Source organism: Limanda limanda, chromosome 8 (genome assembly GCF_963576545.1).
Source record: "Limanda limanda chromosome 8, fLimLim1.1, whole genome shotgun sequence".
In the NCBI taxonomy this organism is placed as follows: domain Eukaryota; kingdom Metazoa; phylum Chordata; class Actinopteri; order Pleuronectiformes; family Pleuronectidae; genus Limanda; species Limanda limanda.
In genome coordinates this window covers 23,572,897-23,644,985 of record NC_083643.1, presented here as the reverse complement: position 1 = coordinate 23,644,985, position 72,089 = coordinate 23,572,897, and the positions used below count along the sequence as shown (strand labels likewise).

General features: G+C 40.8%; 1 protein-coding gene across 1 annotated transcript; it reads left to right on the top strand.

The window, feature by feature from the left end:
* The first annotated feature begins 49,382 nt into the window (after positions 1 to 49,382).
* LOC133009729 (uncharacterized) lies at positions 49,383 to 56,187 on the top strand. Its single transcript, XM_061077264.1, has 4 exons — positions 49,383 to 49,431; positions 54,802 to 54,960; positions 55,270 to 55,365; positions 55,879 to 56,187. Exons 1-4 carry the CDS (start codon positions 49,390 to 49,392, stop codon positions 56,185 to 56,187), a joined length of 606 nt encoding a protein of 201 aa, XP_060933247.1. The 5' UTR covers positions 49,383 to 49,389.
* Positions 56,188 to 72,089: the final 15,902 nt, after the last annotated feature.

Genomic DNA, 72,089 nt, shown 5'->3' with positions numbered 1-72,089 from the left:
GATGGTCGTAGAGCTTTAAAGCTGAATTTCTTCAACAGACTTGAGAACAAATATTACATAAAAACATAAATGTTTAGCAGAGACGCGCAACTGAGTCACTGTCTGGCTTTGCTCCATGCTGCGGGGTTTGAATTGTGAGAACTGTCTGTCAAACTTCCAGAAAACCCATTTAATTACTCCAAAGTTAGACCTGAGTTAGAAATGCTTGAAAGGAAAGTCTCTGCCCTCAAGCTGAGTGAGAATGAAATTGAGGAAGAAGAGTAAGAGAAGAGCCATTCACATTCCCCCCTGAGTGACAAGTGACACGAATTGCAGATTGAGGAAGTTAATTAGTACATCTCCATCATCTCTTGTTTGCCTGCCATGTAATGTCATATCTAGGACTCATTTCCCATGGATGTATCATCCCTCCGCTTCTTTTCCTTCACACTTTATTTCATACTGAATGAATTAAAATCTAAACAATTTGAAGGACTGCGGGGGATATTTAGTCTAAACAAGTTATCTTGTATAAGTAAATACTCATGTGCAAGAGATCTGTGATAATTTTTCTACATTCCCTTAATCATGATGATCTGATTTCCTTTACCACACACTCCATCTCAATACCCTCAGGTTAAGTGGTGTTTTGTCCAAAGTATTTTGGGACTCATTCTGTTCATATTTCTTTCTTTCTTCTTTCTAAAGGCTTTCAGAAGCACTAATAGATTCCTTAATATCTGACCAGTGGGTATATAAATAAAATCCCGCCCCAAGTACACCCATAAAGGATATGTACAAAGAACCATCTTTATGAATTTTTCCCAAGCCTATTTTTCTTATGGCAGTTACACTGAAACACCTGTAAATTGCTTATTTATTTAGACATTAATACACACAACCTTCAGGCAAGAAACCTTAACCAGTTTAATACTTTAAATTATTTTCTACTCAGAATGGCTTTCATTGATTCGAAATTAAAACAACACTATGCAACAGTCTGAACTCATTTTGATGGTTTACTGACTTGTAACAGGAAGAATGGAGCCTCCACTGTTAGAAAATGTAACATAAGCTACGTTAAGACATTTCTGAAGGGACTGTATCTGAGAATGCAAATGTCCAAGTCAGTTATTCTGGTCATTTTTACTGAACTTGTCCTGTCAATGCATCTAGTAAAAAGTATGCAAATATTTTGAGTGAGCCTATGTGGAAGACAGCAGGAAAGAAAGTGGGCTTGTGGATGAAACTCCTAACATGCGACAGACACAAAAAGAATAGAAATATCTCGTGATGAAAAAGACAAGGTGATAAGGGCCGACGCTGGTGTGGATGTGCTGTTAACAAAGACATGATTTCCTTAGCTGAAACATGTCCTGCCTCCTGTACACAGGGGCTAGCCTTTGCCTGACATGTTCCTGCTGTTGAGAAAAAAATGGCTATTGTTGCTTTAAAAACTAAAAAAAAATCAACAAACAAAGCAAAACAAAAATTACAAATACACGTGTGCTGTTTAAAACAGAGCATGTTGATTGGTGTAGCTACAGGATTCAACCAAATGATGTAGATTAGGTACCTGAAGTAATCTACCAACATGAGAGGGGTTGCAAAGTAATATTAAGCTCCTTAAAAATAATGGTAGGAATTTGAAGATACGTGCTTTTATTAATCTCACTTCATTATCGTTAAATTTAATCTTAGGTGCAACAAATATATCAAATTCAAACAGTAAAGTTAATTGCTAATTCCTTTCATCTTGTAATCCACCTGTTTCCCTTTCAGTACCTTCATCTGTATCAGGATGGTCTCTGTGACCAAGGGAATACAGATGGGTTTGGATCACGTGTGGGAAGCCCATTTGTTGAAAGTTCGTGATGCTCAGTGTGACTCTAGTCTTACCCAACCACAGGATAAACCCCTCAGGTGACTCTGCCCTTAATCACCTCATGCAAATAACGTCATTAATGTTCTTTGTTTCAGATTACATCAAAGGCCCATTCATGTTTAGGTGAAGTGTAATTGGTGCAGAGTTAAGAAGAATTGTAACTGCAGCAGCGTTGCTATGTCCTATCGTCATTTATCAAATGATCCTAAAGTCATACATATTCATACTTTCAGATGACGTTCATTGTTAATAGTCACAGATGCTCTGAGGAAGTGGGAAATGCACAAAACCAGTAAAGCTGTAAAGGCATCTGCACATATGTATCATACACTAAGTACCTTACTCATTAAATACTTACAGACCAATGTTACCATAGGGCTTCATGTTGAAGAATACATGGCTTTTCTGTTGAGGCTATTTTGGGTGATGTTAGCCTTTTCAGGATAAAAAGTTATTTCATCTTGACTGCATGTCTTTCCTTTGATATCTCTTTGATATCTACTACCAGGAGAAGAAGAACTAAAAGTGGAGCAGCATGCTTCTTGTTCCGTGTTGAACTTGGTTTGAGGCTTCCTCAGGAAAATCAATGAGATACTTGAGCTCTGGCATTTATTTTACATAGTGTCTATTTATGGATCAAAACGAGGGTTTTTCGTGCGGCTTGTTTAATACTTGCCAGACGTGTGTTTCAAACCAGCCGTCCAGACTGAAAAACTCAAACAATTAGAGTACAAGTACAAAGACCACACAGTGGTTTTGCATTTCAGTTTGGAGTGATTGTTATTCCTCTGGCCCGCTGCCATACATCACTTTCCAGAGTGATTATGTTTGAGTGGTAACTCTGGTTCAACTTTTCACCAAGCAGGCACATTTTCAAGTTCAGCCATTTAGATCTTTTCCCCCTTTTTCAAAGTTTTCCAAACAATTTCAAAGCCCCTCCCACTGTCCCTGTCTGAACCATCACTGCTTTACTGGAGCACAAAATGCTTCCTGACTGCACAGACTTTTCAATAATGCTGACATCCTGTGGTAGCCATGTAAACACACGGGTCTTTAATATCTCTCTCCTCCCAGTCTTTTGTTTTTCATGCTCCACATCCTGCGAGCACAGAATTGACATATTGATCAGCTAACTCATGTTTCATTTTGCTGGTAGTAAGTATTAATAAGAAGAATGAAGACACTGCAAAGAAAACCCTATGCTGCTTGACGTGACGTGACGTGACTAACATACACCCACCTTACTATATACTAAGATTTCCACCTAGTTTTCGATTTTTTCTGTCAGTAATTAGGAAAGACTGCATTTCTTTAAATTGATAAACATGATAACCATAATAACACAAATTAACTGCCGGGCGCAGTAGACTATACAACTTTAATTCATCTGCACTGCACATATTGCTTTCCCTCAGCTGTCTTTTCAGATTTTAGTTTCACAATGCACTTGAAGCTGTACTTCAGACAGTGACAGAAGAGCTGATGCAGAGGTTGTGCACTATGGCACAGGGGAGATGAGGGGAGGAGTGTCTGTGCTATTTTGGGGGTGGGGGGGGAGCGCGTGACAAACCAAGTCAGTTCACGCTCACAATGCTCATGTGCTTCAGTCCCCCAGGGAGGCGAGGGAGAGAAGCCGACTCCCTTGCTCCCCTGGCCTGCAATAACCCTCAGGCCAATGTGTGACACTAGCCGTCTCAGATGGGACTGCATGTCAAGTGTGCAACGGAATCCCCCAGGTGCCACCAAGGATGTAAGTGCCCTCAAGCGTAACTAGTAAGTCTGCGAGGTGCATGTGAGGAAGCCGGATCTATTGATGAAGCGTCCTGGCCCGTGTAGTTTTTTAAAGCAACATGCTCAATAAACTTTAACCCATTCAGACATATGATCATATATTATTAGAAGCCTTAAACTAAAACCTTGATTCAACGTGACATGATCTCTGTGAGAGTGGAGCAGGGAGCAGAAACATTTGAGTTTCCTTCGGGACTACTGGCAGCTGTGTTTTGCGTCAAAAAAAACTTAAAAGGATAAATAAAATAGGTCTTCACAACTGGAGTCAAACCTATATGTGATTTATTGTGCACTTGGGCCAACAGAGAAAGTTTAGCTTCACAGCATGAATTGCCTCCAGTGGATGCACACCTATAAATTTAAGTCTAAATTATAATTTGTGGTGGCTTAAAATGGTCTAAACACTTAAGACTAAGCAAAATTCAAGTGTGAGTCAAAAAAAAGGGGAATGGATTTGGTAAATGGATTTGTATTTATATAGCGCTTTTCTAGTCTGATGAAGACCACTCAAAGCGCTTTACAGTACAGTTTCACATTCACCCATTCACACACACATTCATACAGTGCATCTACTTGCAGCACTTTGGGGGCCATTCAGGGTTCAGCATCTTGCCCAAGGACACTTCGGCATGCAGATGGTTCAGACTGGGGATCGAACCACCGACCTTCAGGTTGGAGGACGACCACTCTACCCCTCAGCCACAGCAGAAGAAGTAACATTAAATAAAAGAATATACCTTTGTCAAGGCCAAACAGTTCCCTAATGAAACCACATTTAAATTCACTAGATCCAGATCTTTATTTGGATCTGCACCAAACCCCAACCCACACACTCTTATATCAGTCCCTCAACCTTTTAGATTATTTTTTTAATAAAGACCCATTAATTATCTTTCTAAGAAATCAGGCAGTAAAACATATTTTTGTTTGTATTGGTACGTCATTGGGTCGTGGCCCATCCCTCCACATAGTCTCACAGAAATTAGTAATTTTTTGGAAACCTGCTCACCAACAAACAAATGCAGATTAAAACACCATCTCCTTGGCAGATGTAACATAAGCAATTGTCTTTAATCCATATAAACAATGTCATATATTGGTGGAATATGGATTTTCAACTTCAGTTTTCACAGCCTCAGCACGCTGGAAGTTATTAGTAGTTAGCAACTTTTTACCCTCTTATTTTACCATAAATGGATGCAGCAGAAATAATATGTGCTTGATTTCAGAGTTCAAACAAAAGCTGCTGTGGCATCCAAAGAGGCTAACTGTTGACTGCTTGTTGTGGCAAATTCAGAGAGAACTCCACCAATTGTCTGACAGGAAGACACATGTGCTTTCTGAAATCTGAGAGACAGCGATGTTGAGCGGTGCTTCACTGAATAATGAATTTACACACTGCTGCCACTCAGCTGCATCCGACTCGTCAAGGCATATGTGAATTCTTGTACTAACCAGCTTCTGGAAATCGTAAGTCATCCCTGAAACGAGACTGAAGAAACTCCAGAACGCTGGTTGTATTCACAATGAGTCTCACGCGATTTCTAAGTTGGGACATGAGGAATACATTTTACATCTGACACCACTGCATTAGGGTTTTCGACTTTGCAGCTGTACACTCTTTCCCTTTCCCTCTCTGTGCACTCACAATGTCATATTTCACAACTGCCTTGCATGATAACAATCAGGGTCACATTTTGTCCAGACAAGAGCTGCAGGAGTGACAGACAGATTTATGTTGCAGATCAAACTTGTAGATTGTTCTTTTCAGATTGCTTTAAGAGAAAGAACATATTTCATCATGTTTTGTGTTACCTAAATAAGCTAGAGGACGTATTCAAAGTGTGGAATCTAATTTCGGGCTCGGACTCCTTCTTACATTACTTGTAAAATGATTTATTACAGTTTTCCATACAGCTTGTAGATGCACTCACTTCTAAAATCTCCCCAAGTATTCTGTAACAAGTTGGAAAGAATGCTGCCTCAAATTACATATAGCATTTTATTACTGAGGCTCCAGACAAATATTCCCATCATTACACCTGTAGTACTTATAGGATTAGCAAAATCAAAAATACATTTAATCAATGAAAGCATCAACTAATCTAATGTCTATTTTTCAAATATGATTTAACATATAGGCATATCAGGAAAAGGCCATGTCTAATTTAGTTTTCATGAAGCTTTTTTCCAACGATGCACGCAGACAACTGCATGTGCAGGGTTCACCACAGGGTCTCCTCCCACTCAGCTGGGACTGGTACAGCACAGCTATAAAGAGAAACACATGGGAGGCTTTTTTCTGCTATTTATGAATACAATTCTGCTTAGGACTAAAATTGTGTGCACGCTGTATGTCAGATTTAGAAGACACATACACATGAAAATATGGCATTATATCTTTTTTATGGTCATGATGCATCTTTTGCCATAAGTGTTTCAATTAATTTGGATTAAAAAAAACATTTTTAAACTTCTTATTATTTGCTGCAGTCTAATTCTTTCAGTTACCACGAGCATGTATTATATATATTTGAAAGTTATGACAACCATTCACCAGTAAATAAATGTTATCAGCACATTTGTGTTATGTGCGAATACATCATCTGCATTATACCAGCCCACCCTGCAAGTAAATACAAGTATTCAAGTATTGAAACGGCTAAACTGATCTTTATACATTTATTTTTGCAGGCGTCCCTCAGGATAGACTGCACAGTTTGAAAATGTGCTCGCTACTTACTTGCTTTGATTCAAAATCCGCCGAACTTGCTCAAAGGCATTAAACTGTGGACTGATCTCCGAGCCCAGTCTAGAGGCAATAGGGTTTTGAGAATGTCCAGTTTGTTGGTACAGGTTAGCCAGTTTGTCTTCAGTTTGACGTGATCAGATCTTGGGGCTAAATGTGCACTGAAATATTGTGCGCTGCTACAGTGCACAACTGCTACACAAATAATAATTGTGGCTGAGTATTAACTGAGGCTGTGGTTGTCTAAAGGAGAAAGTTGGCCAGTCCCATGCTGCTACTTCGTAAGTCAATGAGTTTGAGTTTCATTTCCCGAGATGTAATAAGGTGGCACGGAATCTGTGAGTGTGCTGATTAAAACCCAATTTAAATCCACTAAAAAACTGGGCCAAAGCCTCAGTGAGCGATTGTTAATGGGAAAATATATTATTTAAGCAAAGGTGATGTTATTTCCCATTTGATGTGATGAACAGGGCTGGAGGAAATCAAGGTACAGTCCAGGATTGATAGAAAAACACCTGAAACCCCAACTCAATTAATCATTAAGGATTTACACAAATTTTTTCAGGTTTAAACATTTTACATTCGAAAAATCATCACTTTCTTTAACATTGCAAGGTAGTGAGTTTTGACAGCTTCACTGATTTTCCAGGGAATAATTCATGGATCTTGTTGGAAGAAAACAGGCATTTTGAGCATCTTTATTGAATTCAAAGGGACTGTTTGGCCTCGACGGAGGGAAAAGCTTGAGTGTCACTCTAGTTGATGTATGATATATGTTGCACTTTGATACGGTGGGTGGCACTGTTCCTTTTCTGCATATAGCCATCATTAAATAAGCCTGGGGAAAAAAGAGAAAAAAGCTGGTGTCTATGGTCCTTTGACCAAGGATTTTATTTGGACTGAATGAAATGATTGTCTGCTGTATATGTCCGTCACTCATCAACCTGCCTGCCCGAGTGAACCCTGCCCTTAGTCTCACTGCGCATGACCAGAGTCTTCGGAGAGACATACTGTGCAATGCTGACGCAAAGGCGATATCTAGAAGTCCTGGAAAAGTCGGGATCTAGCAGTTGTCAGTGCCCTTTCATGTGTTTTGGGGGCGTAGCTTTGATGAGTGGGATGGAGGGAGGAGGTGTGATATATCAGTTGAATTTTTTCAAAGTGTATTCTGCTCCTCCTGGCTTTTCCAAGATTACCAACCCTAGCTTTAAAGGAATACTGATATGGAAGAAGGGTGATATATCCCATACATCTAAGAATCGATGGTTGAATCTCTGAATAAAGAAACATAAACATCTTCAATGAATCACTGCTGCCTTCAGAGAACATTTAACCTGACGTGACATTTAAAGAAAAAACACAAGCTCTGTGCTTTATGCCTCCAGAGGACGGCACAAAGACATATTATTAGTTGGACCTCAACTTTATCTTGGTGAAGTTTTTTTTTAGTTTTTTAAAGAAAATGTTACCTTTATGGACAGAGACTGAACTTTCCTGAACCGTTGTCGAGTGATTAATAGTCTATTCAGGCACTTTCAAATGCATGCCCACGGCACCCGTCATGGGGGAAATGGCTTTGTGTCCCATCAGACACCGGAACACTGTGTTCTGACAGCAGACAAATCTCATTTGACTTCAAATTCTTTTCTTCAAGGCCAGTCATCTGAATTGTAATTTACATTGACAAAATTAGAATTGTGAGTTGTGAAGGTATAATCGTGTACTGTCAAGATAGTGACTGGGAATTCAACAGTGCAGACATGCAGACCACTAGAAGAGATGCCTTTTTGGACCAGCAGCTAAGTTTGACCATCATTTATTCTTCACATACATTTAAGTAGAGGATTTTTATTACAGTATTCAAGATGTTAACAAATGAATATATATATAGTGGGTACAGTTTCAAAATAAATCTAAATAATTTTTTAACTTCTCAATTCCCATACCTTTATTTGTCTGTGTACACCATACACCACAATATTACTGACCAACACATAATGATTTGCATTTTTATCAACTATGTAATATCTTTCTTCATAGGAGATTCATTCATTCATTCCGCCCCTCCTGACTCTTCGCACACTCTTACTTAATTCCGATCATGCAAATACACAGACACACACACCGACACACCCACACACACAAACACATTAACAACAGAAATATCTGTAAACTCAGACGGGGTAAAACAAAAAAGTTTAGTTTTCATGAGCGGGGGAGGTGAGATCCAATCACAAGTGGTCACAGGAGACACATTCAGTACCTATTGTAATGCCAGGTGTAAATACATGTACTTAGCATTGACCACTTGTGATCAGATATCTTAAAACCAGGTCTGAACAGGGCCCTTGTCTCACCTTATCTTACAAATCATAGAAATCAGACATTTACAACAGAGTTCATAAAGTATTGGTATTTCAGTCTGTGCTACTTCATGTGTCTGCTGTTCAATTGAGGGATAGATAATTGATTAATGTGAACATGTCAATTTGTTCCTTATTTTTAGAGCAGCACCGCTATTCTCCCTCAGCGCAGGAAATTAAACAAACGTGTTTTCTCTCTGGAACTCTTATGTTATATCAACGGATTTTGCCATATAGTAAATCTACATTAAAGTCATAAGCAATCAGTCAAGACAAGTGATTTACATCATGACAAGACAGTCCTACAACGTTTATTATGAAAAACAAATAAAACAATGCTGTTTCCTCCATATGTGAAAAGGGCTAAAGGCTTGTCAGCAGCCAGCTACACGACTTGACGATCTCCAGTGAGACTGCTTGTATCATTTAGCAGCCTTTGGCTGCTATTGCTGTGTAGCTGTGCCTTCACAAATGAATTGTCAAATACATTGTGGCAGTCTCCCTCACTTATTATTTTATTTTGTCACTGCTAATGAAGTTTGTTTACTAATCTCTGTGTTAGGGCCAGAACTTTGACTCTTTTTGGGAAGAGGTCATGAAGCCTAATCTTCAAAACTGAAGCTATCAGGTTTGGTTATGAAGCTCAGGCCTTCAAATGAAGTTGGAGCTTTAAAAAAGGAACTGCCACATACGGTCTTACTCAGATGTATGGAGTTGTTAAGAAACACTGAAGTTTAAAATGCACAAATCTATTGAGCTTACTTCATTGAAATATACAAACTGAACTGAGAGGAGACATACTGTGTTGAAAAGTTGTACCCTCTGATGAAGATTGTTAATATACTGAACTTCAGAAAATTGTGAAAGAGAAATAAATTGAATGCAAACAAAAATGTTTAATCATGCAGATGAACACACACAGTTCAATAGGAGTGTTGAACTGTAATTTCTGGATTGTTTTGATGCAATGAATTATTTTATATTCTTCTCCGGCAGTCCATGTTACAAACTGCTGCTCGATAAGGAAGCTAAAGCATGGCTACCTGTCAGGTAGATTTCAGGTACGGATTCTATATTTATGTATGCACCGCATTATCTATTTTTCAGAAGCTGATCTGTCTTTGAAAAGATTTCGAGTCATGCTTTGAATCTATTTAACGATCTGGTTGCATCTGCTTAAGTGAAAACTGAATAATATTTCAAGTTTCAAGTTCAGGTTTCATATTGGTCTGTCCGTATTATTTTACGTTTCAGACTTCAGAAAAGAATAATTATCTGGAATTAGATATGCTGAAATCTGATGAATTTCTTTCTGAACATTGCATAAGACAGTCCGGTCCGTTTTTTATGTGATACAGATTGAATCAGGTCAGACCAGGGTCTCTGTGATTGGTAGCCGTCCTGAGTTTCTGCTCGATTCTGAGGCACCAGCAGTGACGCAGGCAGACAGGCGATACTCTGTGAAATAATTTGACCTGATCCTGGTTTAATCAATTCCTGGATAATCCCGGGCTGTGTTAAGAAAACTGAAATACAGTTTATTGTACTCTACATAATCAAATGAAAGGTTGCGTTTGAGCTCGGCTAATTTAAAATTCTTTTCATCTGCAATTCCCTTTAGACTGTTGTTTGCTGACTTCAAATATGTACATGTCCCAGAGGCTTATCAGCGCCGGGTTTCCAGCCTGACTTCTATGAATGGTGCAGACATTTAAATGTGCCCTGAGCCTCTTCCCTTGAGGATCAGCGGCATGGGTCACTTTGATCTCTCTGCCCCCGGCTTTCAACTTCCCTACCTTGGGTACCTTATCAGAAAGACAGAGGGAGCCGGGATGGAAGACGGAAAACCATGTACGTTTCTGCTTGCACTGCAAATTTCTGGCTAATCCCCTGAACCCTGCTGATAGCGAGGCTACAAGTGCATCATTACTCTTTCATGTGTCGGGCAAGCGGCTGGGTTGTCATCACTGACAGAGAAAGTGTCAAAGTGGATGTTTACATCAATAATTAAAAGCGAGGGCTCAGAGAGTCATAAAAAACTGAGGTTCGGGCTGGTGTTGCCCTTTAATATTTCCTCCAGTTTGTCCCTGAGATGTCCATTACCAGCACATTTCAAAAGCTTGGGTTTGTTGATGTGCTGCAGCTTATGAAACCAAAACTGAAACGACGGTGGAAAGAGATTTCTGCTAGTTTTTTGTTTCTTTTCAGCTTAACAAAATAGTAGAGCGGGTGTAAATTATGTGCTGTGTGATGCTATGTTAATCTTGGTAGTCAGATCCCAGATTTTCAGGAATACACGAAGCTGGGAGTGTTCCTGTCCTGGTCAAGCCTCTTATTGTGATTTGTTTCGCCCATAATTGAAATTTCAGGATCGTTGCAGGATCCCTGGTGTAGCTTTGGAACTGTAAATAAGCCATTAGATAGTAGGTCAGATGTTACATGGGAAGTAAAACAAACAAACAGAATCTCATTTCATTCAGGCCCACCTCACAGGGACGTTCATAATCTGTTTATTTTATCTAAAGTGCTTTATAAAATGGGATTTCATCCGTATGCCATTATAGAAACATGTCTGTGAGCAGAGCAACTCGAGACTGAATCATCAGACCGGATGGAAATGGGTTGATTTGAAAGGTCACGATCACACTGACCCCGTAAATGCTCAGTGGTCTTTCAGGAGAAGATTGTGGTTACACTGGGAGACACCATGATGTGAATATGTTAAACTTTTCAAAATGTTTAGCCGGGCCTGAATGTGACCGGCATGTAACATCGGTTGACTTTTCCTGGTTGATTCAATGGGCCCATCAGGACATAAAGGTCTTGCTTTGAATCCACAGTGTGATGGTCCTCCCTTCAGGCAGACAGCTGTCCTCAGGCATCTTCAATAGGAAACCTCATGAGTGTGTGGACGATGAAATCTAGAAGACCTCTTTAAAGTAAATCTCCAGTGATCATGTTACAAATGTCAGAAAAATTTGCTGTATCCACTAACCCCAAATGAATGGGAGTCATGGGGGCATTGCTTTGCTTCTTTGGTATTTTTTTTTTTTTCACTTGCCAGAGAAGAATAGCTCATGTTAAGTAAAGGCCACAGGACAAAGAGATTTACAGACATATATTTAACCTGATTGTTAGAGATGAGGCCCTAACAAACTTCGTTAAAATGCCATATCAGGCAAACCACCGTTAAAAACCAAGCTCTGCACGGACTAAGTAAATGAATAATAAATGTCAAATAAAATTTTGCATTACAAAAATTTAAACACAAAACAACAAAAGTTCCCCCTACTTTACTTTTATGAGTAACAGTAAGAACTGGAAAAAAAAATCAGTCATCAAACTGAATAATGTTTCTGTCCTCTCTAAAGCTACCTAATTTTTTTAAAATGATTAAATCTACCTAAAATATGAAGATTCAATTATTGTATCATGTTCAAATAAAAAAGGCAGAGAGGAAAAAAATATAAAAATTCAAGTTTAAATTGCTGAAGAAAATTAAAGCTTAAAATATTTATACTTTTATGAAATATTACCTATTTTGAGATTGGTTAAGCTACAGCTGAAAGATTCCGAACAATAATTGGGCCTGTCAGAGAAGGTGAGACAATAAACAGTGAAATAAGATCAATTTGAAATATAATTTACAGTAATAATACTTCATGCTCCTCCTGGTTGTGGCCAAATACAAATAAATGGATGTGTGCAGGTGTCAGTGTTGCCAGATGGGAAATGTACTATCGTAGCAGAAGCCTTTGAGGAAAATGATGGTACGCGTTATGGGACGATCAATACAATCTAAACGATTCTGTGTCGAGATTCTGAAGTGCAGTTGTTTTGAAAGACTTGTCAGAAATGGGATTCAAGGCGGAAATGTCACGTGACCATGGCTAAGTGACGCTTCCATGTATCGTGCTTGCGAGTCACTTCACATTCATCATCACTGCATGCATGATTTGCTGGAAAGACGTCACGAGAGATGAGATGTGTAGACATGATCCATATTGTATTATGCGGGCTACAACTGATAGTACTGAGTGTGAGCAAATTATCAAATTACCATACATCATGGTACATCTGGCAAATTTTTGGACCTCTGTGATACTGAACCAGAAATCTTAACTGAGATACTTGCTGAACCCCAAACCACGATTTTAAATACACAAGTATCCACTGTTGCTGCCGAGCGTTTAGGGTCAGCAAGCGAGGCGCTGCTCTTCTCACTGCTGGCCGGAGAAAAACACTGTAGTGTGATTTATGATGTTAATCATTAGCAGGAGAGGAGTGGACGCATGGGGGGGGTGGGGGGTGGGGGGGGGGTGGAGTGTTTCCCCTCCACTTGAGCCAAGCTGACAGTGGGCTCCACGCAGCGAGGCTGAGCCCACTGCTGTCTGATAGAGCGAGATGGACAGCAACTAGTGTGACGCATACATACATCCTACGCCTGTAGTTAAGAAAAGCACCAGAGCTGAGGTCAATTAGGTTCTGAGATCACGACTCCAACGCTGCACCCCGTGGGGTCGGAAACAAAATAAAACCCAATCATACAGTGTTGCAGCCAAATCCAATACAATTGAGGTAAATGGTGACCGATTCTTAAGAAATAAAAACCTGGGGAAAAAAGCCCATACTGCTCCTGTGATGAAGTGTCCATAAGCCCTGTCATTCAAATTCGACTCAAAAAAAGGTCATTTACACCATGTTCTTAGCCTCAATGATGCCACCGGGGTCTCACCACAGCAACCAGAGACAAACCATTCGCTTCTCAGCATTTCATTGCAGAACTGCAAGCATACACCGAGCAGCAGTTTCTGCTGACGTCTCAGCTCTGCAGCTCAGCTTGGCTCAGTGTCCCTTCAGGTCCCTGTGTTCCTCTTTGTGTCCCTCATGTCTCTTCCTCTGGCAGCTCAGCTGCTGCCTTTTGAATCAAGGGAGAGTTGACTGGCCAACTAGTCTCAGCTGTTCCAATCCCCTCTCCCTGGTTCACCTGGAGGTGCTCACTGAACCGCCTCCATGCCCACAATAACACTCAGGCTAGAAACATGGCTTTTTTTCTGTGTTTTTTTTTACATCTGAAGAAGTGGTCACCAGTAATTCAATTGTATAGGATTTGGCTGCAACAATGTTTACCCCTGAAACTCCTAAAGTGTATTGTGGACTAAAAATTGTCAGCCACCCCTCCATCGGCATAGTGGTAAGAAGATATGAGTGAATTTTTATTTTTCGGTGAACTATCCCTTTAAGAATTATATATATGACAATATTTATAGACATACATGATGGTCGGAAACCTGCAAAACCCTCTCAACAGGAATCAAATCTGTTCCCAGTGTGACTCCTATACGTTATACATGTAACAATCCCACCATCCATCTGTCATACATAGAGGAGAGGAAAAAAGTCTTCATCAGAAGCCCTCGGCTTTGTGAAGCATGAAACAAAAGGTCTGGACGTGGGGGAGGGGAGGATTGCACATCACACAAGCTGTCAGGGAAGTTCAAAGAGGGTGAGGAGAGGAGTCAGACTGGACCTCGACGTGAGCTGTTGGTGCAAACAAAACCCAGACACTACCTGACGTCTCACACACAGAAGATATTTGACTGTCTTCTGGAGTGGCAGGTCAGATCGCCAGTCTCCCCTCTGATGACAAGTTCTTGTTTTTCTTCTGGCTGTCTTTTGACTGCTTCAATAAAATACAGGGCCACCGGTGCCGAGGCAGACAAACTCCAGAAGTTTGGAAGATTTGTTTAGGAGAAATGACAATTGAAGTGCATACTGTGCACAGCATGATGAATAATGAATATTTATTTAAAAGAAATATGTGACGAGTACAAGTAATTCACGGGTCAACGTTTGTTAGACAACTTGAGAATCTCATTTCCTAGTCGACTCGTTGTCCTTGAATAAATAACGCAGAGACTTGAAATGGCTGAACTATACGTGGATGAATGTTCAGAATTAAGTCTATTCAAATGTAATGATATTGCTGACAGCTCTCACTTCGGTTCTGCTCATCCTAAGAAGTGTCTGCAGGGTTCTATGCCTGAACCTACCTCATGCCTGAATTATGTGGATGACAAATTGTTCACAAATGATCCATGGGAGTGTGGGTGCATTTATGTTGCTTTCGCATTTTGCACGATGGATGATGGATGTGGGATTAGGCAGTATCATGAATCATATCAGTGTTTTTCCAGTCACTGTCGAGACTTGTTCAACTAAGCCCGGCTGTGGAAGGAGTCTCATGTAAAAAGGGAATGGATAATGATACAGCTTGTTACGGATTAACATACATCATTTTAACCCACCAACATTTACAAGTCTAAAACCACCCCCACAATGGTTAGAACATTAGAAGTATTTAAGATCCAGTCAGCATTTGTTTTAAATGATTGCATGTTTTTGCTAAATTAATCGACATATGTGGTGTTTAGAGTTGCACTGAATAAATCAACAAATTATTGTGTGTTTTTGCATGTGCAATAATACCTGTTTATTATAAGCACAGTCTGATCTCTCCCAGCAGCAGGTAGTCGCATGCAAACTTGAGTGAATCACTTGCTCACTGAACTCGTCTTAATAATAGATTTTGATAGACAGAAACAGCGCATATAAATGACTGTAAATGTCAACTTTGTTGTTGGCAGTGACCGCTTCTGTCCCCCGCTGTCAGCAGAAAGCATCAGGCGCACACACACACACAGACACAAACAAACACACACACACACACACACACACACACACACACACCTTCCACAGTCTCTTTCTATAGTTGACTTTGTCAACAACAGCCGACACCATTAGGGGCTCAGAGACATCATCACAGCACTGACCAACATCAAACAACAATAAATGGTTCACTTTTACACACAGATGCTTTAACCCAGGATGTACCCTGCCTCTGACCTAATGTCAGTTAGGATTGGCTCCAGGTCATCCTCGACCCTCTTAGAATAAATCCTATAGATCAGTGGTTCCCAAACTGTGTGCCGCGGCACACTGGTGTGCCGTGAGGCAAGTCCAAGTGTGCCGTGGGATTTTGTGACAACCATAGCCTACTGCAATATAGTATACAACTATACAAAAATAATTATTTTAATTTACTATATACTACTTTGAATGCACTCATTCCATAATACAGAGGCAAACTCTTTATCTAAAAACTATTTAAAAAATCCTCAAAGAGGATCCCACATTTCGCTGTTCGCGCAGTGGCGCAGGTGAACACAACATTAAAACATAAACAAGAGGGAAAATGGAGCGCTTTCTCGTGCGGAGCAAACCACCAACCACCAGTGCAGAGACTGCCGAGTCCGACAACCCCTTTTGGAATTTTCACGTGAACACGCTGTCCCTCATAAGGACAGGCTCGCGGATGAGAGCTGGTGCGCCAGGCTGGCTTACCTTGCAGACATATTTGGGCATCTCAACGAGTTAAACGCCAAGCTTCAGGGCAGGAATGAAAACATTTTATCATCCACAGACAAGATTCGGGGCTTTATGGGCAAACTGACCCTGTGGCGCGAGGCTTTGGAACAGGGCTCCATGAACATGTTCCCGCTGGCATCAGCTGCGCCACAGGCAGCCAGTGAGCGCGCTATATATGCCGAACACCTTCAGACCTTAAAAGAGAGGTTTGAGCGCTATTTTCCACGTGTGGCGGACATCGAGGACAATGACTGGATCCGAGACCCATTCAACCAGGAGTCCGAGTCCTCAACCGAGAAGCTCACTATGAAGGAGAGAGAGGAGAGCGCAGAGCTCCGTGCGGACCGCACGCTGAAACTGAAATTTAGTGAGCTCACACTCGATCAGTTTTGGTTGGTTTGTGCATCAGAATATCCAACCATCTCCCACCACGCTATCGACCAACTTCTTCATTTCCCCACCACCTACCTGTGTGAGTTGGCGTTCTCCACTCTTGTTCACATGAAGAACAAGACCAGGTCACGGCTCTCTGTTGAGCAGGACTTGCGAGTGGCCCTCTCCTCCGTGCCACCAAGGATTAAAAAAATCTGTGCGCCCCGACAGGCACATGTGTCCCACTGATTTGTTAGTAGGCAGAATATTTACAAAAAAAGCCTGATTCTAAATGTTACAGTTATAATTTGTGGGTCAGATTCAGGACCATGCAGCTTTCTCATGGACAGTTCTCTGCTGAATTTCTGTTTCCTTTGCCTCACCTGTCTGGTTGAAATGGGTGTGTTTGATTAAGCCCAATTTGATAAAGTTTAAATATTTTTGTGAAGTATTTTGTTAATAAATATTTCATGAGTAGAATAGTTGTCTTGGTCACATCTTATTTGGCATTAGTAAATAATTATAAACTTAACAGATAAACAGATGATATTAGTGATAACACGTGTTATAAGGCTATTTTGCACAATAGGTGTGCCTTGAAATTTTTATTTGTCCTTTGGTGTGCCTTGGGCACAAAAAGTTTGGGAACCACTGCTATAGATAATAGTCATATGGAAGTATGGGCCATTTGTTTATCCTTATCTTTAATTCAAAATAACCTAAGACAAGAAATCTTTACTCTATGCGAGATAATCCTATGTTTAATATAAAATATACTGTATTCTCCAACATCAAAATCTGTTTGGTTTGGGTCAAGTAGGGAATGCCACTTCTATTGATTGCTTTCCCATGGTAACGAATGTTGCCAGAGACAGCCTGACATTAGAGAAGCTATCAATGAAAATCGAGACATGATGCACGATCTCCAAATAATATTATTAAATTTGAATCATTCCAAAGAGCCATTTGATATAAAATCCATTATTTTCTTGTTTGGTGTTCACTGTTTTTTTTTTTTTAAAGGATTTATAAAATAATTTTAGAAAGTTGGCCATCTCATGGCATAACTTACTTATTAAAAGCTGGCTTCATGTTCAACATGAATGCATTACAGAAGACAGGGGACATTTTCACAGTCTTGATTACTGATTATTCCTTGATTAACAGGGAGAGTGGAGGAGTTGTGCTTGTGTGTGTGTGGGTGTGTGTGAGTGTGTGTCTCTACAATAATGTCAGGTTACGTTTGTACCCATTTTAGTAGATGCCATTACTGTAATTAGCAGATGTGACACCATTGGGTGCCTCTTCTAGTTAGATTGCTTAGCTTCCTGCATCAGAGGAGCCCCGTGGTTGGCACAGTGGCTGGCAGCTTCCCATTGGATGCACAGGCTGGCAGTGCTTATAGCTTAGTCTTCTCGGTGAAGAGAGGATGTTACCAGAGTTGCCAGATGTACAGTACTTATCGTATCTGTACGATCATTTTGCCCTCTGCGAGATGTACAATCAATGATGCATGATGAACGATAATTTTAGCATTTTATGACTCATTTTTAATTGTTATCTGGCTAGTTAAATATGGATCACATCTTAATTCACACATCTCTTCTCATGTGACGTCTGTTTAGCAAATCATGCTTGTGATGATGAACATGACCGTCACGTCCTTCCTGTCTCATGTTTTAAATAAAAGCCTTGTGCCTTGAAGATCTATTCTGTACACTAAATCGCTTCGGAATCTTGACACAGCTTCGAAACGTTGGTATTGAGCATCCCATAATCTGGTCGAATATGATAATTTCCACTTAAAATAAAATACGTTTAGGCTTCTGCTACGATACTTCCATAATTCCCATCTGCCAACACTCGATGTCACACACTGACATTTTGTATGCAAACCAGAGGCCTGTTTTGTCAGTGGCCTCACTGTGATTTCTGACCTGCCATGAGTCATGTTGTAATTTTTTGAACATGCAAGTGTTCAGCCCTCTTTTTGCAGTGCTGTGATGTAGTTGAAGGGTCTCTATGACATGACCTTATCCCTGAGGGGGCTTGTGTTTCTGCCCCATTCTGACCTACAGGAACACCTCTGTGCTTGGTAGGAGGAAGGGGTAAATGTTTAGCCATGTCCGGCTGTTGTAAAGCATGAGCACAGACAGGAGCCCCCTAAGAATAGCCCTTCATTAAAATTTAAGGAGGTTTGCTCCGCCAACAACTGGCCGATCCATAATTTTGTTTAAGCTGGAAGAGAAGACCATGATGTTCCGTGTCCCCCCCGAGTCTTATCCTGATCATGTTGCCTCTCCGGTGAGATAAGAGAACAAACACTGTCAAGCAGCTCATCTGCAAGTCAAGTGTCACTCAGGTTTTCTGTGTGATGCGGCAGCTGTTAATCATCATGAATGAGAATACAGGCCACCAGGTGCGGGGCATCCAATCTATCATATCAGCCTGCTTTACAGCATGAATATGGAGATTCATATTTAATTATCACACACAGTGCTGCAATGTAATATTCCCCTGGCACATGGATCTATTGAATTTTGACAAAGACAGCTGTATAGCACAGATAAAAAAAAAACTAAATACATGCCACACAACAAGTCCTTGACTGTGTGGAGGAGCTGCTTTTAGTTTGAGGAAAACATCAAAGTCGACTGAATGGCTCCACCAGCTCAATGGCCCAGTCACTCTGTACATCATGTTGGAGATCGAAGATAATGGAAATCCTAAACAGTCATGACAGAGTCCCTCTTATTCATTGTCATGTGATGGATACTGTGCTGTGTTTAGTCTGTCCGCTGTGGACGAGCAGCACGGTGCAGCAAGCTTCAGTTTGATAATGAATACTGACTGCCAGACATGTTCAAGAAACTTTGACTGCTCATTACTTTAATCCTGATTAAAGGGGAGAGCTGTGGTCAGAGATAGTTGAAACCAATGTGGCAGACACGGGGTGTATGCCTGTTGAAATAGGGGGGTGATATCGGGCCATTGTTATCACCACAATGCACATGTGTGGACATTGGCAACCCGGCAAAATATCCAGTGCAGATTGCTGTTGGCGGGGAATAAGGGAAGGAAATAAATGTCACCCATCTACCCAAAAGCACTTTCCAAGCATAATGATATCATAAATCTTGGCACATTCGAATGCGAGTACTCTAGCAGGAGCTTTGTATCCTCCATTACGATACAGATGAAACTAAATTATGAGTGAATTGAGAAAAACCTGATGAAGCTTGAAACAAAATGTTAACTTTGTGGTAACCACAATTTACGTTTAAATAGATAAAAAACACAACAAAATCCCTAAAACACTATTAGAAACTGATGAAATTGTGCTTGTTTTTTCAGCCCTAATTTTGTAACCACTCTTAGTAGACTTAGCTATTGGGTTTTGAAATTAAGTTTTATACAACACAAATCCAAACGAAATCAACAACTTTTCAAGAATATTGTGCTTTATTTGCAGTGTCAAGGAAAAGTACGAAACTACCCACAACCCCATGCTGTAATAGCTGTTACCGTGGAAATGTCTACCACAACAAGAAAAAAGTATTCATCTTCACATTTTATTACGTATACCACAGAGCAACCATGATTTCCCCTTTCTAACAGGCTGTTGATTTTTAGCGACGAGGAAAAAAGTCTAAACGATTAAAAAATCACAGGATTAAATTAAAGAAGCACGCTGGAAGTCGTAGGACAGGGATCATTCGCAGTGGTTAATGGGATGTGTAGATCCTTAACTCCTCAATTAATTGTGTAGCTTTTGCTCTGAATCAAACATTTTATGGTCATGACTTATCTTGCAGCTGGTTCCAGGCCTAGAACTCTTTTTATAAGAAAAACCCTGAAGATGCATTGTTTGCGTCTAAGGGGGTTTTATGTTCCTCCAAAGAGATATTTGCCATCATGGTGATCTGTTTTAGTATCACACTAACTCGGTAGGTTACTCATCCAATGACTTTAATGTAATTTTCTTTGAAGATTGTTTTTCTAACGTGCTCTTTGTAGGAAATTTGTCTTTTAATGACAGTCTCCTCCCACCGTTCCCCAACCTGACAGTATATTGTAGTTGTAGCATCGCAACTTCCAGGGGTTGTGCAGCTACCGAGATTTAGGTTGGTCTCTTTTTTTTTTCCTCAATGAGCACAGCAGTCGGCTCACCTCTCCATGCCTGCAGCAAATGATGAAAACTGAGACGAATAAAAGTTTATCAAAGAACACAGACTGTTTTAGTGGCAGTTGAGCTTCTCTCCATTAAACTAATCATAAGCTGCGGGGAGACAATTTAAAGCCAAACTAAATAAGTGCACTTGTTTTATTAAGCAGCCCCAGAGAAGCCATTGTGTAAGGGGAAACTATCTGGAAATCATTATCATGATCAAACACAAATTAAAATGGCTCTTAAACAGCAGAGAGCATTGAACTAAATGACATTAGATGTTCCCCCTTACTTGTCCTTATAGTTATCTTAATGCATTAGAGAGCAGGTAACTTTAAACCATGGTGTTGGAAGTTTATGTAAATTGCATGCCGAGTTCTCTCTCTCTGGTCAGATCAAATCTTTAGCCAGGCTACATGTGTGACTGTTGGGAGGTTAGTCTATGAATCTTTGACAGACATTCTTGAAATCTTCACTTTATTTTAATCCAGTTCTACCATCAGATCAACACTTTGAGTTAATTCAAAATTGTATTTGAATAAAGATGAGGTTTCTACTGACTTTATTATTTTATCACAGAAATTGTTGCTGAGAAAGCAAACGATGACTCTGTTCAGTTTTTTCTTTTATGGAATCCTACCAATGTCTTAAAATAACCTCTACTCAAATAATCTTTAAAAAAAAGTAAATTTTCCCCCATGGAGATCACCTTGAATACAGTAATCAGTGAAGCGTTCAGTTTTTACAATTTATATCTAAACTGATAAATACTGACTCGCTTGTTGGTGCCAAAGCCCATAAAATCAAGGTCCTATTTAATCACAATCCTGCCATATTAGTCTTTTCCTAGCCTTAGCCCTGTCCCCAGTGAAGAATGGCTGGTCCTGCTTAGGGTCATCTTGCAAGGCCTCTCATAAATTCAAGCAGCGTTACCTGTCTTCTGGCACTTGCTTGATAACACTCATTATTGCTCAATGACCTGGAGGCAAAGCTTCACTTTGGTGCTCGCCACCTTTGGGCCACGGCTGTGAAAGCTCGTCTCCTCGCAGCTCAGCGCTGCTTTTAAAAGCCATAAACTTATGCCCCCGACAAGTTAGCCAGAAGACAAGAATCACAAGCGGTGATTATTTGATATTGTAAAGTTAATTACACCCTCCACTGTCGTCCTGAGGAAGGGAAGCTCTCTAAAGCACCAAAGGGATGTATCCAAGATGTGTGCACTTTATGAGGCTCCTCAATCACACAGAGGAAGTGTGTTTGAATCTAAGTTCAACCCGCGGGACAATGAAAGTTTGAAGTCCCTGTCAGTGGTGAGATGAAATAATAAAAGGGAAGGGAAAAAAACACGTATAACATCATCAGTGATGTCATTTTTCCACTCTGCAGTGATCATTCAAGGCCAAAATAATAAATCAATAGTCGGTGGATACAGCAGTATGCAGGATTTAGGGAGGAGCGGAGAAGTATAGATGGTGCTTCAGTGTGAAGTGCCGGATGAAGCACCTTTCCTCAACGTAAACACTCCTCTTAAAACACTCACACTGGAATATATAGTTGCTCAACTTTGGAGAGAAGCCATTTCAACGGCCAAATAGTGCGAGAGAGCCCTAGGACGTTATTCAGAATAGTGCTGATAGTTGTTAAAACCCTGTGTGCTTCACTTCAAATGGGTTTTAGAACAGCTTGCGGATGTGAACAGGGCAATGGAGCAACACCATAATACACTGTGGGATGTTCACCTCAGGCAAACACTCTGTGATGCTAAGCACCTCTCTCAAAGCTGCCAAAGAAAGTCCATTGATTTTTCTTTTTGTTTGTGGACTTGTTTCCATTGTGGGATTTGAGAGAGAAGCAGAACTACCAAACCACTCTCGTGGTGGATGCCTCCCAGCAGCAAGTGGTTCCAAAAATCAATCAATTAACATGTTTCTCTTCTTATAAGAGTAGCAACTGAAGCATACCTCTCAGGACTGCTCCAAAAACTGGGTCAAACTAGGAAGTAGCATGCCAGGAAAGAGCACAGACTGACATCTGTGGCTTGTGAGTATACTAACAGCACCTAATTAAGAGACATTGAATTTCTCTAAATACAATGATCTCACTGAACTATCCCAATATCCTCTTAGAAATAACAGAATATCCCAAAGGATACGCATACTATCCCAAAGGAGAGAGGTTATTACTTGTTCTTCAATGTTTTTTTTAACCAAAGTGCATCTTCAAGTACTTTTGTGTCCTTGTTGTGGCACTGCTTTTAGTGCTCTGTAATCTCACTGTCACTGTTGCCACTTTAACAAATTGAAAACACTTTCCTGCAGTCACACTGGCTACCTGTCAGACAGAGGTTCAACAATGCCTCATCTGCATGGCATTCATGACAACTCTTTAGCTTGCTGAAAGAGACAATCACAGAAACAGCCCCATTAAATGCTTAGGATTTGTGTTCTGGTTGGTTTCAGTTTCTCAAGAGACTGTTTTAGAACAACAGTCTTAAAATTAGTTGATGGGAAAAGCCAAGATCAATTAAAATTTGCATTGCATCTTTCCGATACAACCATTTGCCCAATAGCCGTAAAAAGCAAATACAATTGTGTCTGCTGGTGCCTGCATAGTAAGAATCCCACTCGGAGAAGGAAGACGTTTGCTCAATCAGTGGGTAAATGGATTTGGTAAATGGATTTGTATTTATATAGCGCTCTCTAGTCTGATGAAGACCACTCAAAGCGCTTTACAGTACAGTTTCACATTCACCCATTCACACACACATTCATACAGTGCATCTACTTGCAGCACTTTGTTATTCTATGGGGGGCTGTTTAGGGTTCAGCATCTTGCCCAAGGACACTTCGGCATGCAGATGGTTCAGACTGGGGGTCGAACCCCAGACCTTCAGGTTGGAGGACGACCACTCTACCCCTCAGCCACAGCCGCCCACAGTAGTAGACAGTGGTAGACAGTGGGTGCACATGCTGTCATAAAGTTTCTGTCGAGCTGTACACTAGATGGAAATGTCTGCTATAAGCTAAAACTAGGTAGTTATTAGGTTAAGTTAGTAGTTAATAAGTAAATTTCCATTACAAAATTTTTATTTTATATCTCTCCAGCTAAAGTAAGACTAATACCCTGGAGAGGTGGCTGTCTTTCACAACAAACATCCTATCAGAGTCAGCCATTGGAATTCATGATGTGACAAGCCTTAGGTTTGTGTTTCTCTACATTATGTGGGCCAGACTAACAAAAAAAAACAGAAAGAACCAGACCCATGTTCTGAAATCTGGTACATTGTGGCTGTGAAGGCTATGAGGTGGCAAAGGTATCTACCACTGGGCCAACATGGCCTTGAAACGCCCTTGGGACAATTTTTTGTGAGATGTGAATTTGTCAGCAGCTACTGTGCCCATAAGTGCTGCCAAGCCACTGTGTTCTGGGTCTGCTCCAGGGTCTTCTCCCTGTTGGCTGCAGCTGAGTTCCTCCAAAGGGAGGCCGCCAGAGGCTATGGATACCTGAAACACCTCAGCTGGCAATGACTGAATGACACAATGTCATACCTTTCCGCAGAGAAAATAATTTCTGTTATTCACTCAGCATGACAATATCACAATATTAATCTTTTTTTGGACTGATGTCACATGTATTTAAAAATTAGCTTTCTATTCAAACTCCCATTGAGAATCAAGCGGAGCCAAAATGTTTGACCTTGCTACCCCTCCACTTCTGGCTAATATGCATACGTATGTGTAATTTCAGTGTGAGTTCCCGTGTTAGTGACCAAGGTTCCCTGAACACTACGATTATCTGAAAGCTGCAGCAGAGATCAACCCTCCTTCTCTAAATGAGCTGATACAGATCTGACTAGGCCCATGAAAGAAAAACACTTTCCTTAGTCTTTGAATAAATGGCAATATTCATGCAAGCTCAGATCCTTTTTCTGACTTTGAGACTTGTCTCTAGATACAGCTGATCTTTCAACACTTCTCAAGCTGTTATCACATTGATTCATGAGGACCCCTGTGAGAGGTATCAAGGATTTTGACAGAAAGTAATATCCCTTTCTGGTGACACAGATGAAAGTAATGCATAAATTCTGTTGCCCTGTTTCTGTTGGTTCTGCTTAGGCCCTGTCAAAATTAAAATGCCACAGCTGCTTATGTTTGGAAAAGATAATTTGGAGTCTGAGCATTACCGTAGATTTGTTCTTCATGAAATGTGTATCTATTTCTCTGAAGATGACGCCAGTGTGCACATGATATAAAGAGATTAAACAAGAAGCATTGAATTTGAGGTTGCATTGCGTACACTGTGAGAAAAGCTAATCGCAGGCACATCACATAAAAATCACCAACTAAAAGATATACAAGAAAATACACGTAGAAAAAACTGAATTTTGCCAAAGAGCAAGGCTGACCAAGTGTGATAAGTGGAGTTTGTAGCATCAATGACATGTAGGTGAGAGGTCAAATAAATCAGCTTTTAAAGCACATACATCCAAATGGCTTCCAACAGAGGTCACGCATACATCACTCACCCCCCTGTCACCGGTGCGCATCTGTGTTTTTTTTAAATCACACTAGAACAGCCTTTCCGGAACACGAGTCAATCAAAGTCATTCACCCATCTTATATTGTCCATATAGGGTCACATTTGGCAATAATTCAGGACAAGTACACAGGCATGCGCAAGGCTTTGAGGACCTCATCACCACCAGTCATTGCTCCGTATGTCCATCCCTGGTGGCGCATGCAGTCCAGTGGTTTATGCTCAGCCAGGCCCTCGGGAAAAAGTGCACATTGCACATGGCCTGTGTAACCAGCCATATTTGACCCTGCTCATAATTCAGTCACATGTAAGGAGGAGACGCAGTGACCTGTCCACACATGGAAGCTGGCAAATCTGCAAGCCAGGCTCTATTTCATGTTCATCCTCACACGTTGAAAGAGAGCTGACCGTGGCAACCAGGAGATATTGATGGTAGTGTGTGTGTGTGGGTGTGTGTGTCTGTCTGTCTTTGTGTGCAGAATGTTAACTTGGTTTGGCTATTTTTCTGTTAGGTATTTTATTGTACTACTACTGTTGCTGCTACTCACTACTGCTACTATTACTAATACAAATGATATTTTTTCTTAAATGTATTGTTATTTATATAACACTCATTATATTAGCATATTTCTTTACAAAGTTAATAACAAATAAATAAATACAAACAACATTATGAGAATAGTAGTGAATGAATAGATAGTTAGAGTGAGACCCTTGCAAACCCAAGATTACAGCGTGTGACGATATCCAAAAAGATAAACATCCTCACCTTGACATCCATCCTCTTTTCACATTTCACCAGACAGTTTAATAAAGAAGCAGTGTTTTAAAAGATGGCTTCAAGAGTGATATTAATGATGCAGTCGAAGTTGGATGCACAGCCTTCGCAGCTATGTCCTTTTGAGTACTCAGCGCTCTGTGTATCATGGCAAATAAAATATAAAGAGCCATCAACCACAGCTGGAAGAGCTTCAAGATGGCTTGTGTTCAAGCAAGCAGAACCATTGGAATTGGTTTTGTGCCAAAAGGACATAAGTTGAAATCTGAGTAACCCCAGTCGGGTTGTCTGAGGGAAGGTGTATGGTTTTTATACACCTGACACCCTTATATGAACTACTGTAAGATTAACATGCCAGATATAATTCTCACATTTCCATGGTATATATTTTATTACTTTTACCATTTTTACTTGGAATTTATTTTAGTTCACTATGTAAAAAAAAATAAAGAAACAGTTTCTTAGTTGAAGTTGGAGCGAATTTTTACTGTGAGGGACCACCACTCTTATTATTATATGCCATTCTTGTCATGATCCTTCTTGCAATGGGACTATGTGCTACAAATTGACAAAATGTTTTTTTGTAAATTACAATATCGAGTACAAGGCTCTTCCTCAGACTTCTGGTAGAGAAACAGTCTTCATCTTTTTTAACAAATAATGTGGTGTATCAGCAATACAGAATATGAACACATCATAATAGATATCCTGATTAATATTCATAGAAAAATCTTGCGTATAAAATCTAGCTAGAAAATCAATTATTGGTATTCCACAACAGGCTTCGGCTCAATACACTGCATTAATACAAACTATTAGAAGTGTCTTTGTCTAATTCTAAGTTTTTCAAGAGAGTCATAGATCAACTTTCAGGAAAATGTATCGAGAGATATTGAGAAAAAAAGTCAAATTATATTTTGTGATGCTTTGTTAAATTAGCACACATCATTTTAACTTGGTACCAATATTGGCGTTTAAATTTAAGTGAAGCAAGTGCATGTTTCAGTCTATATGTGTCATTGTGGACACACAAAATTTAACTTAACTCCCAGGAACATGAAAGTATATTTTATACCAACACAAACATTTATTGTAATAATATATATGTTCCTTTATAGTAGGTGTGAATGCTATTTAAACATTGTGGCTAGCTCATTATACTTCCAAATACATGAACTTGGAATAACCCTGAACACATGACAATGGTAAGCTTTATCTTTAATTCAGCGTCACATCCCAACTACAGCAAAAATGGGTAATGCACATAATTATCTTTATCTGGAATCTTATGAGTCAAATAGAATTATATTTTACATTCAGTGTACCAAAATGCATTGGCAATAAACGCAGAGCCTGCAGGTTTATTGTCCCATTTCTGTGTTATTGAGCCAATTGCATGCTATCCAAGGCCATTTCATGTGTCGGCAGCATCATGATGCTGAAACTGGGAGAGACATATTGAGCTCAAGGAAAATGGGTTCTTAGCTCGGAAATAAAATATCTAAGGGAGTAAGAGTGATGAAATGACTTCAGAGAAGAGGGAAGTCAGCAAAACTGCAAAGATGAGTGGGACAACTAAGTTCATTAAAGTTCCACCGCTCTCCTATTGTCACCCGCGTGCTTTGTAAAGTGAAAACAATGCTAGCCCTGATACTGGAGAAAACAACGGCGCGATGCATGACTCAACAAATAATTCAAACAACGCAAATAATTCATCAGTGCTGGTCCTTTAACTCTTGTCAGATCCCATTTGATAGCCCTTCATCTCTTGTTAGTTCAGTTATTTCAGTTTCTTTGTCTGCGACTTGAGAGGCAAAAATCAAAAGCCACTTTGTTGTTGATAATCAAGGCTGGAGGATTAGGTGCAGATGTCAACAAAGAGGAGCTTGTTGATGAAGTGACTGCCACTGAATATGCATATATCCAACCGAGCCTGGCCAGCACACTGCATGTGCTCTGAAAGCAATGGATTGGTCGGACTAGGGTTCCTGTTCCTCCCGCCCAGCTGGCGCACACAGCCTGCCATTGTGTTGTTTGGCAAAGCATCCCAATTAAACTAATTGAAGCTACCTTAACCTGGGTTCAGTGCAGAGCGAGTATGACTGGGGGCAAACTCCATGTTGCAACCCGCCTGGATGTCACAGTGTGGAGTTTTTAACTATTACGTAAAGAAACCAATCAGATACTGGTATTGGTCGCCTGGATCAGGTATTGGTGAAAATGTTGCAGATCTTTAAGGCCAATCAATTCATTCATTTTAATCCTGTATCATTCTACTTTGATGTCTATGTGTGCTTTGTATGTCATGCACCAAACGTGGGCTGGTAGACTTACACAGGCTCCCAAGAATTACTCCAACCTTAAGCAGATCAGAAATCTATAATGAGAGCAGAAAAGTTGTCAACTCTTTCAATGTGTGTTACCCAAACAAACCGTCCTTAGCTGTTATCTTGATGATTAAATGTCCAAAAGAGACAATGACTCAGTCAATGTAATGGTGGAATAAAAACGACCCACGATAGCAGGTTGATATGAGCATTTATGGCTAAAAATTGCACATTTACATGGATGTTGCCAAATGCGAAAAATGTAATTTTCCATTAGGTGATGGACCCATGGTTGAGGAGAAAGCACTGAACCTGGTATAACAATCACATCTGTGCAGTACCAGAAATGAAGATCAGTTCCCCACCGACAAGGAGGTAAACAGATATATATTTAACTGTATTAATAATTAATTAACCATGGGGCAACATAACATAATAATCTATCTAGTGGGTGGACAATATGTAATGAAATCATCAGTGACTCTTGATGATGTACGTGATCATACTGCCAATCAGTTTCATTATATATTATACATACATTATATGTCCAACGCCTGTATAATGTGAACACAGATTTTTTAATTAAAATGAAACAGGCTGTGAATAACTCTATGATGTGTTCAGCCAGCGTTTGTCTGATTTATATGAAATCAGGTTATTTATTGTCAGTGCTCTGAAAAAATTACATGTGTTGATACCTTGCAGGCTTCAGTTGTCCTTTATCTAAACTGCTGGTATAAAACATGTTCCATTTAAAGCGTCACTATCTAAGATCTTTTATTCTCTTGCTTCCACACTGTCGACGGCCAGTGGCCAGAGGCATTATGTTTCTGAGTTGTCAGTCTATCCCATTCTTGTGGACACAATATCTCAAGAACGACTTGAGGGAATTTCTTGAACTGTCTTTATTTTGTGGACAAAAGTCTAACGGCAAGGTCAATATTCGGAACACCTTACGAGAATCTCAATGCCTCCGGCACAAACATCCTCTTGCACTCAAGGAAGACCTGATTAGAATTATTAAGTTTAAAGGTCAACTTCACTGTGAAGCCTTTTTTAGCCTCACGAACATGTTATTTTAGGATTGCATAGAGATCCCTTCAAATTGCTACAAATGTTAATTCACACTCCCAAATTAACTGATTATATTTGGGTGGTCATAGGTCAAGGTGCATTCACAAACTATGTCTGCCTTAAGATATATTTCTTCACAGTTTTAACAGTTAACAACTGGACACAAAGATTTATTGATAAGACTTTGGGGGTCAAAGATCATAGTGACGTTATATGAGTCCGGGAAAACATATACGTAGACTGAAAGGGCTCTTGTTCGAGGAAGCTTACAACCACAGTGCGTTAATTCTAGTTAATTACTACATTATGATAGACTGTTATTTAAGATGTGAGCATTTACAAGGTTTAACAATAGAGTTCAACAATAAACACAATACCGTGATAATATAAAAAAGGACATCCACTAAACATTTATTTTTTATCCTATTTACTTATTTACCGACACTTTTTCTCGCTCCTCATGTCACTGCTTCACCTCCTCATCTTGAATCTCTTGTGGGTGGTTGTGACGGACAAACAAGAGGAAATGAGGAAATACTTGATATGCTTGTTTATGATTAAAACAAATCAGGCATTTAAGGTGATGTAAAGCCTGTGGTTGCACAGATTATCTCACAGAGCTCAATATGTGTTATGAGATGTAAAAGTATTATGTAAGCCAATGGGCCAGTTAGTCAAGTGATTATGATCTCTGTATTCGCACCAATAGAGTCAATGTTCTTTTTAATACATGCAACCCAAATCGCATTTATGCAATTAAAAAAAAAAAATTCCCACCAAATTAACAGTAGTCAAAAAGATCCCTTAGCTTTGAGCATAACCCTCGAGCGGAAGTTATGACCATAGAACTGTCAGGATCTTCCAAGTTTCTATTTGACAGAATACTGTTGTATGACTGTCAGCCCCTGATATGGCAAGCGGAACCATAACCATACAAGCGGCCGTGGCTCTCCTGTCATTCATAGATCGGAAGACAATAGACAGATGATGAACGATGAAGATAAATGGCATTCCGCCCTGCTGAATGCCGCTCTGAACAAATGAATTCCGAGGGTGCTCCTCATCATGTCAATGAGCTTTGCCCCTGCTATGTTTCAGCATAAATCATGTTAACCTTCTCATTTTCAAGTTCATTCATTTTTAAGGTGCTCATCCTCCTGTCTACAGTGGCTACAGGCCTTGTGGATGCATCAGAGGGATCCGATTACTGGGAATCCATTAAACCACTGACTGCTGAATACTGTGTCGCTTTCCAAGGAATGCCAACTCTACTATCCGTCATAACTCAAAGCTGTCATTGCACCTCTCTCTGCAGTATGCAAATGATCGTGGCCGGTCCAAGGATATCTCTGGAAAAAGGATGTGAAAAAAAGTGTTACAATGCCTCTATGAAGCTAGATTGATCCATATCATGACAGGAACACCCACATTTGGAAATCAGCAGACATAGTGAAACTCTATGTGAATTCAGAGTACTTGGTATGGTGGCACTGTTTGATTGGCATATCGATTCCTTTTAACACTGCTATTTCCTTCCGAATAGTTTGTTAGAAATAGCAACTCTTTTTAGGAAGATTATAATTTTCAAAGATTTATGTTTCTCTATGCTGTCATTAGACAGAACATTGACATTGGCTAAATCCTGGATTATGTTCAATGATAATATTTCTATTTGAAATCAGTGTTTCTAAAAAAAATAATTAATCAGGCTCTGAAGGGCAACCATTATTAATATTATGAAAAAAAATACTTGCGACAAATAACCTTTAGTTACAGAAAAAGATTGCATTATATTTCTAAGTCATTTTCTAATTGTTGGATTGTGACAGGTAGCAAACTGCGGCTTGAACAATCGAGTAACATTAACTCCACCACTTCATGCTTTTCGCTATGGCCTTGTCAATAGATTTAAAGATGCATCACGGACACATCCTCAGTGGGGTTCCTGAGGTCAGTGGGTGTTCTTGGTGACATAGCCAGTGCTGATCTTTCCCTGTCTTGTGTCACACCAGCATTAACCAATGGATCAGTTCTCATGATTCAAAGGCATTTGAAAGCTCTCTTTTAGCCTCCATGCTGAGCGTGATAAATCTCCTTATTAAAGCTCCAGTGATACCAAATCAAGGGGTAAACCCAAGTCTTAAATTTTTCCTGGTAGGCCACACTTGCCGGTAATCAGACCTGGGCATGTTTCACTGCAGCATTGGCCAATGAATTACTCCTCCTGATCCAAAGCCAGGGAACGCCCAGTAAATCATCATCTGTATAAGTCCTCAATATGTCTCTGTTGGTCTTTTGCTTTGTTGGATTCATCCTTACGGAAGATGCAGGCTCTGTTGCTACCCGTTCCCATCCTGGTTGCCATGCTATCATTTGTCTCTCCAGTCGTAGCCAATCTGTTAGCTAACCTCACGCCTCCTGATCCAAAGCCATCTGGAGGCTAGCTCTTTGTAGCCCTAGTAATGGGGAATATGTAATGTGTAGACCTTGCTAAGTAGGTTGCCAGGAAAAAAAAGCCTCTGCACACCGATTCATTGGAGTCACAGCACAGCTTCCGGCCTCTCCTCTACTACTGCTTCACCAGCTCCTGCTCCTTTGACACATTTTAGTCAACACCATATAAATGAGAAAACCTGCAAGGTACTTAATGCAGTGTCATTAAGCACTTTTGCTTTTGTTTCTATCTGTGATGTTGCAGGCATACAAAAGAGGTAAACCTTCAATAACAAAACGTTCCTCCAACCTTTTATCCTGCCATTCTACATGCCTCTCCACCACTTTGCTATATAAAGGTTACCTCCTTAATTGCCACTTAAAATAAGCACAGGATGAAAATCATGACAGACACATTTGTCCAATAATATGAACGTATTTCCCTGGGACTCTGCTCCGTTGATTAGATGCTTTCATTAAAACTCACCTATTTTATGTTAGTCTCTTTTGCGCATTTTAATTTGTCTTTCCTGGAGGTGAAGAAAGAAATGCAGAGTGAGCTCTTGATGCACTTAAAAGTAATTGAAACAACAATGTCGGCCATATAAGGCAAACTTTAAGGTACCAACTTAAATTAGTTTTTTGTAGAGCACAACCTTTCACTGGTATCTTTTTGAATAACAGTCTCATGCTTTATTGCGGTTACCTGTTTTGTAAGTCCGTCACCAAAATAACTCCTTGTAACCTTCATTTTAAAGTGCTTTGCATGTTAGTTTTGTCCTCGCGAGCTCACATTGTTAGTGGCTGTTTGTTTGGGATCAAGTAGGTCAAGGTTGAGCTGGAACTTGGAACCTCTCCTACCAATGGCTTTCATTATAAGGTCTTTGTTGTGTGGTTTTCTATGGTGTAGGGAAGGGATACATGAGGAGGAGAAACTGCACTCACATTGTGCCGATGTTCTGCAGGCGGCTGTGGCTGAGGGGTACCAGAAGGTTGGCAGTTTGATTCCAATCTTCCCTATCTGCATGCTGAAGAATATAATAAATGCACTTTATGAATGTGTGTGTGAGTGGGTGAATGGCAAACTGTACTGTAAAGCGCTATGAGTGGTCATCAAGACTAGAAAAGTGCTTTATAAATACAAACCATTTACCATCCTTGAGTGAACATCATGCAGGTGGGGGGGGGGGGGGGGGGGGTACATTTATATGTAGTATGTTATTGTCAAAGAGCAATTGCTGTCATCAATAAATCACTTTTTTTTAAGAGCTAGCATTTTACTGTTATTACTATCGCTATTAGTGCTGATGTTTAAACAGCCCTATTACGCTAAATGTTTTGCTTGTTATATCTGACATCTAGGAAAATAACATACTAGCATCGTTTGTGTGTCATGTGTTTGTTTTATGATTTCAATTTGGAAATCAGGTAGACGTGTTATAAATGATGAATTAGCTGTGCTATTGGTACTTCTTATACTTTTGTCCTATAAAGAATTCTCTCTAAATTAAATGTTGTTTTACAAGGGTGGTCATAATGCAAATAAAGCAAGAACATGTAGTATTGTCATTTCATAATAATAGGGAATTGTGTCTTTAATTGTTTTTTAATTAGTTCAAATTGATGTCTTAATTTTGAATTACCATATTTTACATTGCATAAGCCATCTTCCAATTATAGGAGAATTGCCTTTGGGTAGCAATGTGTGTGTAAGTGTTTCTCCAAATAACAGACATTCTGTTTTGGACTGGTTGTTTACTTCCACTGGCATCTGCATTGTCCTCTATCTATCTTCACTGCCACATAAGAGGCTCATAACTACCAATGCATTACTGCTGTCTTGGGATATCCAGCATGATTTTTCACTCATGCTCCTTGCAGTTTAAGTATCACTGCAATGTTTTGTCTACACTGTAAGTTTAAATACTACTTGAAAATGTTCTAATTAAAACTAGAAAGGTAATTTGATGTCATAATTATTAAGCCAAGGATTATACCATCAGAATGAGGGCTGTGACTGACAGTTCATTGTCTTCATTTGCAGAGATACCTCACTAGGACTCCATGTGTGTACTCAAGAGATTGATGACTGACACTTTGATGGCGGTATGGAAAAACTGACCACCCCCACGGTTTTCCACTTAATCTACTAAAATGCTAATGCGTGAACGATCAATACCACAGTATATTTTGTCCAGCTCTTTTTGCTGATACCGCAGTTGCTAGAAACGTCAGGGGATCGTGAAGACTTTTTTTTTTTTTTTGGTGCCACGGAGTAATCGAAAGCTGCAATGGAGAGATAAAGAAAAGGTCTAGGTTTACTCAGATACTGCCTGATGCGTCTGCACAGGCCAACCTCAAAACAACTCATGAACCATAATGTGGTAAAGATGTCAACTGGTAGACAGAGGCATGACAGCTGCTTCCGGGCAGTCCTTGATGGAGCAAAAAGCAAACGGTTTTGACACCAATTCACTGCAGAAATCCTCTTTTTCTCCCTCATCCGTAATGGTATGTTAGAACAAGTCAGGGGTCGAAATGCATTCAAGCAAGTGACAGCCAGGGTAGATGAGAGGTAAATGCATGTTCTTTTTAATGTGACAGCAGGACACAATGCGAGGAACCTACTAAAATAGATTAAGGATTTGATGTGAAACATATATATATATATATTTTAATGTTTGAACCTACTTGCTTTTTTAGTCCAAAAAAATATATTCTATTTTAACATGATTGTTGTATAAAACATTGACCAGATTGAATAAATATTTCCACAACAATAAACGTATGGAAACAAGAAAAAGTGTTTGATATAAGAATTACATGATATTGTATTATTTGATACTTAATTGTGTGACATTTTTTGGGGATTGGCTCTTTTTATTTCAAATATGTAAATAAGCAGTCACAAGTATGATCATATCATTTTCCAATTAATTCAATTTTAAATATGCATTAAAACATAAAATATCCCATTGCCTTACAGATGACGTCTCTTACATTTCCTGACAAAAGAAAATAATGTTCCATCTTTTTAAGATATTGTGAGCATGTAACTCAATAACATAATAACTCTGCCTTCATTATCCTGGTTCATTAAAAAAAGGATCCGACCATCAGTCTGAAATTAATCTACATTGGTCCATCCTTCTATAATATATATTTTTTCTTCTTTTTGTACCTCAAAGTTTTCAGTAGAGCCTCTCCTGAAACTGAAGGAGCTTGATGTAGTCTGTGGCCAATGACCCACACTCAAATGAATTGAGTGGAGCAGGGCTATTGGAAGGACGTCTGGCTCAACAGAGGAGGAGTGTCCCCTGGAGGCGGCCTCTGTAGCTTCATTAACACTTATCACTTATATGTTGGATTCCTGTGCACCAAGTGTGGAGAAGTGTGTTAGTTCAGGAACATTCTGGTTTGGTCACAAAGAGTTTCTGCAACTTAGCACTCAGCTACATGTCAGACAGTCAATGGCCCGCTTCTGGTAAAAGAACGATTTAGGCTGCATCTGAAACTATAGTGGAGGTGCACTAGAGTGGACACTAAAGAGGACATAGCTTCAAAAAACCATTACAGTCATTATGTGCAAATATCAGCCCCAACTTAAACAACGTAAGTGGGTTTGTTAATTAGAAGTTGTCATTTTCCCATCCCTCACCTGTGTTGTTCACCCATCAATTGCACTTGCTCCCTGTTGAGAGCCCATGGGTGTGTTGGTCTTGCAATGACTTTTAGTCCGTTGTATTTGGAGCACTTTGTTATCTTGAGGCAGCGGAAAGCAATTGAGGTTCTGCCCAACAAAACGTGGTCTGAAGTCACCACTATTTTAAGGGGGAATTAGCAAGATGGCAAAATAAATCCTTATAGATGTGCACACTGCTTGTTATACACGGATGGTTCGCTTGTGCTGTAAATCTTTTTTCTCCCCAGTGTTCTTCCTCTTGAACTGGCCAATCCACAATTGTAATTGTACCTGGCTTTGAAGGGGAATGGGAGATGATTAGTTTATTGAATGTTTCACCCGAAAGACAGACCAAATAAAATAAGGCCTAATGAGTCTATTTGAATGATCCAAGTTAAAATAGATCCAAGCAATAGAACAATCAGGGGATGGTCATGTCTCTCTCTGTTCAAAAGCCACTGATCATATCAAAGATTTTGTTTTGTTGTTGTATTCAATTTTTTTAATTATTTTATACAATTACATTTTGACCCTTTTTGATTTAGTCTTTGAACCCTGAAATGAACAACCACAGACCTTTTGACTCCACAGTACAAGTATTGTATGATTAGTTGTCTATAATAGATGCAGTGTAATACATCATTCCAGGATCTTTACATCTATATTCATGCAGTTATTGTACAACGAAAGCTAACATAGCTAAATCAAACTCTAATGATCATTTTTAAGATTAACAAACCAGTCACGTCGCGAGTCATCCCTCAGCGAATGTTGCGCCCAATACTCCATCCATTGTGTTTAGTGCTTATCTTCTGATCCTCCATTTCCATCCAGATTCTAGTGGTTTGCTAATTAACTGATGCCGAGGCTTATTGACTCCGAAGGTTTTCTGATACCTCCATGTGTCCTGTAAAATCAGATCTTGTGTAATGATTCTATGAGCAGATGAATTCAGCTTGAGATGAGTTATCCATGCTTGTATATCTAGTATCAGTCTTACTCTCTAATCCCTCTTGAGCAGGCTTTACTTCAAATGAAAACAAAGGATGGCTTCTCTGCGTGTGGTTCATTTGACCTCAGCTCCCTGTGACCCTGAGCAGCGTATGTGGAGGATGGATTGATAGATGCATATATTTTTCCAATGAATGTTTAAATTCCTAACCTTAACTGAAAGCAAGTAGAATCATTTCTAGAAAAAATACAAAATGACTTATAGGAATTATCAGCTGGCAGAATCAATTGATTTACGTAAACACTTTATATGTTTTTTTTCACTTGTAATATATTTAAAACAGAATTACTACTGTATTGTTTTATTCTCTGTAATCTATTGTGTAACTGTAATCTTACAGCAAGCTGGCTAGAGAATTTACTTTGGGATTAATAAAACCTTATTTTATCTTATCTTCAGGAAAACAATGAACAAACTAGATTTGCACTGAGTGGAGCCGATACATTTTAATTTTGATTGAATACATGTTGTAAAACAGTGAAATGTAAGAAAAATCTCATAATATTAATGAAAGGGAAAAAAAGATGGACAGCTTCCTGATCCTGCATTTGTGCCAACATTTAATGAGTTCTTCCCTGTGTCCAACCGCTTCCTTCGAAGGGTTTTGTGGTTATCTGTCCTGTAGTTTTAAGGAAATCATGTTTACACACAAACCAGCCAACAAATAAAAGGACAGGGGTGAAAACAGGCTGAGATAAAAAAAAAAAGGATAATGGCTGATCTAGAATGCTGTGACTAGGGAGTGAAAGTCATTGAGATAAATGCCGAACCTTTTCCATTTAAGTTCCTAGTTTTACCACTGTGTCTTATTAATGGACTCCAGTTCTTATGTCCATAGCCTGCTCTACTCTGTTTCCATTCTGTCAATTAAAACGAGAGATCTTTCCTCTGGAAACAAGGAGAAATGTACATTTAATGTTATCTGCTGTGATTTGATGATATTCATCATTAACAAAATGTTACTTACAGTGGATCTGAGTATCAGTGCGACCTGTGAGCGATGACAGTGGCTCCACCTCCCTCCTGTAACGATTTTAATCAGGAGCTCATTATGTGTCACGCACAGAGGTCACTCAATCACATCAATTGATTAATTAAGTGCCAAGGGCATTTGAGGACCCAGGTGACAATACGATCCCCGGGGACGGGATGAAGGTCTGAAAGCAATAGTTGCTAAAGAAATGGTTCTGTGGGGTCAGCATGACTGTCCCATGTAGCCACTTCTACATCTAATTAAAAAGAAAATAGTCTTTCCGATAAAATCTGATAGCTCATGACAAGAGCAGATGCTTTTCCCGGGCTCTCTGCTGTTGGTTTATTGCAAACACTCAGTGATAAGTCAGCAGAGGACGAGGTAGAGAGGAAAGAAAAGGATTCGTTCAAGCCAGCATCATAGAAAACCATGTAATACGGATGAATCCTTCTTCACTCATGCCACAGTGAGGAGGGGGATAGTGCTGGCTCGAGATGACTCAACCTACAGTAACAGCTGGGTAAATAAGGACCACCCTTAAGTTGGCCATTCACTTAAACCTACAGAATGACATTAACACAGGTGGGAGAAGTTCCACCTGCTTCGTCATGCAAATCATGAACCACAGTCATGGCCCTCAAGCTGCTCACATAACAGGAGAAATAACATTTAGACTTGTTGTTTGTGTTGTTGGTGTGCAGACCCATGGGGGTTGTTTACAGGCAGGGGATTCTGTGCCTCTGGCTTGACATGGCAGCGAGCATCATGCGTAACTGTGTGCTCAAGTTCAACAGTCAACATCCACACAGGACGCTGAAGATCGTGACTCTTTGGTTTGTCAATGTCTTGAGATTTTGCTTTGGCAATCTATGTCATGAGAAAGTCACGTTAACCTCAGGATGCCCCTGCCTGTTTTTAATTTCCCCTACATTCTGTGTCCATGTGAGCAATGTTTTTGTTTGTGTCGATTACTTCTTGCCGAGAACAAACGTTGACCCGGCCAGGCCTGGCGCCACGAGGGGTCTTGATGTTCACAGAAAATTTTGAATTCCCTCATTATCTACTCTCGCTATGCCGATGGAGGGGTGGGTGATGTAATTGAGTCAACAAAACAATTTAGGAGGCTCAGGGGTAAACACTGTTGCAACCAAATCCAATACAATTGAAGTAAATACTGTAGAACCCATACTCCATACTGCTCCTGTGGTGTCATCCCAGTTTCTGGAAGCCTGATATTCATACGTTTTTTGCCTTAATATCCTCTGACATCCTCCTCTATGGAAGCACGTCCACTCTCTCATGGACACACTGGAAAACCATGTTGGGTGTGCGTTTGCATTGTTACTTCCACTAGCATCGCCACTTCTGGTAGTGGACTTTTAGGGTTAAATCGAATATGAATGTCGGGACTTGTGGGAACTTGGATGACACCACACAAGCAGTATGGAGGCATGTTGTGTTTTTTCTGTTTTTTTATTTTGTCTGAAGAAGAGGTCGCCTTGGCTGCAACACTGTTTACTCCTGAAACTCCAAAGGTGTTTGGAGCAAAGAAAAGCGAAATTGTTGTATTTGTGAGCTTTAAAAGCTCTTAGTTGGTAGGTCAGGTTCTTCAAATCAGGTTTAATTAAGTTAATATGATGTTGTGGCGTGCACTCATGGGTGTGTCCTCACCCAATGGGTTGATGGGTAATGTAAAGTCTGTAGCTATATATACTTCCCGTATGGGGAACATGTGCCAGTTCTTCCTGACTACTGAATAAACAACAGTAAGCAGTACCTGCGTCTCTGCCTTTCCTTGTCCTGCCACATTGGTGGCTGTTTTTTGGACATGTTCGAGGTTGAGGAGGATAGTGTCCCTTCCTCATCGGGGGAAGACGTATTTTCTTCCCCGGCTCCCGTGGACCGTGTCTCCACAACGTCCATGGCGCCGCAGCTTCCGCGATCGACCAGCTCCGCGGGGCACGTTAAACTGCCGGAGTTTTGGCAGAACGACCCTGCGCCGTGGTTTCAGCACGTCGAGGCTCTCTTCCATCTGCGAGGAGTAACGGCAGACGACTCCAGGTATTTTTTGGTGGTCGCGGGTTTGGACCAGCAATCCACCCGGCGCGTGATGCAGCTCCTGCGAGCCCCGCCGCTGCGGGGAAAGTACGCCGCCATCAAGCAGCTTCTCCTCCGGCGCTACAGCTTGTCAGCCGCGGAGAGAGCGGACAAGCTACTGTCGCTTCCCGGTTTTGGTGATGGTTTGGCAGTGGACCTGATGGACGAGATGCTGTCGTTGCTGGGCTCCGAGGATGAGGGTTTCCTGTTCCCGCACATCTTTCTGCGCCAGCTCCTGCTGCAGGTGCGCGCAGCCCTCGCCAACTCTTCCTGTTTGGCGGCCGGCGACTTCCGTGGATTGGCTGAGCAGGCGGACCGGATCCTGCTGACTTCGAGGAACGTCTCCGTGCAGAGTGTGGCCGTGGAGTCCTCGCAGTCGACGTTGGAGAACGAGGTTCCGGCATTGACGGCTGCAGTTTCCACCCGCAGACAGCGCAGCCAGCTGTGTTTCTTCCATCAGCGCTTCGGCAGCAAGGCGCGCCACTGCGTTCCTCCGTGCGCGTTCGAGGCACCGGGAAACGGAAGAGCCGGCGCTCGGTAGCAGCCGTGGGCGCTGGTGATCAAGAGGAGCTGCTGTTCGTTCATGACTCCATATCAGGTAATCAGTTCCTGGTGGACTCCGGCTCGCAGAAGAGCCTTCTCCCTCCTGCAGCTACGGACCTCTCGGCCCGTGGCATTGGTCCGCGTCTGACAGCGGCTAACGGTTCGGCTATAGAGACGTTTGGTACCAAGTCTGTGACTGTGTGTTTCAATGGACGCAAATTTCTGTGTGACTTTGTTGTAGCCTCCATTACGGTTCCTATTATCGGAGCAGATTTTCTGTGCACTAATGGGTTGTTAGTGGATGTAGCTAATCGCAGGCTCATTGATGCTGTGTCTTTTGCGTCTTTTCCGTGTCAGTCAGGGGGACCCGGGCCGTTAACACACGCTAGTTTCGCTGCGTCGAAGGATGTTTTCCAGCGCTTACTGGCGGAATTTCCTTCGCTGACAACGCCCGAATTTTCTGCCGCGGTTACTAAACACGGCGTGGAACATTTCATTCCCACTGCGGGTATGCCCGTTTTCGCACGTTCGCGTCGCCTCGACACCGTGAAGTTAGCCACCGCGAAGGAGGAGTTTGCTACCATGGAGCGTTTGGGGATCATTAGGCGGTCCGACAGCCCGTGGGCTTCGCCGCTCCACATGGTGCCCAAGGCGGACGGTTCTTGGCGGCCGTGCGGCGACTTCCGCCGTTTAAATAACATTACGGCCCATGACCGTTACCCCATTCCGCATGTTCAGGATTTTTCGATTCGTCTGGCGGGCATGACAATTTTTTCTAAAATCGATTTGGTGCGAGGTTATCATCAGGTGCCTGTGCGGGCAGAGGACGTGCCCAAGACTGCTGTCATTACACGTTTGGGCTTTTCGAGTTCCTGCGAATGCCGTTCGGCCTTAAAGGCGCAGCGCAGACGTTTCAGCGATTGATGGACTCGGTGCTACGTGACCTCGCGTTTGTTTTCGTCTATTTGGACGACATCTTGGTGGCCAGCCCGTCGGCTGATGAGCATTTGTCGCACCTTAGGCAGGTTTTCCAGCGCCTTGATGGGCATGGTCTCATTGTCAACACAGCCAAGTGCCAGTTTGGGCTGTCTGTCATAGACTTTTTGGGCCATCGCATTTCGTCGCAGGGTGCGGTTCCTTTGCCCTCGAAGGTGCATGCAGTTGCGGATTTTCCCCGTCCGGTCTCGGTCAGGCCGCTACAGGAGTTTTTGGGCATGGTAAACTTTTACAATCGTTTCTTGCCTCGTGCGGCCCAACTCCTGCAACCATTGTATGGTGCTTTGAAGCTTAAGAAAGCCAAGGACCAGGTTGACTGGGCCCCTGTGAGGATCCAGGCTTTTGAGGGGGCTAAGGCTGCCCTGGCTAACGCGGCGCTTCTGGCGCACCCCGCGTCTCGGGCGCCCATCGCCCTCACGACCGATGCTTCGGATGTGGCTGTTGGTGCAGTTGTTGAACAGCGTGTTGCGGGTGCGTGGCAGCCCCTTGCATTTTTTAGCCGCGGTTTGCGAGACAGTGAGCGAAAATACAGTGTGTTTGACCGGGAACTGTTAGCGTTGTACCTGGCTACGCGTCATTTCCGTTTCCTGCTGGAAGGCCGCCCTTTCACAGCCTATGTTGACCACAAACCATTGACGTTTGCTATGGCGAAGGTGACAGAGCCATGGTCTGCTCGCCAGCAGCGCCATCTAGCGGCGATCTCTGAATTCACAACGGACATCCAACATGTGGCGGGTAAAGCGAACCCGGTTGCAGACTGCCTGTCGCGGGTGCTGGTGTGCCCTGTGCATCTTGGGGTTGATTTTTCCGCACTGGCTGCCGATCAACCTGGGGACCCGGGTATCGTTGCACTGAGAGCTGCGAGTACCGGTCTGGAGCTGGAGGAGGCAGTTGTGCAAAATGGTGGGCCTGCCCTCCTTTGCGACGTCTCCACGGGCCGCCCCCGGCCGGTGGTGCCGGTTGCTTGGCGCTGTCGGGTCTTTGATATGGTGCACTCTCTTTCTCATCCGGATGTCCGGGCGTCGGTGAAGTTGGTGTCTTCGAAGTTTGTGTGGCCTGGCCTTCGCAAAGAGGTCAAAGAGTGGGCGGCCACATTTGTGGCGTGTCAGCGCGCAAAAGTTCACCAGCACACTAGGGCGCCCCTCGAGCCATTTTTGATTCCAGCCAGGCGTTTTGATCATGTGCATATCGACCTTGTGGGGCCTCTTCCCCCTTCCCAGGGTTTTACACATCTCCTTACCATGGTAGATCGGACCACTAGGTGGCCAGAGGCGGTTCCTCTGTCTTCCACGACATCTGCGGACGTGGCACGCGCTTTTCTTTCAGCTTGGGTCTCACGTTTTGGTGCACCGTCTGATATCACCTCTGACAGAGGCCGCAGTTCATTTCGGAGCTCTGGTCAGCGCTAGCAAAGTCTTTGGGCACACAGGTTCACCGTACCACTGCCTATCACCCCCAGGCTAACGGTTTGTGTGAACGTTTTCACCGGTCGCTTAAGGCGTCATTGCGGGCTGCGCTCTCAGATGCAAACTGGTTGGATCGGTTGCCGTGGGTGATGCTCGGGTTGCGCTCGGCTCCTAAGGCTGACCTGGATGCCTCGCCTGCAGAGTTGGTACGCGGTGCTACCGGCCCGGGTTCCCCGTCATGGTCGCCCCCCTTCTAAGACCCCTGTGTTGTTTTCTCCAGTTGTGCCTCCTGATCCTGTGCCTGTTGTAAATGATGTCCCTTCTGCTTGTTCCACCCCTGCGTTTGCGGACGGGGATCGGCGTAGCCGTTATGGTCGCCTCGTTAAACCCCCTGTGAGGTACTGACTTTTGTCCCATTTTATTTTTTTTCCCTCTGGGTGTTCGGGGGGGGCTGTGTGGCGTGCACTCATGGGTGTGTCCTCTCACCCAGTGGGTTGATGGGTAATGTAAAGTCTGTAGCTATATATACTTCCCGTATGGGGAACATGTGCCAGTTCTTCCTGACTACTGAATAAACAACAGTAAGCAGTACCTGCGTCTCTGCCTTTCCTTGTCCTGCCACAATGTAAAGAATTCCTTCCATCGGCATAGTGGTGAGTAGATAATGAGGGACTTTTCTTTTTGGGATGAACTATCCCTTTAAGATGTAGCTATTTCATTTACCTGGCCACATAAAAATGTCACACCCTTTAAATGATGTTCAGGTTTTTTTTTATCCTGTTGTGTTTTCTGTCTGAAACTATGTTTTTATTTATGCTGCTGACTCTGTGGTCTCAAATGACAAACAAGACCTCATTGTAAATAGCAGTTGGATTTATTCAATAACAACACACATTTCATTTATTCATTCATTACTGACTCTGTATTTTCAAACCATAAATTCCATTGAAAAGTGTTCCAAGCATTCAAGAGGAATATCACACAGAGCAGGCACAGCAGCCTTTATGGTGTAATATTAGTGGAATCCTGAATCAAGCATGCAGAGTCAAAGCAGAAAAATGAAAGCCAGCAAGGGTATTGGGAAGAAATACGTGTGTGTGTGTGTGTGTGTGTGTGTGTGTGTGTGTCGCACAGCTGTTTGCATCCTCCCCGAGGGCTGACTTGTGCCAAATCAGGAACATGGTCACCATGAAAGGGAAGCTCACAGCATGTGCTTCTCATCCGACTCTCAGCGACTCCTCCCCGGCAGGCTGTGGCCAATTACTGCTGCGTTCAACTCTGTGGGGCAGAACGTAGAGGTGAATGAAGCGAGGTCGCCGGACCAAATCCCCTTAATCGAACAAGTCGCTCTCCCTCAACCGCCGCTGTCAATGTGCCCTTGAGCAGCCTGATTCTGTCTTCTAAAGTCAATCACAAGCAATTGATTATTGGATTATTATACAGTTTGCTTTGCTTATTTTACCTTGATTTTATTATACTATTGTTAAACAGGTATGTACAAACTTGACCTTAACTTCTTGTTTATCCACCTGTGCTGTAAAACACTTTGAATTAACTGTGCTGTGTTGAAGCTGCTCAAATAAATATTCTGTATGCATAAATGTTTAAAAAAAGATATGAAAGGCAGAGCTCATAGTAACACAAATGAATAATTACAACCTAGCCCTGTAATTAGTTACCTCTGCATGTGGTTTTCCTGAGCTTATTCATGTAACCCTAACCCTTGCTGTTTTGGTGACTCACTGCTCTGACCATCTTCAGTTTCTATACAGCAAACAAAAACAAAAAAAACGGATGAATCCATTGAACACCTGAACATCAGGGGAGTAGGTAAAGCTCAAAAATGAACAATTAATTTGTAATAGGATAATACTCTTGAGATGTATCATCATCTTGTTTTTGAGGGGGTAGTTATTCACATACAAACAGTGGAGTAGATATATAACCATATAATTGTAAGGCATAAGTTGTACTGTATATGTGTATATATATATATATATATATAAAGTTCTGTGCTTATGTGGCCAAAAACATGACTTTAAATAATGCTAATGTTGCTCCATGTCTGCTGAATGTGTGGATTCACAGTTGTTTGCTAAAACCTTCTCTTGCTTCTGCGACGGGTCCAACATATAATTACTTTTGTATTCTAAATTGCTTTTCCATCTGAAGATTTAATGTGAGTCACACATTCTCTACCTGCCCAGTTTTTATTTTTGTAAATTATTCTCCCATTAACATTTGGAAAAAGCCTTAAAATGACGATTGAACTCAAGGTGACATTCTCTGATCAATTAACTCAAATTATTCTTCTATTCATTACCATTATTAGAAAGGCCTGCAATTATATCCAATTTACCCCATGACTTCATAGCTGGTCTACAGACCCTCTGGGGTATTTATGTGAGGTCCATACACAGCCTCTCTTCATTACTTGGTCCAAAACCCCTGAAAGACATTTCAGATGTTTTGACACATACCTCGGTCCGCAGGGGTGGATTCCAGTGAGTTTCAGCATGGATAGATTCCATTTAAGAAGACAGCCGTGACTTTTTGTACCCACTCAGAGCCTCGTCATCTGACAGGTCAAAAGCGTCTCCATTCCCCCGTAGTGAAAACCTTGGTGTGACCTTCTCCATCCAACTTTTAAGAGAACATTTAATCAATACCCCCATCGTGTCGAGTTTGGTTTCAACACGAGGCTCAGATCTGCCTGTCTCTGACTTGCCCCTCATGCCTTCAGCTTGAATTCCCTCATTGTCCCCCTAGACTCGACTTTTTAACACATCTTAGGCTCCAAAGTCAAAATGACAAAACTTCGATACTGAGAGAATAAATGCCTCAATTGTTCCAAAGAAGGCGTACAGTATATTGTTCCCACGAGAATGATTCAAGTGAAGGGATAAGCACAAATCTTGGTGCAAGGATGTGGTATGGGCCAAGGAATAATCCATAAAATTTTGGTGTGGATCCAGATCAGGGGGCATTGCAAGAGAGATTTTTTTTAATTTTTGTGAATCTCAAGTAATTATGCAGAATATAGAGTGAACACTTGAAATGTGATAATAACTACTGAGCTAATTTTGCCATGCCCATTGTTTTTCATTATCTATCTATCTATCTATCTATCTATCTATCTATCTATCTATCTATCTATCTATCTATCTATCTATCTATCTATCTATCTATCTATCTATCTATCTATCTATCTATCTATCTATCTATCTATCTATCTATCTATCTATCTATCTATCTATCTATCTGTGGGTATGTCTGTCTGTCTGTCTGTCTGTCTATCTGTCTGTCTGTCTGTTTATTTGTGAATATTAATTAATTAAATGCAATTTCATTAACTATACATTTTGGAGACTTTATCATTGACATTTTTTGACCGAAGACAAATGTGATGTCAGCCTGAAGTTGGACACTGATCCTTGTGGTTTGATATGTGTGTTTTCCAGTTAAACTGAGTTATTAGAAGGGTTATGACCTTATTATGCAAATACCCTTGCCTGCTCGCCAGGGGTCAATTTTGTCCATCTTTAGTAGAATTAATAATTGCTATAAGTATTCATTGGGCAATGTATTAAATGTTAGTCCTCCATTTGTTTATCCTTGTGATTCTACACAAGAATGTGCATGTAGGCATAAATATGCCAATAGTTCCACATGAGGCCACTGATCTTCAGATGGAGGTAAGGGATCGAGAAATTAAGTAATACACCAATAAAGTCAAACAAGTAAATAGTGCAGGTTTCATCCATCCATCCTTTCTCTTGACCAACTATCCTTTGTGGGTCGCAGGGGGAGCTGAATCCAAATCCCAGCTGACGTTGAGAGAAAGAGGCAGGGCACACCTTGACCAGGCCACCAGCACATCTTACATGCAAAGACAAAATAACCTTTCAGGCTCACCTTCAGACCAGTGGTCAATTTAGAGTGTCCATGTAACCTGACCCCATTATGCATGTTGAGTGACTGTGGGAGGAAGCTGGAGTGCCTGCACAAAACGGATACATATGTAGAGAACATGCAGAGTCCACCCAGCAAGACCGTGCCTTGGGATTTGAACTGTGAACCGTCTTGCTGTGAGATGACAGTGCTAACCACTGCACCTCCCATTCATGTTTCTAAAAGCTGTAAACACAGTATTTGGGTTAAATGTCTGTTTCATTAGAAAACTCCACTGGGAAATTTCACAGGAAAGCATCATATTTCATTTGTAGTTTCGACATGGTCCTTCAGCAAGAAAATAAACTAGTAAATTAGAAACACAGAATGATGCACTCAAGATATCTGATACATATTTTAAGCATCTGCTTCGCGTGGTCAACATTGATCTCGTACAATTGACATGCGAAACAAGGACACTGCTACTGTTTGTACATCGATGTTGAATCAGATATGGGACCACTTCAACTGTGAATCAATGTGGTCATTGGAAAGAAACATGTCATTGTGACCTCCACGTAGTCTTAACACAGTCTGAACTGTTGACTTAATGATTTGCATATCAGGTCTGTTTACTCGCTATCCATTTACGCCTGAGAGGCGAAGGCTGCAGTTGAAGGGATGGATTAATATGCACAGCTGTGTGCAACCTTTGTGGTTTTACTAAGTTTTACCCCGGGACTGAACGATCGACTGTCGACTTAGGTTTCTACAACGTGGACACTTCAAATGAGTTAAATTCCAGAGTCAATCTCAATTAAGGTGAAATTTCCCTTGGATCCATTGCACTGTCCTTTTACTACCACTAACAGGAGCGTTTTTTATATTTCTAGTATTTGCAGTACAGTGGAAGCTTGAATCATTTTATTTGCAACCATACTAAAGTGGAAATATACCATCATTTTTTTTACTTGGAAAGAAGATTACTGACAGTACACTGAGACAATTTTACAGGAGCAAGCTTGAGTGAGAAACATCAAAACTCTGATACAAATCCTCCCAGCTGAGATGACACTCTGCCTGAGGTAAGAGACTGTGCACTTTTCTCTCTTCCTTCCTCCTCTTGACACACGAACAGGCCATGCTCGCGCTGCACATCCAAACCTATTGTCTCCCGATGCATTTGATCATAACTCTGGCACTGTAAATCGCTCTGTGCTTCCACCCCCGGATATCAGTTTGACACATCAAAGCCTCTACGGGATTCTTGATAGTGCAGCGCGGTCCAAAATGTGGGGTCCACGAACATGCACGCACAGCAGGGTCACAGCTTTTGGGGGAAGAAGGGTTTATTTGGGATGACAGGTATGTCAAGGTACAGGGCCACCGACGAAAGGTGCAAAGATTATACACATTTTTATGACATTGTGTACAGGAGTTGATGCAGTGGGAATTCTGTCTACTGGAACAGGCTGCACTGCTACAATAGATATTGTCTGCACTCAACCAAGCACAACTGAGGTCCCTGAGAATTACAATACTGTGTTCCTACAATACCACTGGCTGCACTTTCAGGACTGCATTTTGTGACAACACCATCTAACAAAGTGGAGGCTACAGTTTCAAAACCCTAGTTTTAAAGGTTTATTCCACCTAAATACTTTTTTATCAAACTGCTAATACATTTAAATGTTTATTATATATTAGGGCGGCTGTGCCTCAGGAAAAAGAGCGGGTCGGCCACTCTACGATCAGTGGTTCCATCTCCTCCAGTCCGCATGTCACAACATCCTCTGGAAGGTTACTGAACTTCAAGTTGGCTCTGAAGGCTGTGATGTGAAAAGGTGTCTTTTATATTAGCGCTGTATAAATGTGTATGTGTGTGTGTGAGTGAATGGGTGATGCACAGCTATATATTATTACAGACCAGTACCATTCTACCAAGATATTAGGACAATATCTTTTAAATAATTGTCCCACTCAAATTCTTCTTTCTGTCTTCAAATTTTACTTTATTGCTAAATTGGTCAAGTAGCATCTTACAGCACATTAAAATAGTAAAATATCGATGAATATGCTGACAAAAAAAATTATGGCAATGATGAGCATATTTTACACCAGTTTTTGATGATATCCACTGAGCAATGATTCCTCCAAATAATGGATTAGTAATTATATGTTAAAGGGAAAAAAGGCCATCATAACAATTAAATGTATTTAACTGTTTCCGGAGTTTATGAGTAACTTTAATAGAGAGCTTTGCAAACTCCAGAGCTGTGTTCAAATCTAAAACAGGAAGAAATAACTGAATAAAATGACTGAGGCATCCGTATTCACTTCCTGGTTGTTTCTTGTTAGTCATGAGTCAACTAACAGCCATGAATGCAAAACGTGGTTAACACTCACTGCCGGATACAGTTCCACATTGTGGTCAGTCCGAGAAGAGAAACCTATGGTCTTACTTTTCAGCAGGGCTGTTTATTGTGTCTGGTATTTCCTGCAACTACACAAGTCTACACCCGACCTCCTGCCTGTGCCATGTGTAAATGAATGGTAATTTATAGTTTTAAAACTAAAATGTATTGTGTGGACGTAGCCTGAGCTTCTGAAATCCACGTTGAAGTCAAACTCTCTCCTACACTGTAAAAATGGTAACTAGTAATTGTTGATCTCATAAGAATTTTCTAATTAAACTGACTCAGAAATAAGGCTTTGCAATATGCAATCTATAAAATCTTGTCTGTCCAGCAATTTTCTCTCATTGTTGTCCTAACTACTATTTTAAATCAGCCCAACAAGGATTTGTAAATTTTTGAGCAGATTTTTGAGTTAAGTTGGGCCAACTCAGTAGATTCCAGTTCCGGTTTTAACGGCTCTCTGCTGAACCTGAGCGGGACATTTTCTGGATGGACAACGACGTGGAGCCCACAACAATTTTGCTCAAGAAGGTATGGTAAGTGCGTTTTTACTTTTATCACATTAAATTACGTTAGTTCTGGCATAGACTGGCATGTTTATAGCACTTCTGCTGTGGTTAAATTTGTTAAGATAACCCGTTTTGTATTTTGCCCATGCAAACGCGAGTGGTCATGCATACGCTTTCATGGGGCAGACACAGTGGCGGCTGGTGACATTTTGGGGGGAGCACCTCCGTGCACCTCCGAGACGTCCCGGACCCGGGTGCACCTCCAGGTGCGGGACCCGGTCCCGGTGCACCTCCAGGTGCTCCGGGTCCCGGGACCTCCAGGTGCCTCCAGGTGCCGGACCCGGCGCCTCCAGGTCCGGCACCTGGAGCCGGACCGGCGCACCTCCAGGTGCCCATGCAAACGCGAGTGGTCATGCATACGCTTTCATGGGGCAGACACAGTGGCGGCTGGTGACATTTTGGGGGGAGCACCTCCGTGCACCTCCGAGACGTCCCGGACCCGGTCCGGGACCTCCAGGTGCCGGACCGGCGCACCTCCAGGTGCTCCGGGTCCCGGACCGGAACCGGGTCCCGGTCCGGGACGTCAGTTGCATCCCGGACCAGGACCGGGTCCCGGACCGGGACGTCCCCTCCGGACGAACTTTAGAGGCTAATACAGACTAAACACAGAGGAGCATTTTATTCTCTGCAGCATTATGTGTTATCAGAATCGGTCAATAATTATGGAGTTATATTTCCACATTTCTATGATGTCATTTACTGTATTTACAGTTGAATGAGTGATGCTGACTGTGAGTTATGAGAATATAATACTGTATTTGTGTCTGTTGAATATAATGCAGCTAAATAAAAACATTGTGAACTACTAACAGCCTCATAATTAACGTCAGAGAATTTTTAATAAGATGAAAATGCAAAGTTTTATTTCCTGCATCAAAATTTCAAATGCACAAACAGCAGACTGCCCTCCTCGCATAATAGCCTAGCTCTCAAATTTGAATGTATTTATCCTGTTTATAGTCTAAGACAGACGGGCTCTGTTTCACTGGTAGAATTTATATGCTTATGGACAAATGACTCGTAAGATCTGGATCTGTTTAGTGACTCAGAAAGATTTGAATCCCTAAAAGGATTCAAGTTTGACATCTGTAGTTGTGTTATAAATTACAGAGACTGTTGTGAAAGTGATTGTAGCAAAACTGACTTTGTGTTATATGTGTCTCTTGTGTTTCAGAGGTGGATTTCATGCACTGTAAATTTTGCAAATTTGAAAGCTCCAGCCAAGAGACTCTTCTCAAGCATTTGCGGCTTCATCACGGACAAGGTGCACACTGGCCTTGCATTCATACAGACTGTGTTTGTGTATTTAAAACACCTGGAGCGTTACGATCACACATCTCAAGATCACACTCAACAGTGAAATCCCATGAAAATTTTACATTTCAGTGTGAATTGTGTGATTTTAAAGAAATTTGCAGTGAAAACATTTTTTGGAACCATCTCGGACATCATTTAAAGAAACGAGAAACTGTACAATGTCCCTTTCTAAGGTGTACCTTTAAAACAAACACTCGCCCAACCTTCAGTTCTCACAAAAGTCGAAACCATAAACATTTTACACTTAAGGATTTCCGAACAATAGCAAGAACTGTTACTGAAGATGAGATAATTGATGATGAACAATCTGATAGTGAAGCAGGGACATCAGCTCATAATACTGTGAGACTAAATGAGGTTTAAGATAGTGTTGAGGATGTAGATAGTGAGACTCACTACAAATTAGCTTCTCTCTTTTTGTCTATGCAAACTGTGTTGCATGTTTCTCGAGGTGCAACACAAAAGATTGTAGAAGATTTGCATAATCTGCTGTCTTTCTCTAACATTCAAACTTTGAACAGTGTCAAAGAGATCCTTTCAAAACATAAAATTGAAGTAAATGATTCTGTTTTGCAAGAAATTTCTAGTGCTATAGTTCAAACTAATCCACTCATTTTAACAACATTAGAGAAAGGATCCCTATCTACAGATCACCGAAGGAATATATATTTCAAAGAGCACTTTCCTGTTATTGAACCCACAGAATATCTGTACAACACAGCCCATAAAAACTAATTTGTATATATATCAGTCACCAAAGTACTTGAAACTTTACTTGGATGTTCAGATTTTTTGGACAAAATTGTATTTGATCAAAGAGATTTATCTGGTAACTTTAAGTCTTTTCAGGACGGCAAGTACTACAAGGAGAACAAGCTACTGGGACAACAAAACATCTGTATCAGTTTGGCATTATATATTGATGATTTTGAAGTTTGTAACCCACTGGGCACCTCTAGAAAAATCCATAAGATTACTGCAGTATATTGGGTAGTTCTAAATTTACCAGTCAGGTTTCGATCGAGTCTCACTTCAATTCAGGTAGCTCTCTTGGGTAAAAGTGTGGATGTCAAACAATATGGTTATGAAAAGTTTCTTGAGCCATTGCTTAAAGACATAAAGTGTCTAGAACAAGAGGGAATTTTTGTTGAAGTTGTGGGTCAGTTTGTTAAAAGCACTGTATATTGTGTTTGTGCTGATAACCTTGGTGCACATGGTCTTGCAGGCTTTCAAGAAAGTTTTACTGTTGAAAAGTTCTGTCGGTTTTGTTTGATAAGTCGGGACCAAATTGCAACCACTGAAGTTAATGATTTCCAATTGAGAAGTGTTGAGCAACATAACTTGTTTCTGGAAGAGCTTAGGCAGAAGTGCGTTAAAAGTGTTAATGGGGTTAAAAGTGAATGTGTCCTGGGAAAACATCTCCTGTTCTTTCACCCAATAACTGGATTTCCTCCAGATGTTTTGCATGACCTTTTTGAAGGAGTCATCCCTGTGGAATTGTCCTTATGTTTGAAAAATCTGATCTCAAAAGGCTTTATGACATTTGATGCATTAAATGACTGCATAAAATCATTTCCCTACAAGTATTCAGACAAAGTAAACAAGCCTCAAAAAATTCCAAAAGCAAGCTTTGAAAAAGGAACAATTGGAGGTAATGGGCATGAAAATTGGACACTGCTGCGCTTACTTCCTTTTATAGTTGGACGTAAGATACCAGAACAGGAGCCTGCCTGGGAGATTTTGATGGACCTCAAGGAAATTGTTGACATTGTTGTGTCAAACTGTCTCTCTGAGGAAGCATTGTGTTATTTATCTTGTAAACTACTGGATCATCGCAAGTTGCTCACCAGTACCTTTCCAGAGTTCAGACTGAGGCCAAAACACCACTTCATTGACCACTACCCACAACTTATTCGCTGCTATGGACCCTTAGTGGAATTGTGGACAATGAGATTCGAGGCAAAACATAGCTTCTTTAAAAAGGTTGTCCATGACACTCACAACTGGAAAAATGTGCTGCTCACTCTCTCCTCAAAACACCAGCAGATGATGGCATACCATCTGGACAGTGGGAACCTTTTCAAGCCAAAACTGTATGTTGAAAATGTGAAAGTGGTCAGGGTTTCAGATCTGGATCCATCAATCAAGTGTGAAATACTGAAGAAGTACCCACATCTAGACAGTGTGTCTCTGTCTAAAACAATTCACCTGCATGGACACAGTATGCAGCGGGCATGATTTTATCTGCTGGACAGTGCAGTGGCCTCCCGGAATTCCATAAGATTGTGAGCATTCTTGTCATTGCAAAGGATGTGGCATTCATTTGTAAAAGACTGTCTTCCTGGTACGTTGAACATTTCAGGTCCTATGAGCTTGAATATCACACCTGTGCAGACCTTCTTCTTCTGGATCCAGATGTGCTGACGGATTACCACCCTCTAGCAGCATACACAGTTGGTGGAAAGCTTATGGTGACCCCAAGGAAGTTCATTCTCCATTAAAGCTATTCAAAATGGTATGTTCTTTCCCCTCTCCTCTGCTCTCCTCCTCCTCTGTGTCTCCTCTCCTCACTCTCTCTTCTCTCTCCTCCCCCTCTGTCTCTCATCTGCTCACTCTCTCCCCTCTTCTCCTCTCTCACCACCCTCTGTCTCTCCTCTCCTCACCAACTCTCTTCTCCTGTCCTCTGCTCCCCTCTTTCCTTTCCTTTTGCTTTTCTTCTCTTCTCATTTGGACACTAAATTATTTGTTAATCAAACATAATCAGCTGATAAATCTCTCTCCTCTCTTTTCAGACTTTGTTACTTCGGGTCGTTCTTTCTACCAGAGAAGCCCGGCGAATCCAGCTTCCTGAAGTCCCAACATCTGTGGGGCAATTTATTGATATACTGAAAGAGAGACTTGAACTTCAAGGTGATTTCTCACTACAGTTTGAGGATCCAGAGTTTGGAAATGCACTCTGCAACTTAACAGAAATGTCTGAATTACCAGCTGAGCGTGCAGTCTTGCATATAATGTGGAACAGTGATTCATGTCCACTTGACCAATCCACTAGTTCAGTCTCCTCTCAGGACACACTCAGTGTTCACTCTGAAGATTTTAGGCCTAGTTGGACTGATTCTATCCAGAATAATTTAAGGCAAGTCGCAGAGTGGCCATCTCCATTTCCTATCCCTAAGTTTGCATATGATGTGGAACTGAAATTGTGTAAGGCCAATGACACATATAAAAAGTCAAAGAAGGGCCTTGCAGTGACAAGAGACATGAAAATGGAGATACTGGATAAAATTGCACAGGCAATTTTTTAAATCAAAAGCTACCCCGAGAAAGATGAGCTTGAGTCAGTTGCCGCTGCGCTGGTTCATAAGTATCCATGCCTGAAGGAGCCAAGTGGCATCACAGGCCATGAGGGATGGAAAACAAGTATCAAGTACAAACTTGGAAACTAAAGATCAAAGCTTCGCCAGGCAGGATGCAATGAGGTAAATGTGAACAGGAAAAGAAAAGAGGGGGGTGAAGATGACAGCCCGTTCACCCTGAAGAAGCCCAAACGTGGAGAGGTCAATCATGTGCCAGATTATCCACAACACCATGATGATTCTACACTTGAAGAGGAAAGAGTTGCTCTGGTTGATGAAATGAAAAAGAAGAAAAGGAACCTCAGGCGGAGAGAAGTCGTGGAGCGTCAGCCTATGGTATCTGAGGTCCAAGAGAGGTGGCCTGCGCTGTTTTCGTCTCAGGAGGTAAGGATGTCCTAATTTATTTAGCAATTGTCTTATACAACTACATTGGCTTTTCTTGAAGAAGAACAGTATCTACTGGGGAAATGTGTCAATTCTGTCTTGCCAGTGTTACATTTAAATCTATGATCCATTTGATTCTGTGACCTGTCCTAATTTTCTTACCCTAACCATCTCACTCCTATGGAAGCCCATTTCTTCCAGTTAAAGAAAAAAAAATCACCATGCTTAATTGAAATTGCAATTAATTACAATATTTTGTTGATTTTCTTGTTTAGATATCTGAAGAATTTCGGCGTATCACCAGCAAAGACCTCCTGGGGACTTTTAATGCATCTCTTGAAAGATTTGGACCTGGCCTGCTAAAACTCTACCGGACTAAGAAGGGTGGTTTTGGCCAAGAAATGGAAGACCTCCTTGATAAACTCGATGATCAGGTGAGTGAAGTGCTCCTTTGCCTGGCATTTTTAGAAGAGCATGAATATACTTTCTTATAACAGACACAGAAAAAGATGTTGGGTGCTGTAAAAACTACCTTAGTGGATATGATTCAGTAAAAATGGATGTCCGCAGTCCTTCCTTTGTGTTTTGGTGGCATTTGGTTTAACAGTATTTTAATTTGTTAAAGTAAAGTTGTGTGTGCTTCATCTTCAGTACTATAAAAGATTTCTGATTTTGCATTATGTGTATGTTCAGTACAGTACTATACTTATTGAAATACTTATTTTCCACTGGATACTCTTTAGACATCTGACATTGTTACACACCGAAAGACAGCAGCACTGAGAGGCTTGCCCATTTTCCTCCGCGAAGATACCAAAAAGTTTTTCATGAAGTGCTTGGTAAGTACTAGTAACTGTAGCAAAAAGATAAATACTTCAGGCCATGTAGCTAATTCCTCATTCTCATGAGATGTTTTAAAGTAGTAGTTCATCCAAAATGGAAACATACACCTCCCCAGTGCAGTTTATCAGTGCAGTAATCATATTTCTCTGATTTGTTCATATTTTCATACATTGTTCACACTAACTTTTTTACAATTCATGTAAATCAACCTCCTTTTCACAAGTTGTACTTCTAAACTACTAAATCTATTTTCAGCTATTACGTCAGCTATGTTGCCATTGCTTCATCAATTTTCTTTGGCTGTCAGGTTCCAGTGTATAGCTGCCCATTTTCTTATGCCTTTTTAACATTTCAACTGTTTTTAGCCGTTATGAAGCCAATCATATCTCAGCCTACAAATTATACTTTTCAGCTTTAGCACGGTCCTTCTCAGCATTCACACACATTTTCTTCAGAAAATGCTCTTTCTAGTTTGTCAAGGCTCAAATGCATCTGTTATTTTTCCTCAGGACACTGACATTTTGGCACCAGTGCTGGAAGGGGCGTCTGTGGCCATCCTCACCATCCTAGATGACGAAGCCGACATCTCACATGCTCGAGACCATGCAGTTGTTTTGGAAGGGGGCATCGTGCTGCATGAAATGGAAAACCTCTCCTCTGCGTTCGCCTACCTCTTTGGCCTTCTATACGCCCTCAATATAAATTACCCCAAACAGTTGAGGTATACATTTGAAGCCATCCAGACTATCTTTTTTGAGCTTGGTGGCTCTCGGTGCTCCCAGCGCACAAGATCTTTGAAAACGAAACTTTTATTTTGAATACACATTGTGTATGTGTTTGAATACACATTGTTTATGTGTATGTGTTTAAATATACACATTGTTGTATGTGTTTAAATATACACATTGTTGTATGTGTATGTGTTTAAATACACATTGTGTATGTGTATGTGTTTAAATATACACCTTGTTGTATGTGTATGTGTTTAAATATACACATTGTTGTATGTGTATGTGTTTGAATACACATACACAATGTGTATGTGTCTAAATATACACATTGTTGTATGTGTATGTGTTTGAATATACACATTGTGTATGTGTTTGAATACACATTGTTGTATGTGTATACAAAAATGGTTAGTCATTCAATTTGATGTTGCGAACTAATTTGAGAAGATTGTTTTTTTACAAAGGCGCTTAACCCGCCTGTTCAAAATAAATAAAAAAATATAAAGAAATAAAGAAATATTTCAGATAACATTCAGCTGTACTGTGTTTTATTTATTATCTGATTATTTATACAGATAAAATGTATGTTTATTCAACAAGAATATTTGTGTTTGGTGCATCTAGGAATATATGCCATTGAAGGGATAATTGTACGTTTATTCAACAAGAATACCTACGTTTAAAGGAGGTACAAATGCATGACATTGAGGGGCATAATTGTTTATTAATTCAACAAAAAAATCTGCGTTTAGTGAAGGTAGAAATACATGGCATTCAAGCAAGAATTTCTTTATTAGTCTCACATGATTATCCTAATTAGGTGAACAAGAAGATCCAAGTTGGCAGAACTCTTTGCAGAACTTGAAAACCTTAGTTAAGTCAACAACAGCAGGCAAAAGTTGAGAAAACTCAAAAATCTCTTGCATCATGTTGCCTTGATATTTTACGTTTTCTCAACTTTTTCTTTTTTACAGTGTATAGTGTTACTAACCTCACTAATCCATACGCTCTCACACTTCAGGGCAGCATTTTCAGATGGATCCTTCTGCTCAAATCCAGATCCAACAGTTTGCTTGGCCACAGGTTTATGCAGGTACTTAATCCGTCTAAGATGTGTTTGTGTGAGTGTGTGTGTGCTTGAATGTAGCCTCATTCTCTTCTGTAAGTACTCAAGCCAGTAAGCCAGCCTGACAACCCGTTGGTCACTTCTAATGTAATTAAGTCCGAGAGGACTAAAGTGACCCCAGGGAGACACACGCAGTGATATCTGAGAAGTGAAGGCTCAAGTTTTAATGAGAAAATTTGAAAATCTAGTTTATCATGAAGTGGTCATCCCTTCATTTCATCTTCATTCACTTGTAACGTAGTTTTACATTTGATTTGGTGGCATGAGCTAAAATGTCAAGTCCATTTAATGCTACAAAGCATTTCTATGCAGTAAAAGCTTTGAATTGCTTTGACAACACATCGGTTTATTACTGAGACTAATGAAAATCTGTAAATAGAAGGTGTTTTTAAAGGACTTCACCTTGTAGCCTATTCACAGTTATTTACATTTACACCTAGAATGGCACTCAGAAGCGCTCATATAAAAGACAAGGACCAACAGTCACATTATAAAACAACATTTAAATCTTCATTTTATTCCGCACCAAATTGCACATGCTTACTTACACACACACACACACACACTAAATATCAGTCTCATCAAAATGTCAGATTCTTTCATCAAGATCCATGAATCATTCCCTTAGAAGGTTGAAAAACACCCTCACAATGAAAAATGTAATTAAAGATAAAGATTCACCCCTGATCCGGATTCAGACCAAAATTGAATGGGTTCGCTCCTGACCTCTGTTACATCCTTCCACCATCCTTCTACATGCGGGTGTTTCTACATGCATGTGATGACAACAGAGCTTCACAAGGGCCAGACCATACACGCTCACCTTGAAAAAGATAACAAAGGTTTTTCTATTTCAGCTCAAACACAAAGGAATGATCTTACCAACAGTAATTAAGGAGCTTGATGAAATCCTAAAAGGAACTAGCGGCGTTTCCAGTGGTGATTTACTTCCCTCAAAGTCGAAGTGTTTACATTATTATTCTATAAAGTAGAGGCTTCATTACTTCAGAACACTGTGTAGTAAATTCCAGTGCATCCGCAGGGCCTTGATTAATTTACGCACTCATTCACTCCAGGATGCATCTTTGAATAGTGTTGACCTGCAGGGCCCATGGCCATCTGTGGCCCTTCTCCAGCCCCCCCTTGCCGAGTGAGAAAAACCCCAGCTGCTCTTTTGGCTGCAGCGGAGCTCACCAGGAGGAGTATTTAAAAATCCCTAATCTATCACTCTGCCCAGCCGGCCCCGTCTCCGCTGGCTGGCTTAGAACCTACAACGATTTGCACTGTCCATTCCGCAAGAGAGACATTGTTACAGCCCGGTTAATCTATCACGCGGGGAGGAAGGCATACGCAGAGAGAGGCAGAGAAAGTCATTGGGATCATCTGTAATGATTTAGAGAATTACCGGGATCGTTTGTAAACAGCCCCTGTGGTATCAAATGCCGAAGAAAGATTTCCCCTCCTGGGTGGCCACGGTCTTTTTCATCATTTTTATTATTATTTCATTACATCAGATTACCCCAGTGTCATTGGATCCCTTGCATCCTGTGCTGTAAATTCTATACCCTTTCGACATGGCACAATAGGCCTGAGAGGTAATCGGACATTTCACAGTGATAATAGAATTAGTAGTAACCATTAAAAATGTCCACGGTGGATGTGGTATTACTGAACACAGGCTGTGTGTCAGAGCAGCTACGGTAAAAGGGATATTTTCATCAGCTAGATGAGATAAATGATTGAATACATGTTAACATGGTAGGGACATGACAGAAATGAACCACATCTATTTTTATTAATATACACAGGGTGTGCTGCATGACAGTAATGTCCAGGAGAAAACATATCTCATCTCAATGGTGCTTTTAAACACCATGAAACTGACCTGCCGGCATTTTTGTTATCAGCCCGGAACAGCCACCATGGTCGTCCAAGGTAACAAAGCATTTTCACGTCTGTGTACCGGGACACTCCACATTTCCTTCTCGGTTTTGGTTTTACAAGAGGCAGCCTCTGGCATGCTGGTTTAGGCTCCCCGGTGAGCTAAGCTCAGCAGTGGCAGGCGGACTTTGTTTCACCCGTCTGACAAGTTCTGGGCTATTTCCTTCTCAGGAATGATTGAGATTCCCAACTGCATTTAAAAGAAAACTCTAGGAGATGTGCTTTGGGGGAGAGAAAGGGAAAAGGGGTCTGAATAAATCATCCTCATTTAAGGCAATATGGAAATTCAAAAACATATTCATAACTGACTAGCTGTAACTTGGCTGTCTTGCAGTAAAAAACTAAGCAGGGCTATGAGACTAACAAGACGTGAACCTGCATCTTGACGAGAGCATAGCGCTGATGCCAAGTTGAAGACAGACAATGATTGATATTTGCAGGCTGAGAAAAAAAAATCTTTTTAGAGATCAACATCTCCAATTTTTCAAAATATGTTCCAGACTAAAAAATGAAAACTCACGAGAAGCTAAACTGTTATCCTCTTTTCTGTTCCATTGAAAATGTGCTTCTTCTTTGATGCCTTACCATCTCTCTAACAGCTGTAATTAAATGTCTAGCACATCTATACTTCAAAGATTGCCATTGTGGTAAAATTAATGTTCTACGTGGAGAAAATATATATTGAAATACAATAGATACAAATATGTTTATATTAAAAATCCCAAATTAATATATTGAAATTTGTGAAAATGTTTAATTCCCTCTGCCTTTGCCTGTGGTCAAAAGGTAACACCTGGTTAATCAGGTGTCAAGCACAGGATCTATTTCATGTCTTCCCACACTTCAGCCTGTCGGAGCTTTTTGAGCTCGGTGTTCTCCACAGAGAACATGGGACAAAAATGTCTGTTAATCCCATCAGTGTCTGGGAGCTGGGGCTTCTCATTAAACACCTGTTTGAACAATATTAGGTGGATCCGGTAGCACACTGACAGTGGCTCTCACACGGCACAATGAATCACCCCATCATGAATGCATTATGAAGACAAAGAAGTGTGGGATGGGGTCTTAGAGCCGGTGTCTTCGTAATTAGGCCAACTCCAAGCTTAGTTGGGTGTACTCAGTAGAGCATATTTATCTTCATAATCCTCTCCTCTCTATAGGAAATCAGTCTGATAAGAATGTCACCGCTATGATAGTAATGACAGAAATGTATAATGTAATAATGTCATGTATGAGAATGTAGTTTTAGTCCTTTGTTTTCAGGTATATTATAACAAGGTTGAGGGATTCATTTAGTGGGGTGAGGGAGGCTTGATTATGATAAGGATAGTAAGCTTATTAATGAGCTTTGAGTCAGACAAAATAAGAGCTGTAGTGTCTAAGAAAAGATTTAACAAATTCATGTAGTAGTGAGTTAAATGTGGAATTCCTATTTAGAGTCTTCACACCAGGAGAGAAACATATTTTTGTTTGCCAGCAGGATTACACTAAAACTACTAAACACATCTCCATGAAACGTGATGGAACGATGGAACACAAGCCAAAAAATAATCAATTCATGTTTAGATTTTGAACAACTAAAATCAATTTGAAGATTCTCACTTCTTATATTCCCGTTCCATCCCGTTTTATCCAGGGATCTGTACAGGAATTTGTTTTTAATCCCTTTTTTACATTGTCACAAATTCCCGGGAATTAAGCATGGATCTGAAAAGAAAAACCAGGCCCATAAAGGGAACTGTAGAGTGTTTGCAGTTCGGTGAAGCGTGACTGGATTTAAGGGGACTGTTGGCCGGGCTGAGTGTGTACGTTCATGCAGAACTCTGCCTCAAGAGATCTATTACAAAAAATGTAATTTCAAATCTCACACAACATTATTTTTCAATTATAAACTCTTATTGATGATCTGTATCTAGATAGGGAATATGTTTCATCCCAAAAATAACAGTAACTTTTACTAATTTGGTTATTCATAAATAAATCAGCATGCTAACCAGATAATTGCCAACATGCATACAGTAATGTAATGAGAGCACTGCATTACCAACAAACACTCCCACATAAAAATCATCCTTCCCATGTGTTTTTTCTTTTGCCAGGGCTGGGCTGTGTACAGTATAGAGTCATTACGGAAGCTATGAATGTGTCGTGTAAACAGCAGAGAGCCAGTAATTGCGAGTGATTCCCAAAAATTCCCGTGTGCTTTATTTTCAGCGCCAGTGCAGTATTTCCTAATTATCTGGCTGTGCACTTAGTGGAGTATTTGGACAGGCGTTTGTCTCCAGGCAGCAGCATTGCAGTCTGTGTTTTCTCTTTGTGCGAGCACCTGCAGGCGAGGCTTCGCTGGAGATCTGGCAGTGTGAGCGAGCGCATATGCGGTGAGTCATCCTCACACTGTGGCTCTGATGACACAACGCCGCACGTGCTCGAGCACATGGTGGGTTACACTTGGCTACAGGCGACTAGGGACTCTGATGTTAAAGCATGTAGTCAGTGGCACCCCCACCCCCGGGCTTCACCTCTTTAAAAGTCCAGCCTAGGGTGTGAGGTTATTATTTAAGGTGCTTGTATTTTCATATTTTAATTTAGTGAGACATTTAAATGCAGGGAAATATTAAGCTTTGCTTTCCACCAGCAGGGGTAGCGGGAGGTTTTCAGCTCATCACAGCAGCTTGGTTTATATGCTCACCTTGTGTTTCCCGTGCTTCACTTTCCTCCCACAGTCCAAACACACGCAAGTTGGGTCTCCCGGAAACTATGAAATTCCTGTAGGTGTGAATGTAAATGTGAGCACGTTTGTGGATTTGTGCGTAAGCCACTGCAGCCTGTCCAGGATGTAGCCTGCCTCTCACCCACTGCATGCTGGGATAGGCTCCAGGGCTCTGAAGATGTGAACACGATACATGGGAGCAGAGAATGGATGGATGGATGCAGAACCTATGATAATCTCGTAAAAGACGATGCATTGTTAAACTAGCCAGCGAGATATGGAGAAGTTAAACCAGCTGCAGCATTGAAATAGCTGTGAGAGGTTGAAGCTGTGTTGACATAGGAGGCTTTTATCTCCTGCTCATGCAATGTGCGGATGTTTGTTTGTCAGCGGTTAAAGAATGCAACCAAGAAAAGAAGCATCCTTTATGATTAGTGCTTATAATTTCCACACTTGCTGCACTAGCATCCAAAGGCTACTTGTATAATTCCACCTTCATCTGAATACTGTCATACCATTATGGCATTTTGATGATATCTGATTCATCTTTTTAGCAACCACAGCCTTCCACTTTATATATTTTATTGTATTTAATGAAAAATTTGACAACCAGACAACAAAATATACCAAGAGAAAACGATTCCTTTCCAATAAGTTCCAGTGCGCTTCTTCTTGATTTTAACCCTGTTGTTAATATTTAGTTTGTTGGATGTATTTCCTGTTTTATATAGTTGACATGATATCCGCAGTTGTGATAAACATTTTAATGGTGACAGGGAAGTCAGAGAAGTCATTATTCCCCCTGAGGATTGTGGGTAGTGTAGTACTTCTTCTTGACATTGCAAATAAATCCTGAGGACCTGTGTCTTCTACGTGAGTATACAACCATTGTTTCACAATCTTGAGGCGTGTGGTAAGTCCACATTGGATAGTTACAACATTATAGGTGATAATCAGAATCTCAATTCAGAAAATGAATAGATTTTTACTCCTGGAACCACACTGGTGAGCTTTATTAGATCAAGACAGTTTGTACATCATTGACTGTGTTTGCATTTTCATAATAATGTTGAAACATGAGTTTACATAAAGCATAGTCTGAATCAGGTCATCAATACATCCACTCCGGCAAAAATCTGACATTTTAAAAACTTAAATGTCAGAGTAATTTGCACAATGCTACTGTACTGTCTGAGCAGGGGCATGTTTCTTTAAGCAGTTAATAATTGCTATATGTTGTTTGAAGCAAAATTCTCCAATAGGGCATTTTAATGCAATTAAGACGTCAACATGATGCTACTACAGTCGAATACAAACTATGTCTTAATTATTCTGCTTATTCTGAGTATGATCTTATCCAGGTTAGGGGGATAAGAAAAAGCTGGTTATCTGGCAGAGTCTTAATCAGATATGTCTTAATCTGATTAATTTCAGAATATTAACTGCAGTCTGTTCATCATCATCATCATCATCATCATCATCATCATCATCATCATCATCATCATCATCATCATCATCATCATCATCATCATCATCATCATCATCATCATCATCGTCATCTATGACCTTATCAACATACTGTTTAACAAAAATGACACTTAAAAATGTAAATCCTGTTGGAAACGCTCCCGCCCCTGCACCTGTACCACTGCACTCATGTCCAGTGATGTAATACCACTCAAGCGTACGTCAATGAAACTGTGACAGTCTCACACATACAAATAAACACTATGCATGCTATAAGCGGGACAGACAGCGAGTGAGGTAATGGCGGGGGCTTATCACGACACATTTCCTTATATCTCTACATCTCATTATGAATTCATGATGTTGGCATTTCATAACCACTAAAGCCGTGCTGGCAACATCGGCTGCAGTGAAGAAGAGGAGGGAGGGATTAAGTCCCACATGCATGGAAGGCATGTCACAAGTTAATATTTATATGTCTTTGGGTTCAACTGTGGGCATGTAGTTGATCTACAGTCAATCACAAGAACCAGTGTTGTCAATGTTGACCTTCTAATCAAGGATTTCATTTAAGTTTCAACGCAATTTTATTTTTATTATAAAATATGATTGGAAATCATAACACACAATATCCAAGGCACTTTATTGAGTAAGGTCTACATCATACACAGAGGTCCAATTAAAAACATATTCACTGAGGCCGTGTGGAGACCTTGAACTGTTCAATTCAATTCCACTAATTTCTAATTAAAATCTATTCACTCGGCTTCAACTTTTGGAACGTGTATATTCTGGAAGGCTGTTAATCATCACATCTGCAAGGAGTGTCTTTTAAAGTTTTGCTCCTGAGATATTTAATTTATGTTATTGGAAAAAAAGTATCCTCAAACGTATTTCCGTTATATTCAGCTTGATAACTTGATGATTTTATACGACTCAAAGTCATACATCCTATTTTAGGGAATATAAATGTGGTGTTTGTTTACGTTGTCTTTTCATCATGGTCTGTCTCATTCATCTAGGCTCATATTTAAAATTTTACATTACATTTCATTTCATTAAGCTGACACTTTTATCCAAAGCGACTTACAATCAATTCATTCAACCATGAGGGTACAAACCCAAAACAACAAGAATCAAGAAATTACAATTTTTTCAAAAAAGCCAAACCACAAAGTGCTATAAGTAAGTGCCATTTAATTTTGCTACTAAATTGTTAGTTTAAAATTGTATTACTTTTGTCATTTTCTTGCATCACATGATGGCGTATGAGTTTATTAGAGCCAATCTGTGGAGGCGGTATTAAAGAATATCCTAAAATGGTTTGTAGAAACATAACAATTCATGTACTTTTCTAAATATCCACTATTTGACCACTACACCCATATTTTGCAGCCGCTACTGGACATATAAGGTTGGCGATGGTAATGGCCTGTTATTTACCAAGTCAACACCAATAACAACGACCAAAACCTTTCAATGGATATTAATTAATTAATGGTATTAATGTTTCCCAGAGTATAAACTTTAATGTTTTTTTATTCAACCATTGCTGGTCTTTCCTTTATTCCTTTCATCAGGCCAAAATTTGCACATCCACACATATTTAAAATATTAGAGTGCTTTGGCTTAGGTTATTAAGTAAATTCAAAAGAGGGAACCCATTTCCTTTCTAAAAGACAAATAATTAACCTGGCTGCCAATGATGTCATAAGCACATTAACTTTTAGATTCCTCCTGTGAGGTGAACTTTGTTCCCTCTCTTACAAAACTCATGTGTTTGTCCCGTCTAACTCCTAACAGACTACGTGTGCTGCTGAAACTTTCTGAGGCTGGAATTGTGAGGTACACAAATCACAGCTGACATAACTGTACTTTGTCGTCAAAGAACTTGATTCAATGAGGATTTGAAAATCAGCAACATTTTTTAAATCCGAGATATATTTTCACAAAGTGAAATAACACTTTTTAATATTGAAAAGTGTTTTGTCAGCTGTTGTACCCTCTGCCACCCGCTGGGAACTCCCAGTGGATTATGACAGCTGTGGAGCTCCCCTTAATCCGGCTGGTCATAGGATTACAGCCCAACAGCAGTGTAAGAATACTGATGGTTTACTTAATGTTTCCAAAAGTCGACAAATGTGTGCCTTTCTAAGAACCAAGGCGTGGTTACGACTGACGCTTGATGAAAAGAGGGCCCTCATTTCAGAACTCTTATCCCAGTCCTCCAGAGGCCGGATCTCAATCGTTCAGCATCTGGAGAAGAACCATAACCCCTTCTTTCCTCTTTGCCCTTGTTGCTCTTTACACTCCCCATACCCTCTGCATTCCCACACTCAGCAGGTGTCTCTGCTACAGACTCTCTGCCTCTTCACGTCAGGGAAGCTGAACCAGTTTCCACTTTGAAATCACAACTCAAAATTTTCTTCCCTCTTTGGACTCTTAAGTTTTTTAAAGCTATATTTAACCAGGGGGAGTCAACTGAGTTGGCCTTCTTCACCAGCGCCCTTCCTTTATTCGTGGAACGACTTTGAGATTCTTTATTTACTAAAAGTTTAGTCCTTCACTTCAGGGCATCTAGAGAGCGGTGTTTGAGGGAAGAGAGAGTGTTACCCTGTTTACTTCCTGCAGCCATATTTTCCTAATCGATATGTTTTGAGCAGTCAGCCTCAGAAAACGAGTTTCTGCAATGTCCGAACCCGGGGGGGCTGGGGCTAATAGTGAGGCACTGCTGGCAGAGTTGAACTTTCTGAACTGGAGTTTCTCAGCAACTGCTAATGGAGTGACTTCATATTTTAATTTGGCCTTAATGGTGACCAGAGGATGAACCCAGACAAAGGGGGAGGAATGTATTTATGATATTACATTATTTAACCAGAATAACAAACAAAAAAGAAAAATACTCGGCCGCATATAATAACCATGCACCGCGCACACTTCACAGGTTCAGTCTGCTATTGATGTGTGTATATGTGTACATGCATATATTGATGTTTTCCCATCAACAATACAGACTCGTGAGACGAAGGTATGAGGAAGAACTCTTCAATAAGAAATGCCCCCCAGTCATTTCAAGCTAAGCACATTAGACTTAGCTTGTTGCTATGGCTACAGTCGGGATGAATTCCTGTTGTGGATCACAGCTCGGTGGACTCGTCCAATGACAGACAGGCAGGCAGGTTGAACTGTAATTTCCCAAAGCATGTTCGACAGGACAGAATGCAAAATAGCACCAGGCCTTGTGGGTCCATATGTCTGGTTCTGGGAGGACCAGCTGCTCGGGGCTTTCAAGGCCATAATCTTTATTTCACACCCTCAGTGAGCCATTTTAATTTCTGATGAGGGGGCCAGTGGTGAGGAAGCAGGGGGAGGACAATGAGCAGGAGGAGGGAGCCAGCTGATCTAAAGTGCAGTGTATTTACGGCGTGTGTCCAAATCCGACTTTGTTTGGTTCATGGCAAAATAAGATGTGCACCAGCTGCATTGTTCAAAATAGTTTAATTAATCATGGGTGTGTGTTTGGTTGTAATTAATAAATCAGAGTGTGATCTCCAATTCCATTTAATGCCCAGGGGGCTTGTACCCTCACAATGAAATACTGCACCGCTGAGTCTCTGCCAGTGCTTTGACTGGTCAACTGCGCAATATGGTTTTCCTGTTTCATGAGAATCTGTTGCGGCATTGATTGATTTCGTAACTCAGTGGCCGTACAGTAGGCCAAAATCTCCACAGAGGGGCCAGTCATTTATGGAACATACTTTCACAATTCCTGATTTATTTCTTTAAGCTGTACAGCTTTTGAGCAAAAAAACGGAGCAAAAATTGTTTATTGCTCAGGTACATTGTTTACTTAAAAAAGCTACGTAAACTAAATAAAATTAGTTATAGTTCACAAATGCCGTGTTTATTATTTGTATTGTTAGTAAGCGGCTATTGACAGGACAGGGGCACTTCAGGGGCGAATAGGATTTCAGCTGGGGCCAGTGCCCCCCTGGCCCCACACCTGCATCCACCTCTGCCTTACAGATATCAAACAACCCCGTTTTTTGAGAATTGTTGTCAATGCACCTTGCCACACCTCATTGTAACACCAATAATCCCAGAGGCACTAATATAATGCTATCCTCAAATGCAGTTTAATTAGAAGTCACAAAAAATACATCCCTAAACATGCTGAATTTCTAATCTTTCACGTTGCCTGTTCACGAGCTTATTGTTCAGACGTGTCACTAAACTAGCTTATATCCAACCTGTGCTGTAAAGCTACGTTACCTTATGTAAAGTTCCCTGTAAATATAAATATTCTACATATTGACTCTCCCTCTCTGAAACAGTATACCAGAGGAGGCTGGTAATTTGATTTGGCTGATGCAAATTGGAAATTTCAGTCAGTCATCCGGGCAGTGCTGCAGGAGAAGGGCCATGTGCTGTGTATCACACAGAATATTTCACTCTACAGCAAAACCGAAATGACACGGTCATTTCAATCACCTGATGATCTTGTGGCAATGAAATAATTTTAAGAGGATTAAACTTTGGGTGATTCCCCCGACTTCTATTTGCCCCTAACCTGGCTTTAAGTAAAATGTCATCATATTATCGTTTGATTTGGTACGGATATCGATGCTGCCAGCCCTGCTTTTGCTCATGCAACACCATCAGGTCAAAGATTTCACTTACTTTATGAAATATTTGACGATCTTGTACATGGATCGGTACAAATGTTGTCAGACTTCCATGGTGCACAGAGGATAACTCTTACTGACTTTTTTACCAAGTGTTATTGTCAAGCCAAAATGCTAATCTCTCCTGTTTTGTTCAGTTTGACCTCTTGGCATTTAAAAGCTATGCAGGCAGAAATCCAATCATTATAATACATGATTTAGTAAAATTAAGTAGATTCTATTTAAAGTGGTTCCATGATGTCTAATCACACTCATATTGTTGTAAAGTAACTAACATACAGTTATCAAAGAAGTGCTCCGTTTGTTTGTAATTTTCCCCCTGAAATTAACCTCAGGAACTCTGAATTCTGAGTTCCAGCATTATGTATGCTGCAGAATAATCTTACTCTAATGTGGAATTCGAATTTATTAAAGGGAATTGCTGCGTTTTAATAGTGCAATTAATCAAACCTGTGCTAATGGTTTCCAGGGAGCTATCTAATGCACAATGGGAGGCATCTGTAAAACACTGCAGTGTGGATTAAGTCAGTCATTGATTCATTGCCATCGACCTTCACATCCATTTGGATTTACAAGCCGATGATGTTGAAATATGAATGAGTGTAGACGCGTGAACGGCACCTCTCAGTCTGCAGATGTGTTGCAGTAGTCCATCTCCACTCACAGGAAAATAAGCACACATCCCCTTTCTTCTTGTCCCCGTCCATGCAGATGCTAATAACACCATTACAGAGTGTACAGATCTGTCGATCCATCCTGAACACACTTTCCCCTCCTACTAATGGACTGTCATATGAAAACACACAAAGAGCCGATTCGCATCTTTTATTAGTGTCAGGTTTTTGCTCTCCAGTGGGAAATGTTGTTTTGCTGTCAACCCATCCCTCTTCCCCGGGCTTGTATTTGTGGAGACAGCTCCCAATTAAGCACAGCAGCCAATGGCACATATCAAAATAATGCATGCCAAGAACTGGCAGAAATTGAGAAAGTTGCAGCTAAATCTTTTATTTCAGTGTTTGAGGTGGACGACGTGGGGCAAGAGTAGCTCAGCACTCACGAAAACAGCAAGTTGTATATTCAAGGGCATGTATGAACTGCTTCAACAGATGTGTATCCTATAGATCCTGCAAGTAGTAGATGTTGTTGTTTTCCTTGTAGAAAATCAATACATTTATTATTAAAAAAAATTGCATGGAGATGCATTGATTAACCGCTTGTCGTAAAAAATGTATTCATGCTGGGCCTTCCTGGGATATCTGACCAGAGGCCAGTCAGTGATGCTTAACCATCTTTCATATTTCTTTTTTCATCAACATCAAAACAAAAACCCCTTCAGCATCTCTTCATCAAATAAATCTTAATGTATAAATCAAAACAGCACAGTGGAGTGCAAAAGCACTTAACTCCATTAGAACAATCTGCACCCAGGGGTCTGAGAAACTATGAACTATACAATAATGGGCGAGGGAGAAAAAATTGGGAAAACTTCCTAATATGATATTTAATCAATTTAGTTTAATTAAGAACTGATTCCTAATTCAGGAGTTGTAAATGGAACGGAGGCTCCACACTATGGTTGCTGAGGCGTATAAAAATGATTATGTAGGGCGGACTTCAAGGCTCAGGGCCATACCCAAACCAAAATGAAATATTGCATTAGTTATTTGCAAAACAAGCACAAATATATGGAGACACACACACACGCACATAGAGATAAATGTGGAAGCAAACCTTTAGCAAACAAGCATTTTTTTGCACATGTACAGTAGAGTCTGCCGTGACCTCAAAAGGCTGACATGCTCATTGGTTCCACTGGCCTCTGGTTTCACATTTTCATGAAATAACACTTAACCAAGGATATTCTGCAGAAGTCCTCACCAAACTTGGAGGGTGCTGTAATACCAGTGCACAACTCTTATCATCTACCAATCACTATTAAAGGTTTATGCTAATTTGCCTGATCAACATGAGTAAAAGGGAATTCCGGCATTTCTCAACCTAGGCCCTACGTTTATAAATGTGGATAAATGAATGGTGCCTTTAAACTCTTGTTGAATCTGTCCAGTAGATCACCTCTGCCAGCAACTGCAACGTGTTCTTGTGGGGCGACTGCTACAGTCCACGAAATGTCCTCTAAAAAAATGTTTCACAAATTGAGTCTGGCAAGAAGTTTCACTCACAACCGTGCAGCTGCTTGTTGTCCCTTTCTTTGCTTGTTACTTCTCTCTCTCTCTCTCCTCTTCTACTCCTCAATCTACGTCAGATATATTTCCCTACACTCCAGCCTAAGCAAGGCTGAATCTGAATAGATGTTGTTTTGCTCGTCTGAAGTTCTACTTCCTTAGAGTGCTGAGAGAGACTAAACCAGATTGCACTCCTGCTCTGAGAAGAACAGTGGGAGGCTCGGCAAATCATTTAACTGATACTCCAGTTTGAATAATGCATTTGATAATCAGAAGTGGAATATGAACACTGGTGGGACACATTGTATATATTATTTCAATTGATGGAATGTGCCAGCAGCGGTCCCAGTTTTCATCACCTGCAACAGATGCAGTAACATGATAACCTGCAGAGCTGCAGAGCTGCGGCACTATTTACATACATACTGTTCCCACTTTGATTTGTGCTGTCCTTCAGGGCAACATTGATGTCGGATATGATGTCGGGTTTTTTTTGGATACAGAAAAATATGAATGCATTTCCTTTAAAGCCATAGAAATGATGTTGTATTCACACTTAATAAACTGGATTTCTGATTCCAACGTAGCGTTCACTTTGCCTCAAAACATATATATTCTATTCAGCGAAGTTATATAAACAGATGACTCAACTATTAAAGAGATCCTTAAGCTTCTGTTTGGCCCGGTGGAGGAAACGTGTGAATGTTCGGGTTCCTGAAACCACTTGAGTCCTGAGACCTGTTTATGCCATTAATACTTTGACTGTGTATTAGTGTAGAAATCCAAGTGGAACTTTAAATCTATATTTTATAAATGTCATACAACATTTTGTTGTTCCTGTTACTTAGAGTTAACGAGAGAAATTTGTTGTGTTAATTGTGAGCATGTTTATGTCTTTTAACTGAATTAAATGTTTTTGTGCCTTATTTGTAATGTTGTCTTGTGTTTTCCCTTAGGGAAATTAAATTAACTCAATTTAACTGTTGTAGTTACACAACATTAGCTAATCATTCCATGTGAGTGGTATGAAAGCAGAAGAAAAGAAAGGAAGGACTTTTCAGTAGAAGATATTAGAGTTCATAGTAACATTGATGTGATAAAAAGTAAATGATCACATGTGTACCATGTCAGGTTACTGAATGAATACTTAGAACTTCCGTCCTCTTATGATGCATTATCCTTTTCTGCATGTTTTGGGATTGAAGGCTGACTTGACAGAAAAAGCTAATCAGCTCGGAGCAACATTCAAGACTGTTCTCCGTCATGATTATTGATGCAAACTGCTGGACCAAGGGGGCTCATTATAATATTACGTAATACTGTGTAGTATAGCACCAGCAGATTTAGCAGACTCCTACTCTCCCCTATAGTAACCTCATGTCAGAAATCTTTAATCTTAGCATGCTGGGGGTGTGTTTCCCCTCAGAAGAAATTAGTGTTGTGACTATGCAGGAGCGTCGTGTGTGTTTGTGTGTGTGTGTGTGTGTGTGTGTGTGTGTGTGTGTGTGTGTGTGTGTGTGTGTGTGTGTGTGTGTGTGTGTGTGTGTGTGTGTGTGTGTGTGTGTGTGTGTGTGTGTGTGTGTGTGTGCTCGTCTCTGTTGCTCTGTTGACATCATATACTCCATAGCAAAACAAGTCTGAAGAACCTTTGACTAGTGACAGTGTCACCGTGAGCTTGTGGATACAGCACAGTTCAAAGACACCGGCCATGCGATGTGTGACCCCCCCATGCGATGTGTGACCCCCCCCATGCAGTGTGTGCCCCCCCCGATCCCGAAGCATCTGTGGCAACCATCCTGCAGCGGCACGTCGGTAATGTTTATTATCTACTGAACTGTAAAAAAAAGGGTGCCGTACATTTTTAAAATTCTGACATC

What these genes read in the sequence shown, in the direction of transcription:
- LOC133009729 (XM_061077264.1), top strand. Translation starts at nt 49,390, where the DNA reads ATGGACAACGACGTGGAGCCCACAACAATTTTGCTCAAGAAG. An exon ending in CAACAATTTTGCTCAAGAAG is followed by an intron (nt 49,432 to 54,801) that starts GTATGGTAAGTG and finishes TTTCTTGTTTAG; the next exon opens with ATATCTGAAGAATTTCGGCG. An exon ending in AGTTTTTCATGAAGTGCTTG is followed by an intron (nt 55,366 to 55,878) that starts GTAAGTACTAGT and finishes ATTTTTCCTCAG; the next exon opens with GACACTGACATTTTGGCACC.